The sequence below is a fragment of the Nicotiana sylvestris genome, chromosome 8 (genome assembly GCF_000393655.2).
Source record: "Nicotiana sylvestris chromosome 8, ASM39365v2, whole genome shotgun sequence".
Classification (NCBI taxonomy): domain Eukaryota; kingdom Viridiplantae; phylum Streptophyta; class Magnoliopsida; order Solanales; family Solanaceae; genus Nicotiana; species Nicotiana sylvestris.
In genome coordinates this window covers 180,520,855-180,592,943 of record NC_091064.1, presented here as the reverse complement: position 1 = coordinate 180,592,943, position 72,089 = coordinate 180,520,855, and the positions used below count along the sequence as shown (strand labels likewise).

General features: G+C 38.2%; 3 protein-coding genes, 1 long non-coding RNA gene and 6 other non-coding genes across 11 annotated transcripts; 4 read left to right on the top strand and 6 right to left on the bottom strand.

The window, feature by feature from the left end:
• Positions 1-10,898: 10,898 nt before the first annotated feature.
• LOC104248622 (uncharacterized) lies at positions 10,899-13,734 on the top strand. Of its 2 annotated transcripts, none has more exons than XM_009804925.2 (2): positions 10,899-11,473; positions 11,661-13,734. In XM_009804925.2, exon 2 carries the CDS (start codon positions 11,866-11,868, stop codon positions 13,120-13,122), a length of 1,257 nt encoding a protein of 418 aa, XP_009803227.1. In that variant the 5' UTR covers positions 10,899-11,473; positions 11,661-11,865; the 3' UTR covers positions 13,123-13,734. The 2 variants fall into 2 exon arrangements, with proteins under 2 accessions (XP_009803227.1, XP_009803228.1); XM_009804926.2 differs by having other exon boundaries at positions 10,899-11,577.
• Positions 13,735-14,736: 1,002 nt separating this feature from the next.
• Positions 14,737-14,896, bottom strand: LOC138876680 (U1 spliceosomal RNA). Its single transcript, XR_011402021.1, has one exon. It is a non-coding gene; the product is annotated as a U1 spliceosomal RNA (small nuclear RNA).
• A 369-nt stretch (positions 14,897-15,265) lies between these two features.
• LOC138876565 (U5 spliceosomal RNA) lies at positions 15,266-15,382 on the bottom strand. Its single transcript, XR_011401911.1, has one exon. It is a non-coding gene; the product is annotated as a U5 spliceosomal RNA (small nuclear RNA).
• Positions 15,383-23,930: 8,548 nt separating this feature from the next.
• On the bottom strand, positions 23,931-24,048 carry LOC138876572 (U5 spliceosomal RNA). The gene has a single exon (XR_011401918.1). It is a non-coding gene; the product is annotated as a U5 spliceosomal RNA (small nuclear RNA).
• A 2,229-nt stretch (positions 24,049-26,277) lies between these two features.
• On the top strand, positions 26,278-27,677 carry LOC104246104 (uncharacterized). The gene is made up of 3 exons (XM_070154977.1): positions 26,278-26,935; positions 26,985-27,097; positions 27,303-27,677. The coding sequence occupies exons 1-3, from the start codon at positions 26,278-26,280 to the stop codon at positions 27,675-27,677; spliced, it is 1,146 nt and encodes a 381-aa protein (XP_070011078.1).
• A 15,187-nt stretch (positions 27,678-42,864) lies between these two features.
• Positions 42,865-43,532, top strand: LOC104246105 (uncharacterized). Its single transcript, XM_070154976.1, has 2 exons — positions 42,865-42,877; positions 43,024-43,532. The coding sequence occupies exons 1-2, from the start codon at positions 42,865-42,867 to the stop codon at positions 43,530-43,532; spliced, it is 522 nt and encodes a 173-aa protein (XP_070011077.1).
• Positions 43,533-44,804: 1,272 nt separating this feature from the next.
• On the top strand, positions 44,805-45,879 carry LOC104246102 (uncharacterized). The gene is made up of 2 exons (XR_715895.2): positions 44,805-45,337; positions 45,436-45,879. It is a non-coding gene; the product is annotated as an uncharacterized lncRNA (long non-coding RNA).
• A 4,571-nt stretch (positions 45,880-50,450) lies between these two features.
• Positions 50,451-50,567, bottom strand: LOC138876564 (U5 spliceosomal RNA). The gene has a single exon (XR_011401910.1). It is a non-coding gene; the product is annotated as a U5 spliceosomal RNA (small nuclear RNA).
• Positions 50,568-54,101: 3,534 nt separating this feature from the next.
• LOC138876569 (U1 spliceosomal RNA) lies at positions 54,102-54,262 on the bottom strand. Its single transcript, XR_011401915.1, has one exon. It is a non-coding gene; the product is annotated as a U1 spliceosomal RNA (small nuclear RNA).
• A 329-nt stretch (positions 54,263-54,591) lies between these two features.
• Positions 54,592-54,706, bottom strand: LOC138876580 (U5 spliceosomal RNA). The gene has a single exon (XR_011401927.1). It is a non-coding gene; the product is annotated as a U5 spliceosomal RNA (small nuclear RNA).
• Between the last annotated feature and the right edge of the window lie 17,383 nt (positions 54,707-72,089).

Below are 72,089 nucleotides of genomic sequence, written 5' to 3'. Positions count from 1 at the left end.
GAACCTTGCTAGGACTCTGTTGATGACGGTGGTTGTAAGGATCTCATTTTCGATCATGGGCGCCCTTTGCGGGTTTTCACGAGCTGGCATTTTCATTTCATTTCTTACCATCTCCTTATAGTGCCCGTGTGGGTGTTCACTAACAAGACTTCTCATTTGATTTTCTCTGCTTACCGTCGCCTTACGGTGCCCGTGTGGGTTTTCACCAATAAGACTCTCTCATTTTATTCTTCTCATTTTGTTGTATCAGGTCCAAATAACTCCATCCTCCCATTTTGAACCGCTTTGCCGATTGATCAGAAGGACTTGAACAAGGTTTGGGGTAAAAAGAATTTGGGTTGAACTACAACTTTGGAACCTTTTGGGCGGGATCATTGCCGAACCATTATAACTTCTGCCCCAGTTTCACTTTTGGGGGACTTCTTGGATTTTATTTTGGTGTGACTGAACCCCAAGGAGAGGTTGCCTACGTATCCTTTCGGAATCAAGTCAGACGTAGTTCAGACCACTTTTGTTTTTGGATTTTTTTTTTGTATATATATTTTCTTATTTTTCCAATTCTTTCTTCTTCTTTTTTCATTTTTCTTTTTCATTTTATTTTCAATAATATTTTCAGGTTCCAAAGAGGGTAATCAAAGAAGAGTAGCCAGCTCAAATGGGTTTTGCAAAGGGTTGATAGTGTTTGGGTAGCGAGAATGAAAGCCTTCGTCATCTCAAACGGACAAGATTTTATTATATAAAGGATCCAACATAGTATCTTTTGACTGCATTTGCATTGACAGTTATTTCAAGGACATTTCCTTCGATGTGTCCCAAGTACAACGCACTCTTTCTGGCAGTACTCTTGTTGTAATGTATGGACCTTTCCAATTTCGGGAATCAATTTTCCTTCAGTTGTTCCAACTCTTTGTCTTGTTTCCTTAAGCTATTCTTCATGGCGACCCAATTCTTGATTCATTATTTCGAGGTCTGACAGAGTTTTAAGATTCCGGGCATGAAGTCCGCAAGCATGTCATATTATTGAAATCTGCATTTAACAGAACTAAAAGAGAATGAGAAAATTGACAAGATTTAAGAAAAGAGACATTCCGGGAAAATGAAATATCAATTTCATTTGATTTTTTTGTTTTGTTTTTTTTTTGTTTTTTTTAAGATAGAAGGGTTTACATCGGAAAGTAAGACAATAAAGTAAAACATCTGGATCACACCCTGAGATAATCCAGATGCAAAAAGGATAGCAAGACAGGCTACCGAGACTCCCGTCTTATGGGGAACTTTCAGGTTTGACAATCATTTTTTGGCTTTTCTTCTGTCTCGGCAATGGCTGCAATAGCCTTCAGTGCCGGATCAAATTCCTCAGCTTCACAGATCATTCCGTCTATTGGCCCATTTGTGAGAGTAGGCAGGGGAATGTTCATCATATTAGGAACCTTTTCGTCCCGGGGAACGATTCTTTCAGCTTCAATCAAGTCTTCAACTACCATTTTGAGGGTCCAATGACCAACAGTCCTTTGTACCGTGCCCCACTGCTCCAGAGTGGTATTCACATCTAGTATCAGCTCGATGCGGGGAGGGGTGACTCGGTGTTTGGCCGATTTGGGGCCACTGGCTGCAGCAGACTTCGCCTGACTAGCTTTTGGAACAAGCCTGAGTATGATTCACCAATAGAGGTGAACTGATTCCTTTTGAAAGACTCTCTTGGGTGAGGATTGTACTGATGAACATTTGATTGGGGGATTATATGGAGCTTGGTAAGGATGGGCGTTTCTGGGAGGTGGAGCTCAGTTTTGTGTATAATGTTGTGGCCGCGTGCAAGGCTGCTCATCACTGCATACCAACAAAACCAATCACCTGAACAGAACCTGGCTAATTTACTCACACACACAACCTTGTTAGTTTTGAAGCATTTAACATATAGGAAATTGCAAGATGGGATGCAATGCACCTAAACAGTTAAACGCTTTCACCATGTGTTTGAATGGGTTGCATGTTTCATCCCGACCCTAAACTAGCCCTCTTCACTATGTACCTGTTTTCTTTTATTCTTGCCTCTCTTTAGTCACTCTTGATCTTGTTTTTGCCGCTCTTTTATTTTTTGCACTCTTTTTTTTTCTTTTTTCCTTTTTGTTTTTTTTTCTATTTTCTTTTTCACTCGATTTTCTTTTTCCTTTTCTTTCAGTTTGTTTTTTTTTCAATTTATTTTATAGCTATGATCGAATCCGATGGAGATTGCCTGCGTATCATGACCCCGCATGAATCAGATCTTGCGTAGTTCGGGCCAAATGAAAGGTAAAAGTAATGAAACATTTTTTTTTCCTTCATAATAAAATATTGGGTTTCAACACTCACAAAATGCAACCGAACGGTTATTTTTTTGCAAACGTGGCCCCTTCCAAATTTCACATGAATTTTGAGGCCGGGGAGGATCATTTTACAAACTTGTCCGTTCTTTTATGAAAATAACCTTTCGACAACTGAAAGATACTCTAAGGCTACTCGGCAAGAACGGTTTAAGACGCGACCGAAACTGGCTCGGCTTATTATGACAAAATTCAAACGGTATTCACCCGACCGCTGACTCTTTGTTTTTTTTTTGTTTGTTGTTTTTTTTTCAAATTACAATAAAAACCTGGTGTTGCAAACACGGCCCTTCAGCGCCTCGGGGCGAAGGTTTTTAAGGCTGTGTGGGTCTACTGGACAAAAAATACTAAACAAGACCCAAAGGTGGCTGTTTATGCAAAGTCAACCTTCCGGCGTCCCTTTCGGGAACATTCGGCTATTTATGACAAAACAGCATCACCTGACTTATTTATGACTCTTTTTATCGTTTTTCAAATTAGAAAACTCAATATTGCCAACACGGCCTTTCAACGCCTCGGTGACGAAGATTTTAAGGTTGTGTGGGTCAACTGGACCAAACCTTAAAAAATGACCCAAAGGTGGCTGTTTATGCAAAGTCAGCCTTCCGGCGTCCCTTTCGGGAACATTCGGCTATTTATGACAAAACAGCATCACCTGACTTATTTATGACTCTTTTTATCGTTTTTCAAATTAGAAAACTCAATATTGCCAACACGGCCTTTCAACGCCTCGGTGACGAAGATTTTAAGGCTGTGTGGGTCAACTGGACCAAACCTTAAAAAATGACCCAAAGGTGGCTGTTTATGCAAAGTCAGCCTTCCGGCGTCCCTTTCGGGAACATTCGGCTATTTATGACAAAACAACATCACCTGACTTATTTATGACAGATTTAAAATTTGACATATATTTTTGGCTATTTTTAGCAAAAGGGAAGGTTGGACACCACCCAACTTATTTATGGCAAAATTTAAAATTTGACACGTTTTTATTTATTTATTGATTTTGGCTATTTTAGCAAAAGGGCGGGTTGGACCCGATGAGGGTTGCCTACGTATCTCACATCCGGTGAGAATCAAACCCGCGTAGTTCAGACGATCGTGAATGGAGTAAGTAAACTAACTCTTTTTTTTTTTTTGGAATTTTCGAAAGAAATGCTTTAAAAGAAGAAAGAAGATATTTTTTTTATTTTGATTTTTGTTTTATTTTTTAAAGAAAGACTTCTAAAAAAGTTATTTGCTTTTGACTTGAACTTTGGGAATATATATATATATATATATATATATATATATATATATATATATATATATATATATATTTAAAAAAAAGAAAAGAAAAAATGTGTTTGGTTGATTTTTCATTTGTTTCACCTTTTTCTACGGAAGAAAGAATATATTTTTTTGATTTATGATGTTGCCTCTTAAATTTTGAAAGAGGGACTTTTAAGAAAATGATTTGGAATTTCTGAGTTTTTATTTATTTACAAAAGTACTTCTGAAGAAGAGCGAAAATATTTTTTTGGAATTAATTTTTCAAATATTTATTTTTTATGGACATTTACAAAAGAAAGACTAAAAAAGAAAAGAGTATTTTTGGATTTTTGTTGCTGATTTTTAATTCTTATTTCATTTTTCGTATGAAAGACTTCAGAAAGAAGGAAACTATTTTTTTTATTTGAGTTTAAAGAAAACTTCTATATTATTTTTTATTTCTTTTTTTGCATTTTCTAAGGAAAGATTTATAAAGAAGGAACTAAAGGAAAATATTTTTGGATATTTTTTGAAAATTGGGGTCGAAACCGATGAGGTTTGCCTACGTATCTCACATCCGGTAAGAATCAGACCCGCGTAGTTCGGTCGGATCAAAATAGGGGAAACAAAAATAAAATCCTTTAAAGAAAAGAAGAATAACTATTTTTTCTGGAATTTTGTTATATGTTTTTTTTATTATTATTATTTATTTTTTAAAAAGAGACCAAGGAAATACTTATACATTTTAAACTTCCCTTTTTTTTCATTTTTTTTTTTTGAAATTTCGAAAATCTTTTAAAGAGGTACTACAAATGAAACAATAAATTTTTTGATTTTTTTTTATTTATATATATTTTGGATTTTGAAAGTGATTAAAAGGAATAGTCAAACTGAAAGACAAGCTTTGTTTTCATTTTTTTTATATATTTTTTTTAAAGAAAATTCCGGTGAGGTTTTGACATTACTTGGACATTGGTTTTTTTTTTCAAAAGAATAAGTAATTATCTCCCTACCCTGCTATTTTTTTTTTTTGAAAATTTTTCGGAAATCGGTCAACATGCAGATCTGAAGCAAATAGATACGCAGAACAAACGGGATGCAGCAGGATGGTCTTTTCATTCCAGGTTGCCTGTCCTAGACGGACCCAACCCCTGTGTTGAGTCCCCTAGGTCAAATGCAACATGATGCAAATAAGCGTTCCTACTAGGGATCCGGCATGAGGTTTCGTTATACTAGGTTTATAACCTGGGTAGATGTTCTAGACTGTGTACTCGAGCGGACAACTCGAGTCGAGGAGGGGCAACTTACCGGGAACCAAAAGGTCGTCCGGCTTCGTAACTTATCCGTCCTCATTCTTATTTCAGGTATTGACACTAACAGAATAGGGAGCCTCGACCAGCGAGCTTCTCCCCGGAGGTGAAGAGAGAAGGGTTCGGCACAGTTTATATACATTTCAGATAATATCAAAGCGGTAAAAGACAACGTTTAGCACGTTATGTCAAAACACGTAATAAATATCAGATAATAAAGCTAAACATAACAATTATTCTAAGCTCGAATTCTTGAACCCTGAACCAGTGGTTCTGGGTGAACTTTTCCCCAGCGGAGTCGCCAGAGCTGTCACACCTCCTTTTTGCGCGCCCGCCCCGAAGGGTAAAATGCGCGAGGGAGTTTTTCCAATTTAAGTGACAATATTCGAAATGGGATTATTTATTTAATTCAGAGTCGCCACTTGGGAAAGGTTTGGCTTTTGGTGTCCCAAGTCACCGGTTTATCTTGAATCCCAAATCGAGGAAATTTTCGACTTTTCCAAATGAAGTCTGCGAACCAGAAATTCTAAGTAAGGAATTTTGTTGACCCGAGGGAAGGTGTTAGGCACCCTCGAATCCCGTGGTTCTAGCACGGTCGCTTAAATTGTTATAATGGCTAAATATCTGATTTAAATACATGTTATGACTTACGTGCTTTTATTAAGTTTAAACCGCTTTTATTATTATCATTTATTTTTATAGAATTGCAACGTCGTGAAAATGCATCTCGAACCACGTCACAATCAATGCACCCGTGGTCGTCGACACATTTTGACTCCGTTGAGATTTGGATTTGGGTCACATCAATGTGCACCCGTGTTTAAGAAGGTTAAATTATTAAAGGTGCGCCTAAAGCAACTAGCGTATTGTTATTTTGGGAAGGCCGTAAAATTCGCTAAACGGCCTGTCCCGAATTCTAAGTATTTTAATATATACATTTAGAGGGCCCCGCAGCTTGTGCATTTTTGTTTGTCGAGGCTCGTCTCATTTTTATTTAAAAGGATAAACCTACAGTGACTATATTTTCCTATTAAGTTCGTCTCTAAAATAAAAGAAAATCTCTAAATTTACTTGTTTAAACAACTACATGCTAAATCTTTACTATGTTTGCCGAATCCGAATTTTTGTTTGATTACCTGATTGGTTGTTTACGAGGTGAGAGTTACCTCATGCCTTGTCTTCAACGAGTGAATACGCTTGTTAATTTGCTAAGGGAGATGGCAAGCAAGCTAATAACATATACTAAACTTACATTAAACAACCTTCAAATTTGAATTTTAAAACTAGCTTATTTGGGCTTGATTAATGAAATCGGTTGTTTATTAGGAAAACTACTACTAATTGAACTCAAAAATGCCTATTAGTTTTCCTCAAAAGTCATCGCATTATTTCGAAACAGTGAATCTATATCGAAGCCCATATCGAACCTATATCGGAACAAGTAGTCTAACAAGAGAGTTGGCGTATATGGCCAAACTGTTAACGTAACCACATGAGAATTTGTTTGGGATACATTTATCCTGAAGCCAAATGGAACCAAATACAACAGATTTGACAGTTCAGAGGTCTAGACAAAATACATACAGATGCTTACCATGATTCTATGTTATAATGTCATAACTAAATCAAGACTCAATGGTTATATGCATTAAAATACGTCTGATCTAACAAACAATGCTATCTAATAGTTTATCTCAATCAGAATGTATGTTAATTCATACAGAGCAATTGTAGTTTGAATTTAAACAAATACAGGCCAACTTATCATTCAAACTATGGCTATATTTTGAACACAAGCATTGTGAAGTAAAAAAAAACATTCATTTCTTTATTTCTGCTTCAAAACTTCAAGCTTTCAACAACACATGGTTTCGGAAGTGTGTACCTGGAAGTGTTTACAGTTGAAGAAGAAGAGAAGTCAGCAGGGTAACAATGGCAACAAATGCAGCAGCAGTAACAGCAGATAACAACAGGACAAATCCCAGAGCAAGGTGCAACTATAGCCGATAGAACAAGTAGTAACAAAACAACAGCAGCACACAGTGCAGTAGACACAATGCTCCAAGACAAGACCAAGTCCAGGAGAACAAACAATGCAAACCAAACAATAGACTTAGTCGAAACTTGGAAGAACTCAGGATTGATTGAACAGGTTGAACAAATTAAATCCAAACAAACAGTAGGAAGAAACAGTTTCTGATTTTTTTGTATGTTTTTCTCTATTGTGTATGTGTCTGTATATGCCTATTCTGTGATATCTCTCTGTATCTATGCCTTCTAAAAAAATCAATCTCCTGGCACAGTCTAAATTTTTTAGTCTAAAATTTGTTTGTGTTTTTCTTTTCAAAATCCAGTCCCCTTTCATGGAAGTTCTGCCTATTTTTTATAGCCTAGCAATCAACCCTTTACAGTCTGTTAAACACATTCAGGTCCCCTCCCATGTGGTCTGTGGTTTTTCCACTCATATTTTAAAATTGGCAAACCCCTCCCATGATATTCCCCGACAATCCCCTTTAACATTTTATTAAACTAAAAGCAGACAGGGGCAGCAAGAATATAATCTGACAGCATATGCTGTCAAACTATTTTAATCTAAAAAGGGCCTTTATGCACATGTTGTGCACAAATGCATATGCCACCAATTTACAAACCAAATCCTTAAGTTTTTGATTAAAATCAACAAATATAAGTAGCTATAGTTGATTCTCAATTTTGATTCAAACAATGTTCAGCAAGAATAGATCAATTTGTTATCATTCAAACAGCTGAAACTATTCGACGACACGTATCGAATCGACTATACTAATTATACAATCAAAGACCATGATCAGAAATCTAACAGTATTGAACAAGGGGTTCAGGTTGTAATGTCAATACAGAAATGACCTTGGGAACTAATTAAATGGCCAATTACAAATTCAATCAAATATGCAGTTTACAAAACACACGCATTATCAGTGAATGAAGAAAGACTTTGACCATATACAGAGGGGTCCAGGCAAGGTGGGCAACAACAGTTGATAAAAATTCAAAAACACAAACTAAACAAGACGTTTTGGCCATACGAACAGACCTTTAGCAAACACATGAAATGAATAAAGAAAAGAAAAACAAACTTACCTTAAAGTCCTTGAAAAAGAAAAAAATCAGAAAACCAACTCGTATTTGAAATGAACCTTCTTGGGGTTGAACGGACTTTAATCGAAGTGTTCTCAACTGAGAACACTTCGATTAAGGTCCATTAGACCCTAATCACTTGGCTTAAACGGACACAAACCAGGCATCAGAACTTCTAGGGTTCCTAAGGGTAGATTTGGGATCTAGGTTTCCCTGGTTAGATTCGGACCAAACCAAACATGGTTTGGTCACGAGGGAGGTCCGGGGACTATCTGGTGTGAAGCCGGGGTGGATCGGTGTAAGTCGAGGTCCGACTCGAATCTTCAAATGAAGATTCGAGAAGGTGGGAGGGGATTCGAGCTAAGTGGTTGGTGGATTTAGGTTCAGGATGGTGAGGTGCATCTATGGTGTTAAGGCGGGGGTCACTGGCGTCCACGCCGCCGGGTTTTTGATGAGGGGAAAGGGGGGCAGCTCTAAGGTTCCGGGGTTGGGGTCTGTGAAGGGGACGACCTAAGGCAGGGGGGGTTTGGATAGGGGGCAGGGTGTGATATGAGATTTTTTATACGGGGTGGATGATTGTGTCTTGGCCGTTGGATTGCCACTGATCAACGGCTGTGATCTTTCCATTAAAAGAAACGGTGTCGTTTGCTTTCATACTGGGGTGGATCAGGCCGGGTTTCATTATGGGACGAGGGCTGTTAGATCATCCCGGCTTGAACGGCTGAGATTAGACGGCCTTATATGGCGTCGTTTGGATAAAGGATTGGCCTGATCTGGGCCGGTCCTTTGAACCAATCAACGGCTCGAAGAAATGATGCCTATACGGCGTCGTTTGGGGCGTCTTACAGAAGGCCTGGTTGGACTGGGTCATTTGCATTGGTTTGGGCCTGATTTTATTTAAAATCTTGGCCCAAATCTAATGTTTTCCTTCTTATAATTAAATAAAAATTCTTAAAAACAAAATCATACCAATATTAATAAATACTCAAAACAACAATTATCACTCATATTGACATTTAATTAAAAAATAAAAATCATTAAATGCAAACAAAAAATAGAATAAAAGACACATATATTTTATGATTTTGCTTTTAAAATCAATTACAGTTCAAATACACACGACACACACACATTTTGTATTTTGTTTTATAAAAAATAAAATGGACAAAATCACAAATAATTAACGAAACGCCACGTAAAAATCCAAAATTGTACAGCAAGACCAATTGCTATTATTTTGTTTTCTTTTGGAGTGATTGTTGCATAAAACAAAAATCGCGTGCTCACAATAGTTGGTTTGGAATAGTTACTACTATGGTTCTAGTTAGATATTTCTTTTCGCGTTCGGTTTGTTTTAAACTAGTCTTCACTTATTTTTTTAAAGGAAATCAGACACATTTGCTATACAAAAATTATGTCAATGATATTTCTTTCCTTTTACGATTTTTTTGGGTAATAAATGTGAATATATTACCATAACAAACCAACAGTTTAATACAACTTAAGAGCATCCCAAGTTACACTAATATAACCAAAAGGATCTCCCCTATCATCTATATACTCCTTCTAATACATTCCAACAGGAAAAAAACTAACAAAATAACAAACACTATTTTGCTCTTTATGCTATCTACAGATATGTTGAATCAAAGATAGACATTTTCGAGCCTTCTTTATTGTTTGTAAGTCTTCCAGCCTTGCTTTTGTCTCTCTTTGTATCTGTGCTACCAAATATTCTGTATTTACACCTGTACCTTCAAAATAATTCGAATTACTTGCTTTCCATGTGTGATATATCAGTGCTCCCCATATAGCTGAGGCCATTTCCTTCTTCATCTGCGTCCACTTGCTAGTTTTGAACCAGTGTAATGTTTGAATCACCCCTCCGCTCCCTAATTGTATACCCGACCATGCACTAAGTTGATCCCTTATTGCTGTAATCCATGAACAAATGTTAATGAGTTTCTGTTGTTGCAATATCACGTAGTTGACAGGTGCCATCATCAACTGGTATATGCAGTCTTTGTAATTTCTCCTTCGTAAGAAGTCTATCTTGGTATGCAAGCCATACTATAAATCTATGCCTTTGGCAACATTGCCTTGGTCCATATCAAGTCAGCGTCCTGTAATTTGGTTAAGTCTATTAACATTGCATTATAGCTCCTTGTTACAGAATATTCTCTGTTGGTAATTAGTTTATATCTACCATTCTGATACCAATGTGCCATATTACCTTTTAGTACATTTTAGTATTCCTCCGATACCAGCTGATGTCTTGCGGTGGAGTATGCCCCCATATGGCTCCATCTTGTTTTATATAAATTCATGCACCCATAACAAATTTTTTTGCCATTCAATTGCCACAGTAGCTTACCTAGTGATGCTTCATTCCATTTCCCGCATCCCTTGATGTTAATACCACCAAACTTCTTTGGTTTGCGCACCTTTTCCGATGCTACCAATGTTACTTTCCTCTGCTCCTCTGAATTGCTCCACAGGTAATCTCTGTACCTCTTATCTACCTCCTTGAGCATACTCTGCTCCTTTGAATTGCCTAGAGTATGCCTTTGTGATTCTGTCTGTGATCATGCTCAATATGCTTCCATTACTCTTTGTATTGATCTTTTGTCTCCTTTACAGAAGATCATCTGCAAACACCAGGTGTGTGAGTTTGAATGTTCTGCACATATGATGATACTTAAAGTCAGGCAGTGTACTCATCTTCTTCAACATTCTTAATAGATACTCTATTACAAGAATAAATAATAATGAAGATATTGGATCTCATTGCCTCAAACCTCTCCTCTCCTCCCCTCCCCTCAAAATACCCATAGCCCTCCCCATTTAACTTTGTTGAGGTAATGCATTTCATAATCAAATGAGTAAAAGAATCAGGGAAGCCATATCCCTTTCTTTAAGTCTATCTTCATTAGGCACCTCGGAGAAGTTTGCCTATTATTGTGAACCAGTGATCTCCCCTCTACAAAAGCAATCTGGTTATCAGAGATTAAGTGAGTTAGAGCCTTCCTCAATCTCTGGCATATCATTTTAGAGATGCACTACATTACAACAGGAGGAGATGGGAATTTTACTTTTATTTATTTACCTATACAAGATTAGTGACCCCCCTTTTTTCCCAAGAGGCATTATCTAACATTTATAGTCCTTGAGAAACTTTTCTCATCATAAACTAGTACTCCCTTCGTTCTTCCACCACCCTTATCAAAGATCTTTCTTATGGGAAAACATACAAAAAAAAAAAGCTAAACGTGCACAAAATAAGTTGAAACTAGAATTGTAGGGGACACTCAGTAAAGAGCTCCCTTCCAAAAATAGGCGTAAAAGGCGAAAGAATAGTTCGCTTTGTGGCAATACAAGGCCAGTGCTTCCCTTTTAATGTTGTAACAAAGTCTGGATTTACTCATTCTTTCCGATGTGGTACGCGCGCTCACTCTTTTTTCCCATAAGGCTTCAAAGTATATTACTCTTTCCGTCTTATTCTTCTTCTTCTCCTCCTTCACCAGTCCTGCAATTACTATATGGTGGGAATTTACAGGTTTTTCAAAATAAAAACAACTTTTGCGGTTCTGCATGATTTGTAATCTAATATTCGATTTCGCTTCAGCTTTTAGGTGATCGTGAAAAGATATATGCTCACAAACTGATCGACGAAATGCTGCACAGAACGATTAGGACTAATTATCTTGAATTTCGGATCCAGGTTGGTTTTTAATTGTATAATGGAGGACCCAATTGGCATAAGCAGGACACAGAGCAGTTCTCCGTCGATTAAATTTCATGGTTTATGCTTACTTTAAGTTGGCGTTACAATGGCATTCAGTAGTACGAGGAACCTTATACCTCGAGCTAAGATTTTGATTGCCAACAAAAGTGGATTGATGCGGTTTTATCACTGCTCAGAAGAAGTCCATGAGGAGGCTTTGCCTTCTGAATGGTATGAGAAAGCTTTCACAAAATTAACAAAATTGAGCCACTTGCTTAAGCATGTGGACTTTGTTGATGGTAAGCTAGTCAATGTTAATGACCGCGCGAGAGTTTATGATGAGAGCTTGGAACAAAAGATGTTTACTTTTAAATTATTGGCTAGGACTTTTATTGGGTGTCCGTCAATGCAAGAAATGATGAAGCAGAATATGATGAGAGCATTAGCTGATGCACAAAGCGACCACCCCATGTATTTCAGCAAAGCTAGCGAGAGGGAATCGATTACAATTGATTCCCTAACAAAAGTGTCAAACTTCTTGAATGTGTCTGCTCAACAAAAGAAGCTTGTCAGGCAATCGATATGTGCACAGGTGACAAAGTACCCGATATGGACAGGGGCACTCGAAGAGATATTGAATGGATTGAACTCTGAGATAGATTTTCTAAATAGTAGGTGTCCGAGTAAAGAAATTAATATGGCGCAACAAATAGTTACAACTTGTCAAAAGTTTTTAGAAAATGCCACTTCTTATGACCCTGAATCCACTTCATGGATGCGCCTCGCACCTGCAAAAGGCGTGGAGTCGCCCACTTCTCACAAGTGGGAAGATGTTCTTGAAATGTTCATCGACCTTACTAATTGCTTGAGTGAAGAGATAAAATTAACTTCAGAGGTTAAGAAGCTTGAGGTCATGAAAGAAGGGCTTTATCAGATTAGGGATGTTTCGATAGACAAAAACATTGGGTATAAGGAAACTCGCCACCAGGAGAGTTTAGTGCACAAGAAGTTGAGTAAGACATTGGGCCACTCATCGCGATGCGTGTTCTCTCTTCTTCTTTATTATCTTTATGGCAGCATATGGGATATTGAAGTTGAAGTTTGTGGAGGACTTTATGCAATTGGTCGCGGGGATAAATTCCGTCTGTGCATGGGAAAGATCTTAACATCCAATGAGGAGAATACAGTGCAGAGTGGGGTAAAGCAGCTAAGCAGAGTTTTGGGGCTTTTCAAGTTTGTATGGGAAACGGCAGGAATGAAAGGCGACCTAGAAGTTCAAGGCCATTTGTGGTGCATTGGCGCTGAGAATAAGCTATTTACCTATAGAAACAATCTGTTCTTGTTGCATTCTATTAGTTGCTGATGCAAGACTTTTCTCTGACAATGAGAACTAGAAAGGTTCCACCAGAGGATGATGTATACATCATTGAATGGGTATCGTAGGTTAGCATCTGATCAACTATTTGCTGTCATATCATTTTCAGTATCTTAGTTATGATATGGGGGAACTTTATGTCTGAGTTACAAGACAATCATCACTTTATTAATTTGTTACAAATTGGTGACACTGTATTTGATAAATTGGTTTTGCTGTTTAACTTGTAACGGACTTGCCTTAGTTTATGATGCTATAGGACAATTAAATGTTAGATATTCCTCCTTTTTCTCTTCAACTTGCACAGGCTGGACCAATCCTATTTTGAAAAAGGTCATTATAAGAAAAGACTAGCTGCCATACTCCACCAAGTTTTAGTAACTCTGTGATGCTGCTCCCTGCTGAGCTCCTTCAACTTAGCTGGTGATCTTTTACTTGCTGCTTGTGACGAGGACACACTCATCTACCCATTTATATATTTGAGGTTTGGAAAAATATGATGAATCTCAGGCTGCTTATGCAATGGGGGTATGTTAATGATGTTTACAGTAATAAAGGTTCAAAACTATAGAGGGGAACGACACAAATTGATTTTTTAACCCCAGTAACAGAAGTTTTGGAAAAAAATCCAGTGCCAGAATTTTAAAGCCGCTCCTGACTATCGCCAGAATTTTAGCAAGTTATGGACTTATGGTGATCGTCATAATTTCTAGCCAAATCCTGGCCAACACCAACGGTAGGGTGTGATCGCGATGGATGTCATAGTGTCTTATCTATTCAAATAGTGGGTGCTAAAATTGTGTTGGTTCAAATCAATACTGGTTTTCATAGTCCAACAGTCAACTAAACCATTTATTTGACGCGATGTCCCCTATTGATACAAAATTCTTGAAGAACTGCACTCTGCTATATGGAATCTCAACCTAAGTATAAAACAGAACTAGAGCAGATTTTATATTGTCATATTTGGTCAAAAAACATGAGATTCTCACAAGGACAGCCCAATGGTTAATTTCCTATACTAGGCGAAGCATCTACTAATATTATCCCGAAATATACAAACTTTGAAATTAGACGTCACATCAAATAACTCCATACTCTCTTATTCAGGGAAAGAGTAGTCTTACTTTTGAAGTGTTACAATAATCAACACTATGTCCTTTTAACAGTAGTAAATAGTATATTTTCAATTTTTTTAATCTTACTGAAGCTGGAATCAAAGAGTAAATCAACTTTTACTTTCCAGAACGAGTAAAATAATGAATTAATTAAGGTAATGCATTTGCTTATTTTTGTTCAGAAAATTAGAACACAGTTCCCTCGGTGACGCCTATTTAATATACAAAAACGGTTGGGGTGCGGCCCTACCCTCTCTTTCTAGTGGAATTCACCTCTTCCTTTCGCTCAGCAAAACTTTCTAAGCCTTAGAAATTTTTTGGCCATCCCCATTCCTTCTTCGTTCCGCATAAGAATGTTTTGGAACTAAATACCTCGCTTACAATCGGAAGCGGTGCCCAATGCATAAAAATTGATCGCTGACTCTGGGCCATGCAAATTAGTAGAAACAGTTGCTTGAGAAAAAAAAATTGGTTTAAGAATTGGGTAGGGCCGCGCGTACGCAGACCCCTGCTACCACAAATTATGACGTAGGCTCGACCACTTGGGCAGACCTTAGGCGGGCACACCTCCAAAGTGCGATGGAGGTCACCAACCTAGGCCATGGGCCTTATTGATCACCCATTGACCCCGTCCAGGTAAGTATGTTTCATTGATGCTCCTTGCAATGATTTTATACCCCTCCTGATCCTCAGTTTTCTTTGTTTCAGCCGATGAGGGACATTTATGAATTTACTTTCCCCTGTTTGGTAAGTAAAGTAAGAGTGAGCCATCCACTTTCTACTTGTTTTTCGTTTCTTTTTCATTTATATAGCACGCCTGGCAGATAATAAACAAATTGTACGACATCCAGGTTCCAGAAGAAACAAGTTCAGTTTAACTAATGATGTTCATTTCGGTTCTGAATTGAAACAAAGGGAGTATTATATACCTAGTATACCTATCATTCCACTTGTTTCTTCAACTAGTGTACATATCAAACATCTCACCAAAGGTTAAAACTAGAATTGTAGGGGGAACTCAAAGAAGAGAACACCTCCAAAAATAGGCGTATGCCACTAAATGCAGCGCGCACACGGTATTCTTTAGTAAAAGGCGAAAGAATAGTTCGCTCTGTGCTCACTGCGTGGCTGCGTGAACTTTACTGCTCTTCACAGCTGCCATTTTATATGTAACAGCAAGTTCTGGCATACCCTTCCACTTTCGATGTGGGACTCAACTCAATTCTTTTCCTCCATCAGGTTTTATTGAAATTTGAGGCATCAAAATATTCTTCTCCTTCTCCTTCTTCAGTTGCTTCACCATTCCTTCACTTATGTTATGTGACTATCTTCGTGTTTCAAATAGAAGCGACTTTTGCATTTCCTTCATCATTGGATTCATCTAAGCTCTGATTCGCTTTAGTTTTTAGTGATTCTGAAGAAATACATGCTAACAATCTTATCGATGAAATGTCGACAGGATGGTGTTGTACTTTATATATTGAATTTCCAGTGCAGGTTTAGTTTTTAAGCTTATAACAATGACCAATTGGCAGAATAAGTAAACAAAGCAGCTGGCATTAGTATGGCATTGAGAAGTGTAAGGAACAATATATACCTGGAGCTAAGATTCCGCAAGCCAATAAAAATGGGTTGATGCTGCAGAGTTTGGTGATGAACTCAAGTTCACCATTTCTTGTTTTTTGATAAGATGGACAAAGTTGTTATAAGCTATGGACTTATTGGAAATGTTCTGTTCTGACTACTTTTTGTATGAAAATCAGTTATTAATTGCTTGAGTGAAGAGACAAAATTAACTTGGGAGGTCAAGAAGCTTGAGGTTATGAAAGAAGGGCTTTATCAGATTAGGGATGTTCTCATAGACAAAAGCATTGGATATAAGGAAACTCGCCACCAGGAGAGTTTAGTGCACAAGAAGTTGACTAAGACATTGGGCCACTCATCACGATGTGTCTTCACACTTCTTCTTTATTATCTTTATGGTAGCATCTGGGATATTGAAGTTGAAGTTTGTGGAGGACTCTATGCCATTGGTCACGGGGATAAATTCCGTCTATGCATGGGAAAGATTTTAACATCCACTGAGCAGAATATACTGCAGAGTGGGGTTAAACAGCTAAGCAGAGTGCTGGGGCTTTTCAAGTTTGTAGGGGAAACTGCAGGAATGAAAGGCGACCTAGAAGTACAAGGCCATTTGTGTTGCGTTGGTGCGGAGAATAAGTCATTTACCTATAGAAACAATCTGTTCTCCTTGCATTCTATTAGTTACTGATGTGAGACGTTTCTCTGACAATGAGAACTAGAAAGATTCCACCAGAGGATGATGTATTCATCAATGAATGTGTATCGTAGATTATTCTATGTTCAAAACCTGGGTCGGTGTTTTAGACTGTGTACCCGAGCGGACAACTCGAGTCGAGGAGGGGGCAACTTACCGGGAACCAAAAGGTCATCCGGCTTCGTAACTTGTCCGGCCTCTTTCTTATTTCAAGGTATGACACTAACAGAATAGGGAGTCTCGACCAGCGAGCTTCTCCCCGGAGGTAAAGGGAGAAGGGTTTCGGCACAATTTATATGCATTTCAGATAATATCAAAGCGGTAAAAGCATCATTTAGCACACTAGGCATATATCATGTAACAGAATCAGATAAAACCAAATATAACAATTCATCTAAGCTCGAATTTCTAACCCTGAACCAGTGGTTCTGGGCCACATCCCCAGCAGAGTCGCCAGAGCTGTCACACCTCCTTTTTCCGCCCCGCGAGGGGTGAAGGAGTTTTTCCAATTAAAGGACAATCGAAACGGGATTTGTTTATTTATTTCAGAGTCGCCACTTGGGAGATTGAGGGTGTCCCAAGTCACCAATTTTAATCCCGAATCGAGGAAAAGAATGACTCCATATTACAGTCTGCGTACCAGAAATCTGGATAAGGAATTCTGTTAACTCGGGAGAAGGTGTTAGGCATTCCCGAGTTCCGTGGTTCTAGCACGGTCGCTCAACTGTCATATTCGGCTTGATTATCTGATTTAATACATATTGAACCTATGTGCGAATTTTAACTTTTAACCGCTTTTGTCATTATTATTATTTTTATCAAGAATTGCAACATCGTGGAAACACATCTCGAACTACGTCACATCAATGGACCCGTGGTTGTTGGCATATTTCAACTCTGCTGAGATTTGGATTTGGGTCACATAAATGTGCACCCGAGTTTAAGAAGCCAACATTATTAAATACGCGCTTAAAGCAACTAGCGTGTCATTTTTCTTTGGGTAGGGCCGTGGAATTTTGCTAAACGATCAATCCCTGAGTCTAAGCAATTTTTAAGCCAATGTTTACTGAGGGCCCCACAATTTTGTATTTTTATTCGGCGAGGCTCATCTCATTCTTATTTTTAAAGGAATTTGCAACGTCATGGACACGCATCTCGAACCACGTCACAATCAATGTACCCATGATTAGAGATACATTTCGACTCCGTTGAGATTTGGATTTGGGTCACATAAATCTGCACCCGAGTTTAAGAAGGTAAGATTTATTAAGGTGCGTCCTAAAGAGACTAACGTATTGTTATTTTAGGAAGAGACCGTGAAGGTTCATTAAACGGTCAAATCCAAAGTCTAGTCAATGGTTATGTATTTATTGAGGGCCCCCAGCGAGGTGTGATTTATTTGGCGAGGCTCGTCTCATTTTTATTTTTAAGGATAAACCTACAGTGACTACATTTCTTCTATTAAGTTTGTCTCTAAAATTAAAAGAAAATTTCTCAATTAATTACATGCTGAAAAACGTAACTTATTAGTTATTAGTTTACGGCTAATGCGAATGGAAAATTGCGATCGAGTTTGTACAAAGAAAAACTGCTTTCATTCTATATTCTATTATTCAATAATACTAGAACATGAGATTGACACACCATAATATCAAAACAAATTAACTAGTATTTGATTAATTTAAACTAACATTATTAGATGAAGAAGTTATACATATGCAACCCCATTACTCATTAATTAATCGACTACATTTTTATACAAAGAAAGGAAAATTATATTCAAACACAAATCTAAACAGGAGGGATTCAACAGGAACAAAGCCTGATTAATATTTCATTTCGCTTCAAGCCGAGAGTGTACAAATGTGTACCTGGAAATGGCAGTACAAGAAGAAAAAGAAGTAGGAGTCAGCAACAGTAATAACACAGCAACAGCAGGTTCAGCAACACCGCAAAACCAGTAACGACCAGTAGAATAACCCAGTAACGGATTGAAAAATCAGCAATACCAAAGTGCAATCGCAGTCAAAGCAGAAGAGAGACGGATACAAGATGCAGTAGTTTACTGATTTTGAATAACACTCAAGGAAAGGCAAACGGAAATTATTCAAGTGAAAGTTCAAATTGTCTTTCTCTTTTCAAAACTCTACCACACTTCTTTCTTATTTTCAGAATGTATTACTCTAAAAAATATTCTCACCAAAAATCTCTCTAGAAAAAAAATCCCCCCTCCTCCTTTTGATCTTCCTTTTTGAAAAGAAGACATCATTATCCACCTTTTCCTTTTTGCTTTTATCATTACGTCTTGTCCCCCACCATAATTAAATAATCTGCAATTGGTTAATTCCCGTATTACCCCTAAAACTACTGTTACTGCCCTGATTCAAAATCTGTTATAACTTCAAAAATCTATCCAAATAACAATTATCGCACATTTAAATAGCAATTAACTATAAAAATCACACAAGTTAGACGTTAAATGCTAAAAATGCAACGTACATTATTTTTATGATTTTGTAAAACAAACTTAAATAAATACTAAATACAAATGCGACATATTTTTGTAATTTTTTATTAATTTAACCAATAAACACGCACAGACAGAAATACAAATAATTATCAAAAATGGCACAAAAATTCTAAAATTACACACAAAGGAAAATTGTTTTATTTTGGATTTTTTGGGAGAAATTCTCTCATAGGGCAAAAATCACGTGCTTACAATATTGAGTGCTAAAATAATGTTGGTTTAGATCAATGCTGGTTTTCGTCGTCCAACAGTCAACTAAACCATTTAATTGACGCGATGTCCCCTGATATTAAAATTCTTGACGAACGGCATTCTGCTATGTGGAATCTCAACCTTAAGTATAAAACAACACTTGAACGGCTTTTATATTTGTCAAATTTGGTCAGAAAACATGAGATTCTCACAAGGACAACTCAATGGTTAATTTCCTATACTAGGCGAAGCATGTACCAATGTTATCCCGAAATATGCAAATTTTGAAAGCAATGGAAGTATGGAACTGCACTCCACCATCTGAATACTTGGCCACTTATTACTACCTCTTTCTTGTTATACTATTATTATCAAGTCTCCAAAATTTGCTTTTATTTTAAGCACCCGTTTGGACATAGACTTTGGCTATGTCCAAAAAAAATTGAAATCATTATTTGTTCATGAAACTTGATCAGTTTTTGCAAATTAAAATTGGTTTGGGCAGTGTTTCGGTGGAATTTTTCTTTCACTCACAAAATTTTAAGTTCTTTTTCAAATAAAATGTATGTCAAAACATAACTTCAACTTCCAAAAATTATTTTTCAACACAACTTCAGAAATTCTTTTTTTAAAGTTTCAACCAAAACCAAATCTATGTCCAAATTCATACTTTAACTGTTTATATACATAGTTTATGGTATACTTTAACCGTTGTAACATGGTTATTATATACGTTTACAAAAATTAATGGGAAACTACCAGCTATGTCCATTTATAAGTAGCTTATTACAAAAATTGGAAAATTCATAAAATATTACTACTATTAATCAAATGTTACCAATGTTAGCCAATTAGCTATTTGTAGCAAAAAAAGTCAAATTTTTGTTTTCTTTTGAGTGAGTGTTATTAAAATAGATTGGGTACATCTTAAGTAGTTTGAATCTCCCTTTTGGGATGATTTGGTGGAGTTTTGAGGTAGTTTTTACTGAAAATTCGAAGTAAAAGATGAACATGAAAAAAATGATGTGTATCACACTGTGTATCATTTGTGTAGCACATACGTACCATATTTGTATTCAATGTGTATCACATATATATCCATGTACACATACGTGATACATGTGTCGCTAAGTATTTTTTTAACTCGATTTTAACCACGAATTTTGATATCAAATTTGTCACGACCCAAAATCCACTGAGGGTCGTGATGGCGCCCAACACCATTGTCGGGCAAGCCAACGCGGAAAATACTAAATAAACGTTCATTTACTTTTACCCAAAAATAGTTGCCATGATTCTTTAAGTTGAGATAAAATCAGAAAGGATCAGTAAAGTCAAAATAATCATACAATCCCAAAAATAATACAGTATACTAATGTGTGTGCCAAGACCTGGTGTCACAAGCTGTGGACAACTAGCAGAATATACAAAAGAATCACACTATCCTACTGTTGACTTGTGAGACCTACGTGAACCTAGTACTCTGATACCATATTGTCACGACCCAAAATCTACTAAGGGTCGTGATGGCATCCAACACCATTGTCGGGCCAGCCAACGCGGAAAATACAAAATAAACTTTCATTTACTTTTACCCAAAAATAGTTACCATGATTCTTTAAGTTGAGATAAAATCAGAAATGATCAGTAAAGTCAAAATAATCATACAATCCCAAAAATAATACAGTCTACTAATGTGTGTGCCAACACCTGGTGTCACAAGTTGTGGGCAACTAGTAGAATATACAAAAGAATCACACTATCCTACTGTCCGAAATAGAATAGACAACAAAATACATAAGAGAGACTCCTTCAGGCTGCTAAACGGCACGAAAAGGGAAGCAGCTCACCGTAGAAGTCTCGAACTCCACTCAAGGATACGCACCAGACTGATAGCCAGATACACCTACCTCAGATCCTGTACAATTAAGTACAGAAGTGTAGTATACGTACATAAACAATATATACCCAGTAAGTATCCCGTCTAATCTCAAAGAAGTAGAGACGAGAGGTCGACTTGATACTTACTAGGGTCAAATAATATGAGAAAGAATTTATAATAAGCATGGATAGCACAATTTATTAGCATTATATGACAAGGAATAACAGTTCTTTTTCCAAATAATATCATGGGTATCCATTTACGTTTCAAGGCATATATGAAGTTCAGTCCACAGAGAAATACTAGGTAAAGCATGTGCAAGTAACACCGAGGGATGTACAACCCGATCTAACATAAAAGTAAATTGTGCACTGCCGAGGGTCGAATGGCTCGAACCATAGATGCATCTATTACTCTGCTCGCGAATCACACGTGTGACGCGGTCAAATATAAATAAACTCATCAATCAAGCAGAAAATAATGTATATCTGAGGAGTAGTTGTTCACTGGAATATCCAAATTCTCTTTTACAAGACCAAGCAGGATAAGGTTCCTCTACTAGTCTCATTTACCTTATTCAACATAATTTATACGAATCCGAATTTATCATCAAGTTACAAGAACATCACGTAGAGCATGCTTTTGGATCCTAGACTACCCAGACTTAACATAATAGTGGCTACGCACGGACTCTTGTCACCTAGTGCGTACGTAGCCCCCGCATATAATAGCAATTAATTCAATTATTACACCTATGGGGACAATTCCCTCTTACAAGGTTAGAAAGGAGACTCACCTCGCTCTAAAGTGCACTTCCAATACCAAGAATGTGTCCAAGCCCTCAATTCGTAGCCGACGATCCCAAACTAGTTAAATGAGGTAGGAACTAGTCAATATAGACTCACAAGATCGAATTCTAGCTACTTAAGCAATTTTCCAACCTTTAACACAAGTTTCCTAAAATCCAACCCCAGGCCCACGTGCCGGGATTCCGAAATTTTCGAAGGAAGTTGTTCTCTATAACCTAAGGATCACTAATATATGATTTCTAATTTATTCCATAAAATATTTTGTGGTTAAATCTAACTTTTATTAAAACCCTAGGTTTTGCTCTAACCCCTTGATTTTACCTAAATTCTAGTGTTTAATCTACCTAAGACACAAGTATTAACCCAAGAATTAGTGGGATAGACTTACCTCAAGATGCTAGGTGGAAGTCTTCTCTCAAAAGCTCCCAAAATCGCCCATGGAGGAGTGAAAAGTGATAAAAATGACTTAGAACCCGTATTAAATGAACCTTACTGCTTTAGCGATTTCCGCATTTGCGGTCAGGGGACCGCATCTACGAAAGGGACTAAAAGGGCTGGGACCGCTTCTGCGGTCTTGAGGCCGCTTCTGCGGTTTGGCATGGCCTTCCCTGGGCCGCATCTGCGGTCTCGCACATGCGTTCCACCAACCGCAGGTGTGGTTATGACAGAAGCAGTAGCTTTAGCACTTCTCAAAAATTTCAACCTCACTCGAGCCTCGTCCGATTGACGCTCGAGGCTCCCGGGCCATGCCCGAACATACCGTCAAGTCTGAAATCACGAGACGGACCTACTTGAACCTTCGGAACGCCCGAAACATTGCTAAATCTAAGAATCACCCCCTAAAATCAAATAAATCAAACTTATGAACTTCAAGTTCTTAATTTTCCTCCAACGAGCCAAAACGCCCTAAAACTACTCGGATTGACACCAAATTTTGCGGGTAAGTCTTAAATGATATTTCGGACCTGTACCGGACTTCGGAACCAACACACGAGCCCGATACCCATTAATTAGTTTCTTTACATCCTTAAAACTTCAAATTAATAATTTCTAATAAAAATTCATTACTCGGGCTAGGGATCTCGGAATTCGATTTCGGACATATGCCTAGGTCCCATATTTTCCTGCGGACCCTCCGGGACCGTCAAATTACGATTCCGGGTCCGTTTGCTCAAAATGTTGACCAAAGTCAAGCTTAGCCTTTTTTAAGAAAATCCTAAGGAATCAAATGGGGCATATTTCACTCCAAACTCTTCCAAATCCCGAACCAACCGTCCCCGTAAGTCGTAAATTAGCTAAAGCAGGTACGAAAAATTTTATTTAAGGAAACGGGGTTCTAAAAGGCAAAACGACCAGTCGGGTCGTTACAAAATTAGTCCAAATCACCTCTAATTTTCCTCAAATTTTGTATATTGACTCATCTATATATTTTCAATGAATTTCAATCGTACCCATTGAAAAAGATCCTTTTGTGCTTAGATTTTTGGAATCTTGTATACATTTTTGTATTACATCACCTTGTTTGCTACCTCATTCATGAATTTCCTTTCTGTCTTGCATTCTTTGCATGTGATTGAGAAATAACATTATTTATTAGGGTTTTCAATTTGTATGTAGTTGGCTAGTTTTGGTAAGTATATGATTAATGGCTAGAGGTTGGTAAGTTAGTACTTATTTGGTACATTTATGTAAGATTCCCAAAATTAAACTCTTACAAAAATATTTTAATTTTAATTTTTCAAAAAAGGGGAAATTACATATTTGGCCGCTAGGTCAAAACCATTAACAGCTCCTAGCAAATACTAGTATACATTAAACAATAAAACAGTACTCCTATGTTGCAGCAACTACATTGTAAAGACAGTTCAGGATCACCTGTAGTTCATTTCTGAGCTGATGAAAATAACCAGAAGAAAAGATGCTTAAGAGATCCCTCACAGACTTTCCCTTTCTAAACAAAGAAATGATTGGAGCTAGAGTTGTAGGGGGTACTCTAAAGAAGAGAACCCCTCCAAAAATTGGCGTATGCCACCGAGTGCAGCGCTCACACGGTATTCTTTAGTAAAAGGCGAAAGAATAGTTCGCTCTGTGCTCACTGCGTGGCTGCGTGAGCTTTACAATAGCCAGTGCATCCCTTTTTATATTGTAACAAAGTCTGGATTTACTCTTTCTTTTCGATGTGGTACGCCCGTCACTCTTTTTTCACCTTAAGGCTTCAAATTTTATTTCTCTGTCTTCTTCTAGTTCTTCACCAGTCCTGCAGTTAATTACTATATGGTTGAAAATTTACATGTTTCAAAATATAAACAACTTATGCGGTTCTGCATGATTTGTAATCTAATATTCTATTTCGCTTAAGTGTGTAGGTGATTGTGAAGAGGTATATGCTCACCAGCTGATCGACGAAATGCTGCACAGAATGATTTGGACTAAATATCTTGAGTTTCTGATCCAGGTTGGTGTTTAATTGCATAATGGAGGACCCAATTAGGATAAGCAGATCATATAGCAGTTGTCGGTCGATTAAATTGCATGGTTTATATTTACTTTAAGTTTGCCTTACAATGGCATTTAGTACTAGGAACCTTATGTTTACGTTAATTGGTTATAGCCTGAAAAGATAGTGACGTGGACCAAGTGGTGGATAAATAAAAAGCCTAATATTAAATATTATGTGTGTGGATAAATAAAAGGTCTAATATTAACTATTGGCCTGTGATGGGTAGACACTCTTTATAAATAGAGGTCAATCCCCCTTTCCCTAGCTATTAGAAAACCCTAGCGTATTCTGCCTCTAGAATACGTGGTAACGGTAGACGTCCCATCAGTCAAGTTCTCCGGGCTGCGAGAGCGCGTAGCTAGTGGATCGTGGAAGTTGGTCTCACACTTAATCGTCGTTTGCTGTTGTTGATGTATTCATGGAGTTAAACGGTATGTTTCCTTAAACTCTAACTCTAGATTGATTGCATAATTGTGTCTTAATCTCTACTATGGCTGCGATTTAATAATCTTACAGTTGATATCAGAGCCACCATAGTTAGAGATTAAGATCAATGAATTAATCTTAGGTTTCGAAATATTTATATTGTTGTTGAATTTCGGACAATGTAACAACATTAGAAAAGTTGTTACACGGTCAGTTTTTGGATGAATTCATCTTTGGCGGCTATAGTCCGTAATTCTTGTTTCTACAAAATGGGTTTTAACCCATTGTAATGGAACCGAATTTATTATACATGGAAGGTTATAGCTTGATGTCGACGATGATAATTTTGATCATCAATTTTACTTTAAAGATGACGGAGGCACATCAACTGTATGTTTCTGTGGAAATATTGTTTTAACCTGGTGGATATTGTCTTTAACTAAATTAATCTTTTATTCTTTTAATTCTTTGGCCCACAATTCTAGAAGTAATTATATTATCCAAAAATTTATGTTGTTGTCAATTAAGGCAAACATGGAATGTTGAGTGCTTAGTCAGAACTAATCTAAGCACCTTTTGTGACTTATGAAGAACGTCTTTATCCGATTCCTTAATTTTATTACTTGATCAACTTGATTTGTGTTTGATTATTATAATTAGGTGTGTCTGACTGTTAGCATATCATAAACTTTAATAATAAAATTGTTTGTTAGAAACTTTTCTTGATACTTAGTCAGAGGATGGAGTTAATAAATAAAATATATTATAAGGTATGGGGATTATTTTTATCACATTTTAAATAATAATTTATGATTAATAAATAGTTTCCATCAAAGTGGTCTATTTATTTGGGGTCATTGGAAATTCTAAAAATTTTATACATGTAAAATAATATTATACGTGGATTGAGAATTATGATTAATAGATAGTTTCCACCAAAGTGATCTGTTTATTTAGTCATTGAAATATTCTCAATTCACCATGTCTAAATTGTCCTTTACTAGTGTGCGTTAGTGGTGGAGGTTTACCTTTTGATACTAGTGACGCTAAATTAATATGAGAATAGGTATTGTGTTTTCCACCTAAAGGAGGAACATAATATCTTGAATTCTCATGTGTATAAATAAGGATAATTTGTTATAAGAGAAAGGCTTTGCGTTTCTTACCTAAAAGAAGGACGCAATGTATGCCTTGTACTCTTGGATAAAGGGGAGTAGGTTTTGTATCTCTTGCCTAAAGGTAAGGATGCAGTGAATGCCTTGGACTCCTTGATCTTTAAAAGGGGAGACAGTTGCATCTTCTACCTAAAGGAGGGGTGTAATGGATGTCTTTGACTCTTTTGATTTATATATTCTTGCCCATAATTTTATTTAATTTTTGTGTGTTTGCTTATACAGCTGTTAACAACATGACTACTCAGTTGAATTTCATTGAAACTCTGACTAGTAGCAATTACAAGAAGTGGAAACAGGATGTTGAGATAGTGTTAGGCCTGATGGACCTGGATTTTGCATTTATTGAACAGAAACCCGCTGAACCCACAACTACTAGCACTACTGATGAAAAGGCTAAGTATGAAAAATGGATGAAGGCTAACAAATTGAGTCTTATGATCATGAAGAGATCCATTTCTGATCACATAAAAGGTGCAATTAAGGATAATGGAAATGCAAAATATTTCTTGAGTGCCATTGGACAGAAATTCCTAGAATCTGATAAAGCTGAGATAGGTAATCTGATGGATTCCCTGTCTACCATAAAGTATGACCTTGTAGGTAGTGTCCGTGATCATATTATGAAATTGGTTAACATTGCTACCAAACCGAATAATTTAAGTGTAACCATTACCGATAATTTTCTTGTTCATCAATCTCTAAGGTCATTTCCTCAGCAGTTTAACCAGCTTAAGACAACCTATAATGCACAAAAGGATAAATGTAGTGTTGATGAACTTATTACTGTTTGTGTGGTAGAGGAAGGGAGTATTCAAAAGGAGAAAGTTAAGGGTATAGTGAATTTTGTTAGTTCGTCTAAATCAGCTGATTATCCCTCTTATAAAAGAAAAGGTGGACCCAAATTTTACAAAAAAAAAACATGGTCAGTCTCATTGTCCAGGTGGTAATAGAGGTCATACTAATAAGCCTGGTGTTAACCAAGGTCAGTCTCATAATCCTCTTGGTCCCCAAGCTGTAATTAAGAAAGAAATCAAGTGTTGCGATTGCAAACAAGTAGGTCATAAGAAATTTGGTTGTCCTCTAAAAAAGAAATCAAGATCTAGTAAGCAGACGGAAGCCAAAAGAGGATGAAGCCAGTGTTGTTGTGGGCAATGGACTCAAAGCAAAAGTAGAGTTTATAGGGACATCTATTTTACCTTTTAAAAATAATTCTAGTATTCGTTTAGAAAATACTGTTTTTGTACCGTCTATGAGACAGAAATTAGTTTCGGTTTCCCTTTTGGACAAAGTTGGTTATTCATTTCAACAAAGTAATGGTATTATTAAAATTTCCTATGATTCACGTGCTGTTGCTGATGCCTTTTTAAGTGATGGTCTATATCGCTTGAATATATTGAATGAAACATTTTCTGCAATGCATGTTGAAAATATTGCCCACAAAAGGCCTGCTTTGAGTAAAACGTCTTACCTATTATGGCATAGGCGTCTTGGTCATATTTCTAAAGAAAGAATTGAACGATTGATAAAGGAAAATATTTTATCTGTTCTTGATCCAAAAGATTTTGAAACTTGTGTGGATTGTGTTTGTAAGCACGTGATTTTTGACTCTCCCCGAGAATTTTCACATTTTTAGTGTGAATATGTGAAATTGGGTCTAGTATAGCTATTTTAACTATTTTTACTTTATTTCATTGCAAAAAGAAAAAAAATTACAAAAAGTATATGTATAAATTTTAGTCTATGTATCCCTCATAAATTTGAAAAAAAAATCAAAAATTGCACTTTATTTTGGTACTTTATATAAATTCGAAAATTAACAAAAAATATATATATAATTCTATTAATGTTTTGAAGTCATTTTAATACAAAAATATTATTTCATATTTTTGTCTTTATTAAAAAAAAAAAAAAAAAAAACGAAAATTACAAAAATAGTTTTTTTAACTTTGAAAAATACAAAAAATATTACTTCATATTTTATCTTAATATTTAAGAAAAACGAAAATTACAAAAAATAGTTTCATTAATATTTTGTAGCTATTTTAAATCTTTAAAAAATATTTTTAAAAAAATATATAGTTTTGTTTAAATACTAGTCTTATTTTTGGTAGTTATTTTGCTTACATAGGACTAGTTAAGCAACGTGTTCCTATTTCTCGGGTCCGGGCAAAAGAATAATATTCGGGTTTAAACTACCCGGTTTTAGGCCTAATTTTCGGACCTAGCCCATAATAAACCGTGTCCAGGACACGTGGGGAACCCCACCACGCGTGGGGGACATATGCCTCGAACCCCACCACGCGTGGGGCTCATTTTTATGGGCATTGAAACACGGACGAGGGGAATTTGAAAAGGGGGGGATTTTGAGAATTTTGAAAAAGAAAAAAAAAAAAAAAGAAAACGTGTACTGTTTATCTTCTTCTTCTTAAGAAGAAGAAGCAGATAAAAAAACGGAGGCCCCCATCGTCAAAGACCCACGAGACCCTCCTCCTCGCGGCGTCAAAAACACACAAACCTCCCCGTCAAAAATACTACTGTCCCCTCCAACGCCATCACCACCATCTCCTCCGCCATAACCACCAAGCCTCTCAAACGACCACCCTCGTTCCACCCAAAACCACTCCGTCAACGACCCACCGCGTCTAGCCCCCGTCAAGCAGCGACTGCTGCTACGTTTCCATCGCGTCGTCGCTGCCCCCTCGCCGGAACTCGAGCAGCTGTTGCTGCGTTGTCGAGCTCTCCACCATGTCCGGCGACCATAACCCAAAACCAACCACTCTCTCACGTCCGAACTCCAGCCATTAACCACTGCCCAAACAACCCACCCTACTGTCGCAACCAACGCCCTCGTCATTTTCCAGTCGACAACCATCACCCCGTCACCATTAAACACTGCCAGTCGACCCCCACAATCGTCGACTAAACAGTCCGTCAGCTTCACGCCACTAGTTGAGCCGGAGTTCGTGGAGGTGAGCTGCTTGACCTTGTGTTGAGGTCGGGTTCCAGTCCAAGTTCCAAAGGTTGAGTCGAGGTCCGGTACGGCGAGGCGCTGTCCGAGGTTCCGCTGTTGTTCTTCGTTCAGAAAGGTCCGGCTTAAGTTCCGTCGGAATCGTGTTTGTCGCTCTGAGTTTGTCGAGGTGCAAAGGTTAGTAAATCTCGATGTATTAGATAAAGAAATTTTACGTTAAATGTTCGAAGATGCAATATATAAAGTGATACGATAGCTTTCTGCTTATGTTTTCGTCGTATGCATTTCATTCATTTTTGCGTTATATTATTCTTGTTTATTTGCTGTCATTTAATTAAGTTGGGTTAATTGTTCTATGACACAAGTTTGATGTTAATTTGTTCGTGGCCCTTTGCCTAGTTCATTCGGATAAAATTAGCATTAGTACTTGTTGTTAATACTCCCGAAACACTCATTCGCTAAACTCATTTTATTAATTTTTTGACAAGTTATGAGATTTTAGTTGTAAAGAAGTCGTAAGGTTTAGTATTGTCAAAGGCGTAGAAATGAAATGACATCCTTTTTTTTTAAAAAAAAATAATAATAATAATAAAAAAAAATAATAATAAAAAAAAAAGTAAATAAAAACAAATAAATAAAAAAAAAATAAAAAAGAGACGAGCTTCGCTAAATAAAAAAATGTACAAATTGCGGAGCCCTCACAAAATATATGTATTAAATACTTAGATTCCGGGACGGGCCGTTTAACAAATTTCACGGCCCTAGCCCAAAATAATAATGCGCTAGTTGCTTTAGGCGCGCCTTTAATAATGCTATCTCCCTAAACTCGGGTGCACATTTATGTGACCCAAATCCAAATCTCAACGGAGTCGAAATATGTCTCTAGTCACGGGCGCATTGATTGTGGCGTGGCCCGAGATGCATTTTCATGACGTTGCAAATTCTTTTTAAAAAAAATAAGAATGAGATGAGCCTCGCCAAATAAAAACACAAATTGTGGGGCCCTCAGTAAAAACTTGTTTAAATTACTTAGAATTCAGGAGGGTTGTTTAGCGAATTTCACGGCCTCCGCAAAAATAATAATGCGCTAGTTGCTTTAGGCGCGTCTTTAATAATTTAATTTTCTTAAACTCGGGTGTGCATTTCATGCGACCCAAATCCAAATTCTAAAACATCAAATAAAATATGTTTCGGATTGTGGGTGCATTTCATGTGACACAGTCCAAAGATATGTTTTAAGCGATGTTCACATTTCTTAATAATAATAATTAATAAAGCGGTTAAAAGATAAAATTTGCACATAAGTTCATATTGTATTAAAAATCAGATAAATAAGCCAAATATAACAGTTGAGCGACCGTGCTAGAACCACGGAACTCGGGAATGCCTAACACCTTCTCCCGGGTTAATAGAATTCCTTATCTAGATTTCTGGTACGCAGACTGTAATATAGAGTCATTATTTTCCTCGATTCGGGATTAAAATTGGTGACTTGGGACACCCTAAATCTCCCAAGTGGCGACTCTGAAATAATTAAACGAATCCCGTTTCGATTGTCCTTTAATTGGAAAAAACTCCCTGCGCCCCTCGGGCGCGTAAAAAGGAGGTGTGACAGCTCTGGCGACTCTGCTGGGGATTTGGTGCCCAGAACCACTGGTTCAGGGTTAAGAATTCGAGCTTAAAATAATTGTTATTATTTGGCTTTATTTATTATCTGATTTTTACATGTTTGAGCCTAATGTGCTAAATGCTGCTTTTACCGCTTTGATATTATTTGGACTGTATATAAACTGTGCCGAAACCCTTCTCTTCTTACCTCCGGGGAGAAGCTCGCTGGTCGAGACTCCCTATTCTGTTAGTGTCAATACCCGAAATAAGAAAGAGGACGGATAAGTTACGAAGCCGGACGGCCTTTTGGTTCCCGGTAAGTTGCCCCTCCTCAACTCGAGTTGTCCGCTCGGGTACACTGTCTAGAACACTGACCCAGGTTTTTGAACCTAGTATAACAAAGCCACATGCCGGATCCCTAGTAGGAACGTTTATTTGCATCATGTGCATTTGACTTAGGGGACTCAACACAGGGGTTGGGTCCGTCTAGGACAAGCAACCTGAAAATAATAGACCATCTTTGGCATCCTATGTGCTACATGTTATATTTATTCAAGGGTGAATGAGTCATTTGGCGGACAAATGATATTTGCGGACAAATGACACTTCTTATCATGCTGATCACGTTAAATAAGAAAGTTGCACGATTTTTTATTAAGCATGCTATTATATTAATCAAAGCATGGGGAACATTTGTGGAATCCAAGAAGCCTTGGAATTCCCTATGTCCCCCACGCTTGCTTTTTGGGAAAGCACATGGGGAACATTTGTGGAATCCAAGAAGTCTTGGAATTCCCATATGTCCCCCACGCTTCATAGGTTGGGAAAAGCGCATGGGGAGCATTTGCGGAATCCAAGAAGTCTTGGAAATCGTTATGTCTCCCATGCCACATTTTTGAAAGAAATAATAAATATAAAAAATAAAATTACAAATAAAAACAAAGCATGAAAATTCAAAAAAGGATTTTGTATGTTGTCATCATTTTCCACATATAAGAAAATCGTGAAAAAAAAGGAGAAAATAACAGCATAGAAGTCCTAGTAGAGTCGAAACTCTGACGAAATTTTGAAAATAAAAAATGTCTTGTTAGTTTGTTATATTGAAAGCAAAGGAAAAATAAAAAAAAAAAAAAAGAGGTCATCATTGTTCTGTCTGGTTTTTTTAAAAAATATTAAAGAAAATAGTTTGTTTTGCCATTAAATGAAAATGAAAAAGAGTTTGGTTTTTTTTTAAAAAAAAATGTTTTATTTTTATTTTATTTCGCTTGTCTATGAAAATGCCAGAAATAAAAATAAAAAGAGTCCGGCGTTGAATGTGATTTTATTATTTGTTCCAAAAATAAGTATATATATAATCCAAAAAAAAATTCAAAAGAAAGTTCAAAATTCAAAAAGATAAAATAGATAAATAAAAATCCGAAAATATTTTGATTCTTCTTTAGAAAATTCAAAATTCAAAAATATTTTCTTCTTTTCTTTAGAATAAAAAAAAAAAACGAAAATCCAAAAATATTAGTCTTTCTTTTAAAAAGAAAATCAATCAAAAAATAATATTTCCTTGCTTCTTTTAAAGTAGTTCTTTTAAACGGAAATTCAAAAAAAGAGTTAGTTCATCTGCTTATTATTATTTGCCTACTTATTCTTATTTGCCCGAACTACGCGGGTTTGATTCTCACCGGATGTGAGATACGTAGGCAACCCTCATCGGGTCCAACCCCACCGTTTTGCTAAAAAGCCAAAAAAAACAAATAATAATAATAATAACAAAAAATACATGTCAAATTTTAGTTTTTATCATAAAGAAGTCAGGTGACGCTGTTTTATCAAGACATAGCCGAATGTTCCCGAAAGGGACGCCGGAAGGCGGACTTTGCGTAAACAGCCACCTTTTAGGTCATGTTTTGGATTTGGTCCAATTGGCCCACACAGCCTTAAAAATCTTCGTCCCCGAGATGTTGAAAGGTCGTGCTTGCAATATTGAGTTTTCTAATTTGAAAAACGACAAAAGAGTCATAAATAAGTCAGGTGATGCTGTTTTGTCATAAAGAGCCGAATGTTCCCGAAAGGGACGCCGGAAGGCTGACTTGGCATAAACAGCCACCTTTGGGTCATTTTGAGATATGGACCCACACAGCCTTATAAATCTTCGTCCCCGAGGCGCTGAAGGGCCGTGTTTACAACGCCAAGTCTTTTATTGTAATTTTTAAAAGAAAAAAAATCAAAGAGTCAGCGGTCATGTGAATACCGTCTTTTGTCATAATAAGCCGAGCCAGCTTCGGCCGCGTCTTAAACCGTTCTTGCCGAAATAGCCTTAGAGTATCTTTCAGTTGTCGAAAGGTTATTTTCGTAAAAGAATGGACAAATTTGTAAAGTGTCATAAAATAATCCTCCCCGGCCTCAAAATTTATATGAAATTTGGAAGGGGCCACATTTGCAAAAAATAACCGTCTGGTTGCATTAGCAAATGGAAGAAGGAAGTTGGCCATTCTGTTTTTGAAGTTTGTAAAACTTTTGATTAAAATAGGCGGGTTGTTTGATTTTCAAGTTTGTAGGTCATCTTTAAACCTTTGAAACCCAGTTTGTTTTAATATGAAAGTGAAAAGAAAAAATGTTCATTATTGTTTATTTTATTGGTCCGAACTACGCAAGGTCTGATTCATGCGGGGTCATGATACGTAGGCAATCTCCATAAGATTCGACCACAGCAAAAAAAAAGAAATGAAAAAAAAAAAAATGAAAAAAAATGAAAAAAGAAATGACAAAAAAAAGAATGAAAAAAGAAAAAAATGGAAAAAAAAGAATGAAAAAAGCGAAAAAAAAGAATAAAAAAAAAGAAAAACATCGAAAAAGAAAAAGAAAAAAATGTTGTTAATAATGAGGACCGACTGAGTCCATTCTAACCTGTTTGTTTCGCAAATAAAGTTAAGGTGGTTGGTTTGTGGTAAGCCGGACAATGACACCCAGAATCCTTTACTTGCACCTCATGATGCACACTCTGCGAGTATCAGGCCTGATGACAGAAGCACTCGAATCCTGTTGGAAACTTGTTGACGGAGATATGGAAGCTGGCAATGGTCTTGACAGTACTAATGCAAAGCTCAGTGGCTAAGATGCCAAGTTTGATAAAGTGGGAGGCCGCTCCGTTCCTTGGTTAACAAGAAAGAAGCGTGTGGTGGCTTATTTTGTGGTCATTTCTGTTGTTCAGATTATTAAGGTTGTAATTGGGATTTTGTCCTGTGTCAAACCTTCTTATCTTTCCATTTTGTCATGTCAATTTGTTTAAGTTTTGTCGAGGTTGTGTTAGGATTTTATTTTGGTTGTTTTGTTTGTTTTATTATTCAAATCATTTCGCCGGTAGTCTAATGCAAAGCCGGTCTTTTGTTAAGTTACAGTCGTCTTTTGTTTAGTCCTTTTATCATTTCATTCAATGCCGATTCTAGGGACATGTCATGCGCACACAGTTTGGGCCTAGTCTTTAAAGTTAATCATAAAATTCCGAAAAGGTGATCAAAGCATTTAAAGGAAATAAGAACGGTTTGAGATTATTTGGAGCCCGAGTCATGTGGAACTGGGGCAAGCAAAATATGAAGAAAACCGTTAAAAGCAAGATTCGCCAAATCGGCATGAGGGTCGTTCATGATAATGAGAGTGTCGCCCAACGGTGCTTTAGAAAGGACCAATGAAAAAGCAAACGTTGAATATAATTGTCAAGTCCAGCACCATCAGAAGAGACTACAAATTTAAAGTGTGTTGTTTGCACTTGGCATGTTTTGAAGACTGGAATGACGAAGGCATTTTGTTCTGCTACCCAAACACTTTTATCCTTCGTTACCCCCTTTGAGCCTTATTTATTTTTCTTTCATACCCCTCGTTCGGAATCAGTAGCAACGAAGAAAAAAAGAGAAAGAAAGAAAACAACAAAACGAAAAGAGAGAAAAAAAAGAGAAAAAGAAAAGAAAAGAAATTGATAACAAAGAAAATCAAATGAAAAGAGGAATTGGGAACTACGTTTGACCTGATTCCTCAAAGAGGATACGTAGGCGCTTCACGGCTCGGTCATAGTTTTGAAAAATGAAAAAAAAATCAAAAAATCAAAAAATATCCCCAAGCAAGAAACTACGGCAGAGGTTGCGGTCGTCGTAAATAAATCTAATTCCGAAGGTTGTAACTAATAACCCAAAAAATTAATGTATTTTTGAGCCTTTTTATACCCTTTTCTTTCTAGCCTATCCAAAACCCACATTACGGTCCAAAGAAAGACCTTCTGACCAGCCTTCAAAAGATGCCAAGTCAGACAAATGAAGAGTCTTACCGGCGAACATAACATTCTATTCCACAGCATAAGGGACTCTAATCTCCAGCAGAAAGAGTCGTGCCGACGACACTCCAAATCCCCAGCTGGAAAATGATACAAATGAGAGAGTCTTATCGGTGAAAACCTTCACAGGCACCATAAGGCGATGAAAGCTGAGAAAAAACCAAAATGAGAGAGGCTTGACAGTGAAAACCCTTCGGGCACTGCAAGTCGAATAAGATTGGGAATCAGATGGGGAATCGCCAATTGAGGATCTTGAAAGATGATTGGCGGTAAAGGATAGGCCACATACGCATGTCATGGCCATTAGAGTCGGTATCTGCATTTGATAGGGTTTTTATTTATAGTTTCTTTTGTTAAAGAGTCATGTTTCTTCCTTTGTCTTTTTATCCTGTTCCCTTTCATCTTTTTCCTTTCATAGAAAAATCCCCAATAGAGTATGTCTGGTCAGAACAGGTATGAAATGACTTCAAATAGGCCATCAGCTTTCCAAAATGAGATCTGACTAGTACATCCAAGTGGTATAGTCAGTAGGGAGCAAACGCGAGGCCAGTGTCAAGAAACATATCCCCAGCAAAGGGAATTGACAAAAGGATTGACAAGCGTCAAGAGGGATATCCTTGCCAAACCCAAGGTTATAAACCTCAAAGCAAGGAGAGCAGTGAGCATGATTTGGCGAAATCAATGCTAGACTAAAAGGTCGGGGAAAATGCCAGTTTCCAAGCTATGCCACAAAAGAAGAGGGATATCCCCCAGCAGGAAGGGATTATCCCTAGCACATAATATCATCCCCAACAAGTTGTGCAACGCAAAGCAAGGAAGGAAAAAAGGAAAAGCCATCCCATTGGGAGTATCACAACCAACCACCATGTTTTAAACTAACAATTTTGTTTGATTTGAAACAGGTAAGGGAAATGGCATTGAGGCAGAAACGCATGCCACAAGGGATATTATCAAACTGGGGCAGAAAATTTTCCTTCCATTTGGAAAATTTTCTGGAAGTCAGGTACCCCCAGCTGATAACATTTTACCCCCCAACAGGTAAGTAAATCAAGGGAGGTATTCTTTGAAGGGAGAAGCTATGCAAAAAACAAAACAAAAACAAAAAAGGAATAAAAAAAAAAAAAAAAAAAGAATAATAATAAAAATGGGGAAGGTAGAAAAGGAAAATTCATCCCAATCCCCAGCAAGTATTCGAGGTAAGACATTTTCAAGTCTTAAGGATCTGTCGGGTTCATCCGCCCTCAAATAGGATCTGTCGGGTTCATCCGCCCTCAAATAGGATCTGTTGGGTTAATCCGCCCTCAAATAGGATCTGTCGGGTTCATCCGCCCTCAAATAGGATCTGTTGGGTTCATCCGCCCTCAAATAGGATATGTTGGGTTAATCCGCCCTCAAATAGGATCTGTTGGGTTAATCCGCCCTCAAATAGGATCTGTCGGGTTAATCCGCCCTCAAATAGGATCTGTCGGGTTCATCCGCCCTCAAATAGGATTTGTTGGGTTAATCCGCCCTCAAATAGGATCTGTTGGGTTCATCCGCCCTCAAATAGGATTTGTTGGGTTAATCCGCCCTCAAATAGGATCTGTTGGGTTCATCCGCCCTCAAATAGGATCTGTTGGGTTAATCCGCCCTCAAATAGGATCTGTTGGGTTAATCCGCCCTCAAATAGGATCTGTTGGGTTCATCCGCCCTCAAATAGGATCTGTTGGGTTAATCCGCCCTCAAATAGGATCTGTTGGGTTCATCCGCCCTCAAATAGGATATGTTGGGTTCATCCGCCCTCAAATAGGATATGTTGGGTTCAGTCTTTACTTTTAAGTGTTGAAATTGGGAGCCCGCCCAGATAACAGAGGAATAAATTCAGTCTTTACTTTTCAAGTGTTGAAATTGGGAGCCCGCCCAGATAACAGAGGCATACATTCAGTTTTTTTTACTTTTAAGTGTTGAAGTTGGGAGCCCGCCCATAATAACAGAGGAATACATTCAGTCTTTACTTTTAAGTATTGAAATTGGGAGCCCGCCCAGATAACAGAGGCATACATTCCACGTAGGAGATGCATTTCCTCCTAAGTTCAGTTTTACCAATAGGAGACGCACTTCCTAAGTCCATTGTACCAATAGGAGACGCACTTCCTAAAAAGTTTCACAAGTAGGAGACGCACTTCCTAAAATGTTTCACCAATAGGAGACGCACTTCCTAAACAAGTTCCACCAATAGGAGACGCACTTCCTAAGATAAGTTTCACCAGTAGGAGACGCACTTCCTAAGATTTGTTTCACCAATAGGAGACGCACTTCCTAAACAAGTTTCACCAATAGGAGACGCACTTCCTAAGTTTATTTCACCAATAGGAGACGCACTTCCTAGTTTCAGTTTCACCAATAGGAGACGCACTTCCTAAAGCAAGTTTCACCATAGGAGACGCACTTCCTAAAGCAAGTTTCACCAATAGGAGACGCACTTCCTAAGCGAGTTTCACCATAGGAGACGCACTTCCTAAGTTCATTTCACCCATAGGAGACGCACTTCCTAAGTTCAGTTCTACCAATAGGAGACGCACTTCCTAAGTTTATTGCACCCAATAGGAGACGCACGTCCTAAAGCAAGTTTCACCAATAGGAGACGCACTTCCTAAGCGAGTTTCACCATAGGAGACGCACTTCCTAAAAGTCTAGTTTCACCCAGTAGGAGACGCACTTCCTAAGAACAGTTATCCCCAATAGGAGACGCACTTCCTAAGTTTATTGTACCCACAGGAGACGCACTTCCTCAAAGTTAAGTTTACCCATAGGAGATGCATTGCCTCCCAAGTTGTTTTTGAGATACCAAAAATAAAAAATGACCTAGTCTGACGAACCTTCTCCTAGGATCAAAATCTTAGTCTGATGAATCTTTCTCCTAAGATACCAAAAACAAAAAATGACCTAGTCCGATGAACCTTCTCCTAGGATCAAAATCTTAGTCCGATGAATTTTTCTCCTAAGATAGAGACCTAGTCTGACGAACCTTCTCCTAGGATCAAAATCTCAGTCTGATGAATCTTTCTCCTGAGATACCAAAAATAAAAAATGACCTAGTCTGACGAACCTTCTCCTAGGATCAAATCTCAGTCTGATGACCTAGTCCGATGAACTTTCTCCTAGGATCAAAATCTTAGTCTGACGAACCTTCTCCTAGGATCAAAATCTTAGTCTGATGAATCTTTCTCCTAAGATACCAAAAACAAAAAATGACCTAGTCCGATGAACCTTCTCCTAGGATCAAAATCTTAGTCCGATGAATTTTTCTCCTAAGATAGAGACCTAGTCTGACGAACCTTCTCCTAGGATCCAAATCTTAGTCTGATGAATCTTTCTCCTAAGATACCAAAAACAAAAAATGACCTAGTCTGATGAATCTTTCTCCTAGGATCAAATCTCAGTCTGATGAATCTTTCTCCTGAGATACCAAAAAAATGACCTAGTCTGATGAATCTTTCTCCTAGGATCAAAATCTTAGTCCGATGAATCTTTCTCCTAAGATAACAAACAAAAAATGACCTAGTCTGATGAATCTTTCTCCTAGGATCAAATCTCAGTCTGATGAATCTTTCTCCTGAGATACCAAAAAAAAAGAGACCTAGTCTGAAAAAGAGACCTAGTCTGATGAACCTTCTCCTAGGATCAAAATCTTAGTCTGACGAATTTTTCTCCTAAGATAGAGACCTAGTCTGACGAATCTTCTCCTAGGATCAAAATCTTAGTCCGATGAATCTTTCTCCTAAGATGCTAAAAAAAAAAAAAACATTTTGAAAAAAAAAAAGAGTCATTTTCCTAAATCCAGGCACCCACCTGTATAACGAGAGGAATACATTTCAGTCCTTACATTTCAAGCATTGAAGTTAGGCGCCCACCTGTATAACAAGGGAATACATCCTAATCTAGTGTTTAGTTCACTCTCAGCACTGCATCAGTAGTATCAATGGGCTACGATTTTGCTAACGACTCACAAACCTTCCCGGTACAAACTGGGTTAGGAAATTTTGTTTGTTTTGTTTGTTTTGATTGTCAGGGGCCTGTCTGTAGAGCAGAAGATTGTTATATGTCAAAGATTGAAGAAGTTAGGGGTCCGCCTGTAGAACATCGGGATCGTTCAAAGTCAAGCCGTAACCCATTGGAAGGCAGAAAGCCACAACAAAAATCCCCAGCACTCAATCCAAGATAGAAGCAACAAGAAGCTCGCCCCAAGAATGCGAGTCAACAGTCTGAGAGGGTCAACAAAAGCTAGTCACAAAAAGAAAAAAAAAGAAAAAGAAAAAGAAAAAGAAAAAATGAATGAATCCGAAGCACGGAAGTGGAGAACGGATGTGATCTGCTCAAGAACTAGCGCCTACAACTAGCAAGTATCAAGGTTCAAATCCCAAGTCTGTATGAAGCACCATTCAAGACTCAAGACCAAGTTTCAGAAGACTTGAAGATAGGAATCCTTGTAACTAGTAGCTGATAGGCTTAGTTAGTCTTTTTCAGTTTTCATTTTTGTTGTAATGACAGGACCGCGGACCGGAACCTCAACGGAACGGCACCTCGATCGGCTCTTCACCTCGGTACACTTCACTATCTCTCTCATCCCGAACTACACGTGGCCTGATTCCTGTATAACCAAGGATATGTAGGCAGCTCAGATACCAGGGCTCGGTCACATTCCCTCCCTTTCCTTAAGTGTAGTCCGTCCAAGTAATGGTCGGGTCAAAAACACGGCTAGTCGTTCTTTGTCGGAAAACTCTTCGTGTTTCCAGTCAAAGAGGGGCAGCTGTAAGCACGTGATTTTTGACTCTCCCCGAGAATTTTCACATTTTTAGTGTGAATATGTGAAATTGGGTCTAGTATAGCTATTTTAACTATTTTTACTTTATTTCATTGCAAAAAGAAAAAAAATTACAAAAAGTATATGTATAAATTTTAGTCTATGTATCCCTCATAAATTTGAAAAAAAAATCAAAAATTGCACTTTATTTTGGTACTTTATATAAATTCGAAAATTAACAAAAAATATATATATAATTCTATTAATGTTTTGAAGTCATTTTAATACAAAAATATTATTTCATATTTTTGTCTTTATTAAAAAAAAAAAAAAAAAAAACGAAAATTACAAAAATAGTTTTTTTAACTTTGAAAAATACAAAAAATATTACTTCATATTTTATCTTAATATTTAAGAAAAACGAAAATTACAAAAAAATAGTTTCATTAATATTTTGTAGCTATTTTAAATCTTTAAAAAATATTTTTAAAAAAATATATAGTTTTGTTTAAATACTAGTCTTATTTTTGGTAGCTATTTTGCTTACATAGGACTAGTTAAGCAACGTGTTCCTATTTCTCGGGTCCGGGCAAAAGAATAATATTCGGGTTTAAACTACCCGGTTTTAGGCCTAATTTTCGGACCTAGCCCATAATAAACCGTGTCCAGGACACGTGGGGAACCCCACCACGCGTGGGGGACATATGCCTCGAACCCCACCACGCGTGGGGCTCATTTTTATGGGCATTGAAACACGGACGAGGGGAATTTGAAAAGGGGGGGATTTTGAGAATTTTGAAAAAGAAAAAAAAAAAAAAGAAAACGTGTACTGTTTATCTTCTTCTTCTTAAGAAGAAGAAGCAGATAAAAAAACGGAGGCCCCCATCGTCAAAGACCCACGAGACCCTCCTCCTCGCGGCGTCAAAAACACACAAACCTCCCCGTCAAAAATACTACTGTCCCCTCCAACGCCATCACCACCATCTCCTCCGCCATAACCACCAAGCCTCTCAAACGACCACCCTCGTTCCACCCAAAACCACTCCGTCAACGACCCACCGCGTCTAGCCCCCGTCAAGCAGCGACTGCTGCTACGTTTCCATCGCGTCGTCGCTGCCCCCTCGCCGGAACTCGAGCAGCTGTTGCTGCGTTGTCGAGCTCTCCACCATGTCCGGCGACCATAACCCAAAACCAACCACTCTCTCACGTCCGAACTCCAGCCATTAACCACTGCCCAAACAACCCACCCTACTGTCGCAACCAACGCCCTCGTCATTTTCCAGTCGACAACCATCACCCCGTCACCATTAAACACTGCCAGTCGACCCCCACAATCGTCGACTAAACAGTCCGTCAGCTTCACGCCACTAGTTGAGCCGGAGTTCGTGGAGGTGAGCTGCTTGACCTTGTGTTGAGGTCGGGTTCCAGTCCAAGTTCCAAAGGTTGAGTCGAGGTCCGGTACGGCGAGGCGCTGTCCGAGGTTCCGCTGTTGTTCTTCGTTCAGAAAGGTCCGGCTTAAGTTCCGTCGGAATCGTGTTTGTCGCTCTGAGTTTGTCGAGGTGCAAAGGTTAGTAAATCTCGATGTATTAGATAAAGAAATTTTACGTTAAATGTTCGAAGATGCAATATATAAAGTGATACGATAGCTTTCTGCTTATGTTTTCGTCGTATGCATTTCATTCATTTTTGCGTTATATTATTCTTGTTTATTTGCTGTCATTTAATTAAGTTGGGTTAATTGTTCTATGACACAAGTTTGATGTTAATTTGTTCGTGGCCCTTTGCCTAGTTCATTCGGATAAAATTAGCATTAGTACTTGTTGTTAATACTCCCGAAACACTCATTCGCTAAACTCATTTTATTAATTTTTTGACAAGTTATGAGATTTTAGTTGTAAAGAAGTCGTAAGGTTTAGTATTGTCAAAGGCGTAGAAATGAAATGACATCCTTTTTTTTTAAAAAAAAATAATAATAATAATAAAAAAAAATAATAATAAAAAAAAAAGTAAATAAAAACAAATAAATAAAAAAAAAATAAAAAAGAGACGAGCTTCGCTAAATAAAAAAATGTACAAATTGCGGAGCCCTCACAAAATATATGTATTAAATACTTAGATTCCGGGACGGGCCGTTTAACAAATTTCACGGCCCTAGCCCAAAATAATAATGCGCTAGTTGCTTTAGGCGCGCCTTTAATAATGCTATCTCCCTAAACTCGGGTGCACATTTATGTGACCCAAATCCAAATCTCAACGGAGTCGAAATATGTCTCTAGTCACGGGCGCATTGATTGTGGCGTGGCCCGAGATGCATTTTCATGACGTTGCAAATTCTTTTTAAAAAAAATAAGAATGAGATGAGCCTCGCCAAATAAAAACACAAATTGTGGGGCCCTCAGTAAAAACTTGTTTAAATTACTTAGAATTCAGGAGGGTTGTTTAGCGAATTTCACGGCCTCCGCAAAAATAATAATGCGCTAGTTGCTTTAGGCGCGTCTTTAATAATTTAATTTTCTTAAACTCGGGTGTGCATTTCATGCGACCCAAATCCAAATTCTAAAACATCAAATAAAATATGTTTCGGATTGTGGGTGCATTTCATGTGACACAGTCCAAAGATATGTTTTAAGCGATGTTCACATTTCTTAATAATAATAATTAATAAAGCGGTTAAAAGATAAAATTTGCACATAAGTTCATATTGTATTAAAAATCAGATAAATAAGCCAAATATAACAGTTGAGCGACCGTGCTAGAACCACGGAACTCGGGAATGCCTAACACCTTCTCCCGGGTTAATAGAATTCCTTATCTAGATTTCTGGTACGCAGACTGTAATATAGAGTCATTATTTTCCTCGATTCGGGATTAAAATTGGTGACTTGGGACACCCTAAATCTCCCAAGTGGCGACTCTGAAATAATTAAACGAATCCCGTTTCGATTGTCCTTTAATTGGAAAAAACTCCCCTGCGCCCCTCGGGCGCGTAAAAAGGAGGTGTGACAGTGTTAAGGGTAAAATGACCAAGGTTAAGAGAAAGGGTTTCACTAGGAGCTCTGAACTCTTAGAAATAATTCATACTGATATTAGTGGACCTTATGTACCTATTTTAACCAATCATAAGTATTTTATTACTTTTATTGATGACTTTTCAAGGTACTGTTATATAATATATATGGACAAAGTTTGGTGATGAACTCAAGTTCACCATTTCTTGTTTTTTGATAAGATGGACAAAGTTGTTATAAGCTATGGACTTATTGGAAATGTTCTGTTCTGACTACTTTTTGTATGAAAATCAGTTATTAATTGCTTGAGTGAAGAGACAAAATTAACTTGGGAGGTCAAGAAGCTTGAGGTTATGAAAGAAGGGCTTTATCAGATTAGGGATGTTCTCATAGACAAAAGCATTGGATATAAGGAAACTCGCCACCAGGAGAGTTTAGTGCACAAGAAGTTGACTAAGACATTGGGCCACTCATCACGATGTGTCTTCACACTTCTTCTTTATTATCTTTATGGTAGCATCTGGGATATTGAAGTTGAAGTTTGTGGAGGACTCTATGCCATTGGTCACGGGGATAAATTCCGTCTATGCATGGGAAAGATTTTAACATCCACTGAGCAGAATATACTGCAGAGTGGGGTTAAACAGCTAAGCAGAGTGCTGGGGCTTTTCAAGTTTGTAGGGGAAACTGCAGGAATGAAAGGCGACCTAGAAGTACAAGGCCATTTGTGTTGCGTTGGTGCGGAGAATAAGTCATTTACCTATAGAAACAATCTGTTCTTCTTGCATTCTATTAGTTACTGATGTGAGACGTTTCTCTGACAATGAGAACTAGAAAGATTCCACCAGAGGATGATGTATTCATCAATGAATGTGTATCGTAGATTAGCATGTGATCAACTATTTGCTGTCATATCATTTTCAGTATTTTAGTTATGATGGGGGAACTTTATGTCTGAGTTACAAGACAATAATCACTTCATTAGTTTGTCACAAATGGTGACACCATATTTCATAAATTGGTTTTGCTATTTAAAGTGTAACCAATTGTAGTGGACTTGCCTTAGTTTATGATGTTATAGGACAATTAAATGTCAGATATTCCTCCTTTTATTTCAACTTTCACAGGCTGGACCAATTCTATCTTGAAAAAGGTCATTATAAGAAAAATGATTTTAAGAAAAGAATTGCTGCCATATTCCGCCAAGTTTTAGTAACTTTGTGATGCTGCTCAATGCTAAGCTCCTTCAACTTAACTGGTGATCTTTTACTTGCTGCCTCTTACGGGACTCACTTATCTCCCCATTTATATATTTGAGGTTTGGAAATTATGATGAATCTCAGGTTGCTCCACAAGCTTTAAAAGATGATGCGATGGGGCTTGTTAATATGATGTTTACAGTAAATAAAGGTTCAACACTATAGTATAACTTGGGCCAAGTTAATTGCCTCTAAAAACGGATCCAGAATTTAAATTTTATTGGTTCAATCTTTAAGGTTTTAGTATTGAACTATTATATTTTTAAAATTATGGATCCATATCTACTATTTGTTGCAATTTTAGTAAATTCTTTACACATTGTTTCGCATTAAAAGTGCAGGGTTCAAAATAACCCCGTACTCAAACACTACATCAGCCCCTGATCGCCTCTACCAGGTTGGGAAGATCCTGGCCACAATCAATGTTAGGATGTGATTGAGATGGATATCATAGTGACTTATCTATGTAAATAGTGAGTGCTAAAATTATGTTTGTTCAAATCAACGCTGGTTTTCACCGTTCAACAGTCAGCTAAACCATTTATTTGACGCGATGTCTCCTATTGATATCAAAATTCTTGAAGAACGGCATTCTGCTATGTGGAAACTCAGCCGAAAGTATAAACAGAACTAGCACACCTTTTATATTTGCCAAATTTGGTCAGAAAACATGAGATTCTCACAAGGACAACCCAATGGTTAATTTCCTATACTAGGAAAATAGTGGACTGTGGAGCTGCACTCCACCATCTGAATACTTGGCCACTTATTATTACCTCTTTCTGAGTAATACTATTAATGAAAAGTCTCCAAAAATGGTTTTATTTTAAGATGCCCAAATACATCGACAACCCCCTAAAGTGAGATCACTTTTCACTTTACTACTTATTCTTTAATACATTCCATTTAAACACTTTAACCAACTCTTTAATGTGCCACTTAAACACTAAAATCCCTCGAGGCACTCCGCGTGTAAATCACATATAATGAGTGCATGAATGTAAAAGTATAGTCTGACTAGACTATTCCAACGGTAAAAATCCTAAACCCCACGTTATATTAACCCCCCCTTTCCCCTTTCTTCTTCTTCTCCAAGCCCTAATTCCTCTTCTACAATCCAAATTTCTCTGCAAAATTGAAATTTTTTTCTCCAATTTGAAAGACCCCCGTCCTCCTTCGATTTCAGTTGAAGCTTTATTCACATCTTCTCTCTCTCAGTTTGTTGCTTGAGAATGTCTAAAAATTCAGAGAGGACTGATTCATGCCGATGTGGTCAGGCATGTGTGTTGAAAATCTCATGGAGTTCGGCAATCCCAGGCAGGAGGTATTTTGTATGCAAAAATGGCGTAGTAAGTATATATTTCGATAATCTTTTCTGTTTCTTTGATCTTAATATCGGTACGAATTTGCAGTTTTTAAAATTGATTTAGTTGGATATGTTTTAAAGGACAAAGGAGGATGTAACTACTTCAGATGGTTTGAGGAGGCATTTCCCGACCAAGCAAATAAAGTTATTTGGGGTTTGTTGAAGAGAGTCAAGGCCTTTGATCAAGAAAGGGAACGAGCTAGACAATGGAGGAATAAGTTGTCGTTGTTCTACTAATTGCCGTAATTATATGGTTGTGCTATTGTTCTTGCGATTGTTGATGCCAACAGAATTCTAAAGTGGCTGAAGGTGGTTGATAGTGTAAAAATGGGGATGGTTGTTAGTGTTTTTAGTGTTTGAGAGTTTTTTGGTAGGTGTTGCCTTCTGTTATTTGGATGTTGTTTGTGTACTTTGTGTAACAAGTTATTGTAGGATGTTTACAACATATTTAGCTATTGATGTAATTTACAATGTTTGAATCATATTTTGGTCGAATAGGTTCTAAGAAACAGTTGTTGGAATTCTCATTTGGTGCCTGTTATAGAAGCTGGTAACACTATGAATGTTTTGTGCCTATTCTCAATATGTGCCTATTGATTCTAGTGTTTAAGTAATGCAACCAAATGGTAAGAAATTGGTAACAAATTGGAATGTGTAATCCAAACATCAAAAAATTTCAAGATATAACCTGCTGATAGCCTTTTTTAGAAGTTGTAAACAACTTGCAAGACACATTTTGTAACCATAAATAACGACTTTAAACATAATAACAAAAGGGAATTAAATCACATAATCCAAACAGGTTCTACAAATGTGAAAAAGTACAGCACATTACAAGCAGTCAAACCATAATGACAAAATAAGGTTCAACAAAATACAATAGGTTCTTGGCAAGTCACTCATAACTATTTGCTGCAATCCAAGTCATTATAGAATCCATATTGCTGTTACAGTACAAATTGTTGTAAACTAAAAACTGTCAACTACAAAATCCAAGTCACTGAAGCTATTTCTTGGCAAATTTATCCATGATCACTGGAGTTGCAACTTTTTGTGGTGGTTGTTGATTTGTGGGTTGTCCAACTTTATTTCTTCGACTTGCACTCATTTGCTGAAGTTGGGAGTATTAATTGCATCTCCTCCGTTCAATCTTAGTCCTGGTAGCCTAATTCCATCACTTGGCTGCACATTTGTGGTACTACTCAACCTACTCCCATAGTTGATAACCCTTTCACCAGTAGTACCAGGCTGAAAATTTATAAAGTCCGTAACATTAGACAGGGAAAAGTCAAAGAGTACTAAATTAATGAATTGTACTTTCATTGAGGACTATTCTTCCAATCTCCGGGCTAGTGTAGCATCCAAATCCAACATGTCTTGACCTTTTTGGTCTAGCAGCACGTGAAGATCCTGTTGAAGATCCCCTTTTCATACAAGTTGAAGTTCCTCTTCCTCTTGGTATTGTACCCCTTCCTCTAGGAGCAATTTGAGGAATAGCATCTGAGAATATATCCCTGGTAGGTCTAATTGTTGTACTACTTGCCTTTCCTCTACCCCTTCCCTTACCCCTTCCTCCAGTAGTTGCACTTATTTGGGTACCATTGCCACTTCCTCCAGCAGTTGCACCAGTTGGTGTAGCATTTCCCCTTCCTCTGCCCCCCCCCCCTTTGCCCCTTCCACCAATAGCTGAAGACTCTCCAAGGCCACTCTAATAAAAAAGCGCAGTGAACATGTAGTGAAGTTATAGAAACACAGTAAGATAAAGAAACTATAGTGAAGTTCAAGAAAATGCAGTGAAGTTAACATGCAGTGAAATTTCAAGAAAATGCAGCATTCGTACCCTTGTTGGACATCTTTTTTTTTGTGGCCAAGTGGATGAGATTATGAACAAGTCATTTTAGCTCCTTTTTTGGACAGTTTGCCCCATTTCTTCTATTATTTTGGGGTCTGCCTGGCATTGGCTTTGGTGCTGGTGGTTCAATTGGAGGATTGTTACTCAATGGCTACATTTCTAAGTTAGGAATTGGCTAAATGAAATGCTCATAAGCCTGTAGAAATTTATCCTTTCTGTACCAGTGCTCACATGTTCATCTGGATCCTGCTGTAAGCAATAATATATATACACTGCATGTTCACATGGGATGCCTCTCAACTTCCACAACCTACAAGTGCAAGTATTGAATGTATTATTTACTACAAACCTTAACTCTTTCTGTTTGATTTCAAATCCATCCTGGCCATTCCATATAATTATGCACTGTCTAGCTAACTCGTTGTTCTCTTCTAATATTAACCTAAGCATAGGCGATATATCTGAAATCCATGTCTCAACAAACCTAATCATATCAACATGTCTAGCCATGATCTTGTGCCTAATTTCTTCTAATATGGTAATAATACTCGTGTGCCTAACAGCCAATATCCATAAATTAAAAGTCTCACACATGTTATTCTCTACCATGTCAAAAACCTGGAATGTTCTTGGAAGAAAGCTCTGCACCATGCCTCCATTGGATACTTCATCATGTCTTCACATATATTCTGTGAGCCAAGTTTCCTCATGTTCTCAACTTCTTTGTTGTATTTAAAGACATAGCTTGCCTTTGAAACCTTTCAGAATTGCTTTCTTTTTTCTTCACCCCTCCATTTCTTTGACCAATTGGATCATATGTGCCTTGCAAATATCCTGACTTCTGCATCAGGAAACAAGTCCTTTCCGGTTGCCAAAAATCCCTACATAAAAATGTAGGCAAAATAAAACATTAGGAATTAAAACAAAAAAGGTACCACTGTTAACAAGCAAGAATAGCAAAACATTTACCTTCTGCATGTCTGACATAACTGTTAAACCTTGACCATATCCTAGCTGCAGATCTTCCATTAAGTGTCCAATGAACCAGTTCCATGAATGTTTGGTCTCATGGTGTACAACAGCCCGTGCAATAGGAAACATCTTATGGTTCCTATTTCTTCCTACAACAACCAATAATTCACCCCTGCAATGTCCTTTAGAAAGCACCCATCAAAGCCAATGATTTTCCTACAACCTTCTAGCCAAACTTTCTTCAAGGCATCAAAATAAACATAAAAGTACTTAAACAAGTTCTTAAGACGTTCTAATTCCCTGTCAATTTCTACCCAACAAGAGCTACCACGATTTGTTTCTTTAATACTATCAACATAGTCCCAAAGTCTAGCAAACTCCAACTTCCAATTCCCATAAACTTTCTAAGAACTATTTGTTTGGCCTTATAAGCAATTGTTCTTCCTACATACAATCCCAAATTCTCTCTAGCAAGTTCCTGAATTTTCCAGATCCCCATATAAGGTGCAACAGTTCTTTTTTGAATTTGTTAGCAATGTACTTGGAATTGCACAACTTGTTTGTGTTCAATGGTTGACACTTGTAAATAGGGTAGTATTTTTTCACCATAAAGTCATTAGAATCCCTATCAATACTAGCAAACAACTCTCATCCGCATCTTTTATGTTTACACCTTACCCTTACTCTATGCTTCTCATTGGGTTAAGTTTCAATTGAACCTTATACTCAACTACATAATCAGTCACTGCCTTCCTAAATACGTTAGCATTCTCAAATATCATGCCCAATTCAAATATTGAAACTACATAATCGGGGTCATATCTAAACTTTATGCTCTTCCTTCTACTTGGAATGTCAGCAGCTAGCCAAAGTCCACATCCAACTCTTCACTAGTGTCATCACTTCCAGCATCTGAACTATCTATGAATTCCTCATCACCTCCTAATATTCCAGCATATTTCTGGCGTTTGTCACCGCTATATCTTCAAAACCTCTATCAATTCTAGTTTCTCCTATTGGTACTCTAGAAGTTTCAGGTTGTTTCTTTCTTCTGTTAGCCTTCTTTTTATTTCCCCTATCATTTCTTATGATTTTCAACTCTCCATCAATCTCACTATCATCCTCATCAGAAATTTCATCTACATCAGACTCACTACTAGCCACATCTGATTCAACCCCTTCTTCACCACCTATAACTTCATCTTCTGCAACAACAGAACCATCTTTCTCAACAATAACATCATCTACAGTTGGTTCTTTAGCAGCAGTTGGTTCTTCGGCAGAAAAATCATTAACAGAAACACCAGCATGTGACTCTTCATGTGGAGGCTCTTCTGTATTTATATTATCTGGACCACCTTCAGTTGTTGCCCTAGATGACTTATTTATTGAGTCACTACTATCTTGAGTAATTTCTGGCCCACATAAATAGCTAGTTGGGACAACTGTCTCAAAAACCTCATCAATAACATGTAAAATATACACATTTAATTTTCCATCAGTACAGTGGTAACCAATATTATATAATTTTTCGTCATTTTCCACCAACACAAATTCTTTAGTATTAAGGTTAAAGAAATAAAAAAAATCCAATAGTGTGGTACCCCAGCCTAATTCCATCACTTGGCTGCACATTTGTGGTACTACTCAACCTACTCCCATAGTTGATAACCCTTTCACCAGTAGTACCAGGCTGAAAATTTATAAAGTCTGTAACATTAGACAGGGAAAAGTCAAAGAGTACTAAATTTATGAATTGTACTTTCATTGAGGACTATTCTTCCAATCTCCGGGCTAGTGTAGCATCCAAATCCAACATGTCTTGACCTTTTTGGTCTAGCAGCACGTGAAGATCCTGTTGAAGATCTCCTTTTCATACAAGTTGAAGTTCCTCTTCCTCTTGGTATTGTACCCCTTCCTCTAGGAGCAATTTGAGGAATAGCATCTGAGAATATATCCCTGGTAGGTCTAATTGTTGTACTACTTGCCTTTCCTCTACCCCTTCCCTTACCCCTTCCTCCAGTAGTTGCACTTATTTGGGTACCATTGCCACTTCCTCCAGCAGTTGCACCAGTTGGTGTAGATAATAAACAAATTGTACGACATCCAGGTTCCAGAAGAAACAAGTTCAGTTTAATTAATGATGTTCATTTCGGTTCTGAATTGAAACAAAGGGAGTATTATATACCTAGTATACCTATCATTCCACTTGCTTCTTCAACTAGTGTACATATCAAACATCTCACCAAAGGTTAAAACTAGAATTGTAGGGGGAACTCAAAAAAGAGAACACCTCCAAAAATAGGCGTATGCCACTAAATGCAGCGCGCACACGGTATTCTTTAGTAAAAGGCGAAAGAATAGTTCGCTCTGTGCTCACTGCGTGGCTGCGTGAACTTTACTGCTCTTCACAGCTGCCATTTTATATGTAACAGCAAGTTCTGGCATACCCTTCCACTTTCGATGTGGGACTCAACTCACTCCTTTTCCTCCATCAGGTTTTATTGAAATTTGAGGCATCAAAATATTCTTCTCCTTCTCCTTCTTCAGTTGCTTCACCATTCCTTCACTTATGTTATGTGACTATCTTCGTGTTTCAAATAGAAGCGACTTTTGCATTTCCTTCATCATTGGATTCATCTAAGCTCTGATTCGCTTTAGTTTTTAGTGATTCTGAAGAAATACATGCTAACAATCTTATCGATGAAATGTCGACAGGATGGTGTTGTACTTTATATATTGAATTTCCAGTGCAGGTTTAGTTTTTAAGCTTATAACAATGACCAATTGGCAGAATAAGTAAACAAAGCAGCTGGCATTAGTATGGCATTGAGAAGTGTAAGGAACAATATATACCTGGAGCTAAGATTCCGCAAGCCAATAAAAATGGGTTGATGCTGCAGAGTTTGGTGATGAACTCAAGTTCACAATTTTTTGTTTTGTTATAAGCTATGGACTTGTTGGAAGTGTTCTGTTCTGACTACTTTTGGTATGAAAATCAGTTAGCCACCATCCATATGTTGCATTTCGCCTCTGCATTATCATATAAGATACCCATAACTTGCTTTCTTCTTCTTAGGGTACTGGGCATTTTTCACTTGCAATGCTGGATAACTATGGTGATTTCTGGACGTCGTTAATTTGCTCTCTGCATTCTTGGCGCAGCACAGATAACAATATATTGCTGCAAACCTTGTGCTCCAATGCAAAGATTTTAGTAAAAAGAATCTATGTTGTGCGGCTTAGAAATGTGTGTTAGCAAAATTAGCTTTTCCAAGTTCTGATATTAAAACAATGGAGTAGAAAAACTTTCCCACATTCCTATTGGAGTCTTTCCTTTAATTTACTATCTTTAAGGAGGCGTTGCTAATCAATCCATCCACAGGTCAAACTGGATTTTTTGGTGCTTCTTCTTTGCAGGTATTTGCACTAGCTAATCATTCTCACCAGTGATGGTAGGCTAGAAACTCGTGTTTTAGCCATAGTTTACACACTAATTACTGCATTTTACGTATGTTTGAGCTTAAATGATGGTGATCTACACTTATTACGTGTTTTATGCCTTGCAGGAAATGATTCCGAGTTAAAAGGATAAATTGGAGCTAAATCGAATAATTGGAGCTTTGAAGTCTGAGTAAAAGCCATAGAATTAAACAGGGATCGCATCTGGGGCTCTTGGACAGGCATTGCATACGAAAGTGGGAAGAAAGTGCAAGGGCCAGAACAAATGGACTAAGGCGACACACAAAACCTAGTAGATAGCGACGCATTAGTGCAAATATGCATCAGAAGTTTGACAAGTTCATAGACTCGGTATTTTTGGTCTGACAAGAAAATGCACTATTGCGACGCGACCTTCGACGCATGGTGCGACGCACTAAGGCAAAATTCTGTCAGACACGTGGTGTTCAGAGAGTTTGCAACTAAGTAAACTACACTGATGCGACGCAGCCTATGATGCATTGTGCGACGCAACCTGCGACGCATTGTGCGACGCGTGAAGTGCAAAAAGTTTGTTGGGTTTCCTGCTTTGACTCAAAGAGGTTAGTTTCGTCCGGGTTCGTTCCTACTTGGTATAAATACGCTGGAAACACGTTTTTTGAAGGACTTTTGACCTACGATAGATTGGAGAACCAACCAAGGCAAGAAGACTCAAGAATTCATCAACATTTCAACCAACGATCGGTGCAATACGGGAGTTTGTATCGAATCATTGTCGTTGATGTCTTCTTTGTGTTTAAAACTTATTGAGATGTTTTTTTCCATACCTATGGAGTAAATTCCATTAGGCTATTGACAGATACGGTGTTTTGAAACCTTGATTAGGGATTCGATTCTTGATAATTGTTGAAATTAATTGACAGAGTTTCAATTTGTATTGTCGTGTTATTTATTATTTTGCTTAATCGAAAGAGGAGTTTGATATTGAATTTCTTTACATCTTATGATCTAGTTTAAATTTGTGATTCAAACATGTAATCGAAAGAGCCTCTTGAATTATTAATCGAACTAGAAAATAGAGAAATATTCATGAGAAGTTACCCTTTAGATCATAACCATCATTTTATTGTTGCAATTGTTTGACGTGCTTCAATTGGATTTATTACTGAAATTAAAGATTACTCGAAAGAGGAACCTTAACTTCAAATGTAATCTGATTATTTGTTGAACTCGTGAGAATCAACAGTATTATAGAGTGAATTACATCAAGAATTGGATCCTGAGTCAATTATCTTGCACATGTCTAGTCAATTACTGTTATTTCTCTCATTGATATTTCTTCGTTGCTCATCCGCTGTCTTTTGTGATCAATTATTAATTGTTTAAATTTTAGTAGTTAATCATAGTAATAGCAATCAAATCAAGTGTTAATTTTCTTGGATAGTAATCAACTTGAGATTATTCGGACACTGTTTAAATCCAATCTCTGTGGAGACGATAATTAAACTATGCTATGTTTGTCGAACGAGCAATAATTTTGTGTTGTATTTTGCGCTTGTCAACCAGATGTAATATTATGAGATTGTAGCACTTGGTGGAATTCCCTTGGCTCAATGCGAAATCTTGCATTTTGTTGGAACTTTGGGATAAAGTATTTGGTGGAATTCGTGTAGCTCAACACAAAGATCCTACATCTTTTTAGGGGCCATTCCTCCTCATCATTCGGGCAGAGGCGGAGCTGGAGTTCTAGTTACGGTTTGTCAGAACTAGTAGCTTCCGCCAAAACTATGTATGTGTGTTAAGAAATCTACTTAATATGTATAAACAATTATCCAAAACCCATTAAGCTGCCTTTTCTAGAATTCAGAATACATAAATTTAAATTTTGGATCCGCCTACTTGAATATGCAACCTCGTTGAAATATACCAATGGCCTATGGATAGAGATTGTTAATGTGATCAACAATAGTTTTTTATCATTGTTATCACTGAGTTTATAACTGTCGATCTTCAGATGCATAAAAGTTACTCTCCAACTGTTTTCTGTTTTCTTGATAATTTCTCAAACTTGTCATTTTTATCCATGTAATAGTGATTACAAAAATCGGGTACTAGTCTTCATAGACAACCATATATTTGATGTGTGATGTGTCTTATTGACATCATAGTTCTTAATTAAAGGCATTTTGTCCAAATGGAATTTCACCATACCTATGAACAAGACATATATAATGTTTGGTCCAAGAGAAAAAAAAAAGATTCTCTCAAAGACGAGAATAATGTGAAGGAAAAGGCTAAAAGTAATTAGAATAAATTTTCAGCAGTAGACCAAGTAATTCCATCCTCAAAGGCAAACAACTAGTACAGCAAATAGAACTTTCTCATTTATTTAATAGTTACAAATATTGGCATAGAATTGTAAGGGGAACTCAACGAGCACACATATTCATGCCACGAGTGAAAACTTTTGTTGAAGAATTGGGTAGGGACCGCGCGAACGCAGGCCCCCACTACCACAAATTATGACGTAGGCTCAACCACTTGGGCCGACCTTAGGCAGGCACCCCTCCAAAGTGCAATGGAGGTCACCAACCTAGGCCATGGGCCTTGTTGATCGCCCATTGACCCCGTCCAGGTAAGTATGTTTCTTCGAAGCTCTGCCCTATGGATTTATATCCATCCCACTCTTGGTTTTCCTTTGTGTCAATCCGATATGGGACATTTTGTGCCTACTATCTTCTCTTTGAAATAAATTTGTTGTTATTAGATGTTTGATGATTTCAAATTTCTGATTCTTGTCCATGAAATTCTATATAAACGTGTAACTGATGAAATGATTTTCCTTTGTTTCCTTCAATTTTAGAAAACACCCAGATAAATAACAAATAGAACAAATACTCGAAATGTTCAATACTAGGTGGCATTTATGGAGCTGATATTAACAAAGTAAGCAAAATCCGGAGGGAAAGTCTTTCAAAATACATGGTTTATCAGTATATTTTAAGAGTTGCCACTGAATGCAACGCGCACACGGTATTCTTTAGTAAAAGGCGAAAGAATAGTTCGGCTTAGTAAAATGCAGAGATCTTACATTTTGTTGGAACCTTAGGAGTAAAGTTATTGGTTGAATTAGCATAGTTTAACACAAAGGGTGTGTTTGGTACGAAGGAAGATATTTTCCGGAAAATATTTTCCAATTTTCCCATGTTTGGTTGGCTTAAACATTTTCCTCCAATTGGAGGAAAATACTTTCCTTATCAATAGAAGGGAAACATCTTCCAAAACTCTTTTTCCACCTTCCCAACCCTATTCCCATCCCCACCAACCCACCCCCACACCCAACCTACCCACCCCACCCTATCCACCCCAACCCCAACCCTATTCTTTTCATGTTATAGATAGATTTTTTTTTCATTTCAACAAAATGAATATTTTCTTTTCATGATATAAAAAAAGTATTTTCATTTATTTCAATAAAATGATTACTTTATTTTCATGTTGTAGAAAGAGTACTTTTTGTGTCAACAAAAAAGAGTATTTTCTTTATAGTTATAGATCATAAATTTCAACGTTGTTTTGCGTAAAAAAGTAAAGCAGCACAGTAGTTCCTTTGGATTTGTCTGAATTTTTAGAAGAATAATTAAATTGTTGAAAAAAATAGAGTCCTGAAAACGTTGGGTATTTGGGGAAGGGGGAGCAAGGAAACATGGGGACTTGGGGGAAGGGAGTGAGGAGAGTAACATAAAAAAATATTTTCCTAAAAAAATATTTCTACTCTCTAACCAAACACTAGAAAATATTTTTCGGAAAAAAGTTTTCCACTCACCAACCAAACAAGGAAAAATAAATGATAAAACCACTCATTTTCCATGAAAATATTTTCTAGCTAAACATTTTCCATGGAAAACATTCTCCTTCGTACCAAACGCATCTAAAGAACCTACATATTTTCGGGGGTCATTTCCTCCTAATCATTCCGGCGGAGCTAGAGTTCTAGTTACGGTTTGCCAGAACTAGTAGCTTCAGTTAAAACTCTGCATTTGTGTTAAGAAATCCACTTAATATGTATAGATAATTATCCAGAATCTATTAAGATGCCTTTTCTAGAATCCAAAACTCATAAATTTGAATTCTAGATCCGCCTACTTGAATATGCAACCTCATTGAAATATAGCTGTGGCCATAGGCGAAGCCACCTTTAGCAACTCGCTGAAAATTACGAAAAATTATATTGTATATATAAGTAAATTATTAATTTTAGATATATAAAATCTTTACTGAACACCCTTTGTCGGAATTTTTTTTTACTTCTTTCAAGTTTGAATACCCTCGAAAACATCTCTGACTTCGCACATAGCCAGTGGAAAGAGTGCTTGGGAGAGATTGTAAATGTGATCGACAATAGTTTTTTATCATTGAGTTTATAGTTGTTGATCTCCGATGCATAAAAGTTACTCTCTAACTGTTTCTTGTTTTCTTGATAATTTCTCAAACTTGTCCATCTAATACTCCGTACAAAAATCGTGTACTAGCCTTCATAGTCAACCTAATAGTTGGTGTGTAATGTATCTTATTGACATCATAATTCTTAATGAAAGGCATTTTGTCTTAGTGGAATTTCGCCATACCTATGAGCAAGACATACAGTTGGGTTGTGTCATAACTGTTGTGAAATAAATTTGTTGTTATTAGATGTTTGATGATTTCAAGTTTCTCATTCTTGTCCATATAATTCAGTATAAACGTGTAGTATAAACGTGTTGTAGACAATAAATTTGCGTCGAGAAAATAAAATCAAGACCGAAAATATCGCAACAATCGTAGTATTTTATTTCGAATATTTGAGTGTACAATCTCTATGATTCCTCTGATTCTACTTTTCTAATATAAATTCAAGGGGCTTTGAACTTGATCTTGAATTTGAATTTGATTTATCCGTCGCGAACACTTTGATTGTTGCCACGAATTGTATCACGAACAAGTAGACTTGATCTTGAACGCCTTGTATTTAATTTGACTCGTTCTTGATCTTGAATACTTGAATTGTTCTTCGTTCTTGAGCTTAAACTTGATTTCTTGAACTTGAACTTGATTGCTTGAAGCTTGAAACTTGTAGAGAAATTTGCGGCGTTTGATCCACGAGCTCTCTCTTGCTTCTTGTTATAACTTCTGGTGTCTTTTCTGAGTTATGAAGACCCTTATTTATAGTTGTGGAAGGAAGGAGTTGTAATAAGTGTCACACCTCCTTTTTACCTGCGCCCGCAGGGGCGTAATGGAATTTTTCCAATTAAATGACAATCGAAACAGGATTTTATTTAAAGATTCAGAGTCGCCACTTGGGAGATTTATGGTGTCCCAAGTCACCGGTTGAATCCCGAATCAAGGAAAAGATTGACTCTGACTGTAACCAGAAATCCGAGTAAGGAATTCTTTTAACCCGGGAGAAGGTGTTAGGCATTTCCGAGTTCCGTGGTTCTACCACGGTCGCTCAACTGTCATATTCGGCTTATTTATCTGATTTTTATACATGTTGAACCTATGTGCAAATTTTAACTTTTTACCGCTTTTATTATTATTATTATTATTATTAACGATAGTTGCAACGTCGAGAAAATACATCTTGAACCACGTCACATCATTGCACCCGTGGTTATTGACACATTTCAACTCTGCTGAGATTTGGATTTGGGTCACATAAATGTGCACCCGAGTTTAAGAAAGTAAATTATCAAAAGCGCGTCTAGAATGACTAGCGCATTATTATCTTTGGGGAGGGCCGTGAAACTCACTAAACGGCCCATCCCGAATTCTAAATGTTTCATTTTTAACCATTTATTGAGGGCCCCGCAATTTGTAGCTTTATTTAGCGAGGCTCGTCTCATCTATTATTTTAAAGGACAAACCTACAAGCGACTATGATTTTCTATATATTTTGTTTGTCTCTAAAGTAAAAGAAAAAGGTCCTAATTATTTTAACAAGTCCATGTATCATTACTACGATATCAAAAAATTCTTGAATTAAAACAAATTAGCTTTATTAGATTCCAGCATTTGGGCCTGAAGCCAACCCGTGCTGGAAAAGCAGAACAAGCCCAATGGCGGAGAGGGATCGAATCCTATTGGCTGCTCAATGCAGCACTCAAATAAGGCGAGTCAAAACTGAAATGAATGGGGATGCAGGGATGAGACTGGGTCATCTCTCAACTGGGCCTAAGAGTGAGCCCAAATTCCTGAAGAAACTTTTGATTTACCGGAAACATGACGTTTATAAAGAGACACCCCAGCATTAATTAACTACCATATTCTCAGCAAATGGAAACTAACTAATTAATCAGAACTTTAAATTGAAATGGGCATGCTTCAATATTATCAGTACTGTAACGAATAACCTTGATTCAACCTATTATTTAACATAATGTCCTAATCATAGCACCTCAAGTTAAAAATTCTTAAAAGTAAACTCGCATTTCTTTTGTCAATATATCCGGACTTAGAACAAATAGACATGAACTTCAAACTGTTGCCTACCATAAACTACCAAGAAAAACATGGAACCACATCCTGCATTTAACTAGTGCAAATTGCTGCATCACACCCCACTACAGCCCAACAAAACCCGCCGAACCTGTTTTTAACATATAAAGCTATTTGGATCGATTTTATAACTACTGGAGATGAATTAATGGAATTGAATTAAGCTATACCATACTACCCTGGTAATACTGAATGAACTAGTAAGCTAAGACAGTCCAGAATAGTCCATACAACATATAATCCAAACAGTTGTTCTAATAATGCAAAAACAAATACTAAGCATTTAACTAGCAACTATCAAATGATAAAACAATTGACAGCATCCAGATGAACTCGAATCTGGCCAGTGTTTCTATTTCAACTCAACTCAAAGTTACATCAGGGTGATCCAAAGGTGTACCTGGAAGTTATAACAATGAAGAAGGAGAAAATCAGTGGCAGCAAACAACAAGTGTAACAACAGATTTGGAGTTCAAACAGCCACGAACACAACCAGTTCAGCCCAGAAATATATTTATCAATCCAGGAAGAGTTCAGAAATGTTTTGAACCAACAAGATGAATAAATTAACCCAAAACCGATTCGAATAAACCCAAATGACCTTCAAATTGACCCTAGAAACATACCACAGCAACAAAACGCTCAAACTGATCCGAGAATGTCTCGAGTGAAACCAAAAGTCTACTGGAACCAAGTAGAAAACACTACTGACTCCAGTGGCTAGCAATTTGAAAGTTCTCAAAAAAACTCTTAAAATTGACATCTCAAATTCTCTGTATGTTTCAAATTAGAACTGAATGCCCTCAAAGTTTTCAAAATGCTCCCTAAGAACTGAAACCTTAGAAAAACTCTCCCAAAAAAATCTTTCTCAAACTGATTCCTAGCCCTCTCAGGTCCCCCAAGTTCTGTCCTAAGTCCCTCCACTTATACCCAAACACTGACCTTGCCAGCTCTCAAGAGCACTTAGGCAGAATTTTTTAACTAATTCTGTCCATGATCTTCTTTTAGTACCCCACTAGAGTATGTTTTCCCCATTACCCCTTGTTTTTTCCTTATTTAATGTTCAAACAGACATGGGCAACATATTTTAATCAATCCCTTTTAAGCCTTCCCCTACCATTATATTTTGTTCCCCGTTAGCACTTAAACAAATGCATTAATTTAATGTTACCTTAGCACTTACTGGACAGAATACTTAAATTTAAAGTCCAAATTACCCCCCCCCCGATGCCCTAAACTATTATCCTACATGAACCCCTTTCAATCTGTACCAAACCCTTCAGCTATAACCAATTCAAACTATCAAATTCCTAACAATTGACTCCTAACTCAACTAGACAGATTACAAAACTTCAGATTTGCAAGACCAGTAGACCTCCTGATGACCAACTAGGCAGGTAATCGACAGTATGAATTGCAAACAAAGGGAATCACACACTATAGAACAAGTTTTAATTCACAACAGTTTTGACTAAACCCAACTACTCTCAACATGAGCCTGCAATTAGAGATGAGGCAAAGCAAGTGTCATGAAAAGAAACCTGATTAATAGCACAAGTCTAGATTCAAACAATCATGAACCATTTCCTAAGCATTAGGTCTATTGTACAGGCCAACATCATTGATTAAGGAATCACAATGACAAAGTAATTGGTAGCCTGACCTTAAACCAAACTAACCGGACACAAATTAGACCAGTTCTTGACAAATTCAACTCGCAAACTGGCCCAAATTGGAACTTTGACTACTGACCATAATTCAAACGGGAAATTCATGCAAATTTATAGAAGAGGAAGGGACAGAGTAAACAAACGGAACTGCAAGAGTGAAAAATCAAAACTAGACGTAAAAGACTTACCCGAATCACAACTCGATTAAAAACCTCGAGGATCTTCCCACTTTCAAGCCGAGACGGACTTTAACCATGTGTTTTCGAAGGAAAACAGCATGGCTAAAGTCAGTCTCTGACTCAAAATTCATGGAACCTGGCCTGCCTAACTTCGATCTGGAATCTGAGCTGCCCCACGATGATTTGAAAAGAATTGATCAAGGATTCATGGTGAGGGGTCCAGGAGATCACAAGGTGTGAACTTGGGACTGGTTGGGTAGGTTTAGGGTTTTGCTCGAATCTTCGATTGAAGATTCGAAACAAACCGGGATGATTCGAGGTAAAAGGGGGTAGGGATTTGTGTTGAGGGTGGTTAGAAGGTTCAGGGGTGTGAATTTCATGGTCACCGGCATCGTTGCCGCCGGCTTTCAGGCGAAGGGGTACGAGGGCGGCTAGGGTTTGGTGGAGGGTCGTTTGGTCTCTGAGGGATCTGAGAGAGATGATGGGGCGAGGGGGGTTTGGTTTGGGGAGGCGGGGTATGGTTTGAAGTATATATATATGAAGGGGCGGAATGAATCCAGGCCGCTCGATCTGATGAGATCAACGGCTTGGATCCATTCACTGATGGAAACGACATCGCTTCATTTATCTCGAGACCAGATCGGTCTTTGGATGGGAATGGGACGGGGCATGGGGGCGATTTGCGGCCGTTGGATCAAATGAAATGAACGGACTGGATTGATAGGCCTGAGACGGCGTCGTTTCTTCGATGTTGGGGGTGGACTGGGCCGTTCGATCTTAGGAGATCGACGGTTCAGATTGAACGTGACCATACGACGTCGTTTGGTTGGCTTGGTCGATTGGGCCAGATAGGGGTGATTTGGGCTGGTTCTTTTTTGGTGGGTTGGGTGTTTGGGCTTGGGAATTTAATTAAATTGGCCCAGATTTATTTCCTTCCTCTTTTCTTTTCCCTTTCCTTTTATTTTCTTCCTAAATTATTATCTAAAATTATAAACCAAGTTAAATTGTTAAAAATACTAATTATCTTCTAATAACATTTATCACATATAATTAAATGCCAATTAACAATAAAATCACACAATTCAACATTAAATGCTAAAAAATGCAAAGTACAATATTTTTTATGATTTTTTATTTTCGTAAACAAGTTACTTAATTAATCCTAAATTGTAAATGCAAACGCAACACATATATTTTTTTGTATTTTTCTTAATTAAAGTAAAAATAAACATGCACAGACAAGTACAAATAAATCACAAGCGACACAAAACTATTTTATTTTGAATTTTTGGGAGTAGTTCTTATAGGGCAAAAATCACGTGCTCACAGCTGCCCCTCTTTGTCCGGAAACATGAAGAGTTTTCGTGCAAAGACAAAGTGAGCGGATACGAGCGATTTTTGCCCATTCAGCTACTCCGTGTAAAGCATTGTTTGAAAGATTTGACCGAACCTCTGTTTCAAAGGTTTCCTACATATCCCTGGCTAAAAGGGAATCAGGTCAATGTAGTTCGGGAAGTTTCGGTAGCTGGGACTACCATGAAGATGTGGTTTTGTTGTCACTGTTATTGCTGCTGCTGCTATCTGTTTACTGACCTCCTTATTACACCATGCTAACAGAAAACAAGAAGCTAGACTAAACTTAGGAATTACAAAATCTTATCTAGATCTTCAGTCGTGCTCTTGTGTCTCTTGTTGCTTTGCTGTCTTGTTGACTGGTGTTTCCTCTGACGTTTCTTTCTTTCTGTCTTGACTCGTAGTCTTCTCTTGATTGTCGAATTTGAACTGCTTATTTCCTTCTTGTGAGCTTCGAATTATTTTTCCTTCGAAGCTTGAACTGCCTTCTTCTGACTAGTGTTGCCTTCCTTCCGACTTCTGAACTTTAATTTATGCCGGGGATCTTTGTTGCAACCCTCCGCTCTCCGGGCGGGCTCATGACTTCTGCTATGACTTAACAAGATAATACCTCCATTCTCCAGGCGGGCTCCTGACTTCAATAAAATATAACACCTCCATTCTCCAAGCGGGCTCCTGACTTCAACAACTTCTTAAAAATATAACACCTCCATTCTCCATGCGGGCTCCTGTCTTCAACAACTTCTTAAAATATAACACCTCCATTCTACAGGCGGGCTCCTGACTTCAACTACAACTTAACGATATAACACCTCCATTCTCCAGGCGGGCTCCTGACTTCAACAACTTCTTAAAATATAACACCTCTGTTCTTCAGGCGGACTCCTGACTTCAACTACAACTTAAAATATAACACCTCCATTCTCCAGGCGGGTTCCTGACTTCAACTACTTCTTAAAAATATAACACCTTCGTTCTCCAGGCGGGCTCCTGACTTCAACAACTTCTTAAAAATATAACACCTCCATTTCTCCAGGCGGGCTCCTAACTTCAACAATTTCTTAAAAATATAACACCTCCATTCTCCAGGCGGGCTCCTGACTTCAACTACAACTTAAAAGATATAACACCTCCATTCTCCAGGCGGGCTCCTGACTTCAACTACAACTTAAAAATGCGTTCTATCGCCGTTGTTCCTCCCTGCCTCTTGAACCATTTTCCTTCTAACTTGAATTATCTTCTTTCAGAACTGCTTCCCTCAAAACTGGTGTTTCATTCCTCTGAGACTATTGGGGATAACACCGGTGTTTCATTCAAAAATATGTTATTCTCCTCCTTCCAAGACTAATTCCCTTAAAGCTCGTGTTTTCCTTCCTCTGGAACTACTTCCCTTAAGACTTGTGTTATCTTCCTCCCGAAATTGCTTTCTTTAAAACTTGTATTGCCTTCTTCCGAAAACTGCTGGGGATATCGCTTCCCTCAAAACTTATGTTAGATTTCCAGAAAATTTTCGAAATGAAAGAAAATTTTCTGCCCCAGTTTGACAATCTTTCTTGTGGCATGTTTTTTCATCATCAATAATGTTTCCTGTCCCTGCTTCAAATCAAAGAAAATTTATTAGTTTAAAACGTGGGGGACGTTCCTGCTGGGGATGGTTTTCCCTTTTCTTTTTCCCATGCTCTGCATTGTTCGATCATCTTGAAACCTGGCTGATAACTTTCGACTTTCTTGATGCTTCTGTATTCACCCACTTCTCAACCATTGTTTTCCACTTTTACTCCATACTTTCCACGACATCTTAGAGCAATCCATCATTTGGTCTTATAATGACGTCTTTCTTGTCCCGTCACATTATCTTCGACTTGTCTTATCCCCATTTACCTTGCACCATGTTGGCGACTGGTAGTTGGCTTTGAAAATCCTTCTTAAAAACAAACTACTATAAAAAATCTTTAACCAAAAGAAATGAAAGATGATGACTTCAAAAGATAAAAAGAAAAATCTTCCTAAAGAATTGTTTGAAGAGAAAAAAAAGGAAAAGGACTTATCTGAATGGTATAACTGATCTCAATGATCATGCCGTGCATTTCGGATTAATCAACCCAGTCTATTATAACAATCAATCTTTCTGATGGCCTTACTTTGCATTTCAAAAGGTCCCGCAACCCAACTCTTTTGCCGAATCAACATCTTTGTTCTGTTTGATGCCTCGACGGATCATTTCTATCAAGCTTATCTCGTTTGCCGCCTTTTAATTCCTTGTCGCCTTATAGTGCCCTTCGAGGGGTTTTCACTAATAAGACTCTCTCACTTTATTTCTCTCAACTTCCGTTGCCTTATGGTGCCTGTGAAGGTTTTCATCAATAAGACTCTCTCATTTTATTTCTCTCAATTTCCGTCGCCTTATGGTGCCTGTGAAAGTTTTCACCAATAAGACTCTCTCATTTTATTTCTTTTCAGCTGGGGATTGGGGTGTTACTGATAAGATTCTCTTATTTCATTTCTTTTCTGTTGGGGATTCTCTCATTTCATTTCTTTTCTGCTAGGGACCAGAGTGTTACTTCAGACTTCCATTTGCCCGACTTGGCACTTCTCGGATATTGATCGAGAGGTCTTTTGGACATCAATATGGGTTTCTGGTGTATGGCTAAAGAAAAAATTTAAAATAATTTTGATGGGTAAAATATTACAACTCTTGGAATCAACTTTCTTTCCCAAAATTATAAACACAACTTCTGCCCCGGTTTTTCTTGCTTGGGGATTTTTGATTCTTATTACACTATGACCGAGCTGTGAGGCGCCTACGTATCCTTTTTGAGGAATCAGGTCAAACGTAGTTCCCACTTCCTTTGTTTTTCTTGTGACTTTTCTTTTGTCTTTATTATCATTATTTTTCTTTTCTCCCTTTTTTCATTTTCATTACTGATTCCAAAAGAGGGGTATGAAAGAATAAATAAGGCTCAAAAGGGGAAGCAAAGGTTGAAGTGTTTGGATGGAAGAACAAATTGCCTCCGTCATTTCATTCTCTGATATCATGCCAAATGCAAACAAACAACAATTACAATTAAAAGAATTCATACATAGTATCTCTTAACTGCGCCAGAATTGATAGCCATGTCGATGCATTTTCCTTCGATATCTGTTAAACATAAAGCACCATTGGACAACACTCTGGTTACAATGAATGGCCCTTGCCAATTCGGGGGCAAACTTGCCTTTTGCCTCAGCCTGATGTGGAAGGATGCGTTTCAGCACTTGCTGGCCCACTTCAAACTTCCGAGGACGCACCTTTTTGTTGTATGCTCTCGCCATTCTCTTTTGATATAACTGGCCATGACACACAGCTGCCAATCTTTTTTCATCAATCAAGTTCAACTGCTCCAGACGAGTTTTGACCCACTAATCATCATCAATCTCAGCTTCAGCGACAATCCGAAGGGACGGGATTTCAACTTCCGCAGGTATTACGGCTTCAGTTCCATATACCAACAAATAAGGAGTTGCACCTACTGAAGTACGGACAGTGGTGCGATAATCCAACAATGCAAATGGTAATTTTTCATGCCATTGCCTCGAACTTTCTACGATTTTCCGAAGTATCTTCTTTATGTTTTTGTTGGCTGCCTCAACTGCTCCATTTGCCTTGGGACGATATGGGGTGAAATTGCGGTGTATAATCTTACACTGTTGACATACCTCTTTCATCAAATTGCTGTTAAGATTAGCACCATTATCCGTGAGGATCACGTTTGGGATTCCAAATCGATAGATGATATTTGAGTGAACAAAATCGACCACTGCTTTCTTGGTCACAGACTTGAAAGTTTTGGCCTCAACCCATTTGGTGAAATAATCAATGGCTACCAGAATGAACCTATGCCCATTGGATGCTGCTGTCTCAATTGGTCCAATGATATCCATGCCCCAAGCGACGAAGGGCCATGGAGCTGACATTGTGTGCAATTCCGATGGTGGAGAATGAATCAAATCTCCGTGTATCTGGCACTGATGACATTTGCGCACAAAACTAATACAATCTCGCTCCATGGTGAGCCAATAATAACCTGCTCGGAGAATTTTCTTCCCCAGCACATATTCGCTCATATGTGGTTCGCAGACTCCTGAATGTACTTCGGACATGACAGCCATAGCCTGTCTAGCATCTATGCATCTTAACAATCCTAGGTCTGGTGTTCTTTTATACAGAACTCCTCCACTCAAGAAAAATCCACTTGCCAACCGTCGAATTGTTCTCTTTTGATTCCCCGTGGCTTGCACTGGGTATATCCCCATTCCGATGTATTCCTTGATATCGTGGAACCATGGTTCGCCATCCAGTTCTTCTTCAATCATGTTACAATAAGCATGCTGATCTCGGACTTGAATATGCAAAGGATCGACATAAGCTTTGTCCGGATGGTGCAGCATTGATGCTAGGGTAGCCAAAGCATCGGCGACCTCATTATGGACCCTTGGAATATGCCTGAACTCCATTGATCTAAACCGTTGGCAAAGATCATGTAAGCATTGTCGGTATGGAATGAGCTTCAGATCTCGCGTTTCCCATTCTCCTTGAATTTGATGTACCGGAAGGTCCGAGTCTCCCAAGACCAAGACTTCTTGGACATCCATGTCCGCAGCTAACCTTAAACCCAAAATGTATGCTTCGTACTTAGCCATATTGTTGGTACAATAAAAACGAAGCTGAGCCGTAACAGGGTAGTGATGCCCTGTTTCAGAAATAAGCACAGCTCCTATTCCGACTCCTTTCATGTTAGCAGCCCCATCAAAGAAAAGTTTCCAGCTTGGTTTTTCGGCATGTTCTAGTTCATCAATATGCATCACCTCTTCATCAGAAAAATAAGTCCTCAGTGGCTCATACTCTTCATCAACCGGGTTCTCGGCCAAATGATCGGCCAATGCTTGGGCTTTCATCGCAGTCCGAGTCACATAGATTATGTCAAACTCTGTGAGCAAAATCTGCCATTTTGCAAGTCTTCTTGTCGGCATAGGCTTTTGAAAGATATATTTCAACGGATCCAAGCGTGAAATGAGGTAAGTAGTGTAGGATGACAAATAATGTTTCAATTTCTGTGCCACCCAAGTTAGGGCGCAACATGTCCTTTCCAAGTGAGTGTACTTAACCTCATAAGCTGTGAACTTTTTGCTAAGATAATAGATGGCTTGTTCTTTCCTGCCGGTGACGTCATGCTGCCCCAGTACACAACCAAATGAATTTTCCAAGACTGTCAAGTAAAGAATCAAAGGTCTCCTGGTTCTGGCGGAACCAGCACAGGTGGGTTTGTCAAGTAACCTTTTATCTTATCAAATGCTTCTTTGACACTCATCAGTCTACTTGATCGCAGCGTCCTTCCTCAACAACTTGAAAATAGGCTCACAAGTTATCGTGAGCTGAGCAATAAACCTGTTGATGTAGTTCAACCTTCCTAACAGACTCATCGCTTCAGTCTTATTCCTCGGAGGGGGCAAATCTTGTATGGATTTGATCTTTGATGGGTCCAACTCGATGCCTCGCCGACTGACTATGAATCCTAACAGCTTTCCCGATGGAACACCAAATGCACACTTGGCGGGGTTAAGCTTGAGGTTGTACCTGCGAAGCCTCTGGAAGAATTTCCTCAAATCCTCGACGTGGTCGGCCTGATGCTTTGATTTTATGATCACATCATCTACGTATACCTCAATCTTCTTGTGTATCATATCATGAAATATAGTAGTCATCGCTCTCATATAAGTTGCCCCAGCATTTTTCAACCCAAATGGCATTACTCGGTAGCAATAAGTTCCCCATGGCGTGATAAAGGCTGTCTTTTCTGCATCTTCTTCATCCATTAAAATCTGATGATACCCGACATAGCAATCCACAAAAGACCCAATCTCGTGCTTGGCAAAATTGTCAATCAGAATGTGGATATTGGGTAGAAGGAAGTTATCCTTCGGACTTGCTTTGTTGAGATTGCGGTAATCGACGCATACTCTGATCTTGCCGTCCTTCTTCGGTACAGGCACGACATTAGCCAACCAGACAAGATATCGAGTGGCCCGAATAACCTTTGCATCCAATTGCTTGGTAACTTCTTCTTTAATCTTCACACTCATATCAGTTTTGAATTTCCTCAACTTTTGCTTGACGGGTGGGAACGCTGGATCAGTGGGCAATTTGTGGACCACTAAATCAGTGCTTAAACCTGGTATGTCATCATATGACCACGCAAAAACATCTTTGTACTCAATGAGTGCTTTGATTAACTCCTCCCGAATTTTTGCTCGAGGTGGACACTTATTTTAATTTCTCGGACGTTGTCTGTGTCCCCTAAATTGACGGCTTCTGTGTCATTCAAATTGGGTTTGGGTTTTTCTTCGAAGTGAATTAACTCCTTACTAATTTCTTCGAAGGCTTCATCCTCATCCTCATATTCTGATTCGTAATCACAATCTACTTCTTGAACTATCATTTCGAAATCAGATTGATTTTTAAGACTGGGTTGAGGATTCCTTATGCACGCCATGTCATTAAGACCAGTATAAAGAGAACTGTACAGAAAAAGAAAAGAAGAAAACAAAATTAAAATAAAATAAGGAATGAAGAAGAAACTTTTTTATTTTATTGAATTACGGGATAACAAGGTTTCACACTTTGATGAACACAACAAAAATAAAAGAAATCTGGACTACAACCCTGGAATAATCCAGAAAACAGGAAGGAAAATCAGAGCCAACTACCAAGACTCCCTCCGAATGGGAAAAGGAGTAGCCATCCAATTGTTGATTTTTGCCTTTGGCCCCACAAACTGCACATCCGCCTTGCTGGACCCCTCCCCAACTTCTACTATGTTGATTTCGGTGAATAATCTTTCAAAGCCTTCATTTAAGTCTCCATCTGCACCAATCAATGGCCCTGTAACCTTGGACATCAATTGCTTTTTGATGCTCGGCTTGACAAAAGACCTGGACAGGCGCGGGATTGGCTTGGGAAGGACCCAGACTCTTTTCTTCAACTTGCGGGCCCGTCTCACATCCGCCACTGTAGGCTTGAACCCCAACCCAAAGGTATCCAGATTTTTGGGCAAAGAAACCGGTTGAACAATACATTGAAGATCAGCCCCTAAACCTTTGCCTGGCACAAACCCATTTTTCAACATCTCCGAGGCTACCATGACAGTTGCAGCTACTATTTTGGGAAGTGGGATGCTTTCACCCTCGAGAAATTTGTCCACTAAAACCATATCGAAGACCTGGTAAACCCAGGGCCCCTTGTCATTGTCAGCCTCTATGAAGGGTACGATGGCATCACTTATGGCGCTTGCATTGTCTTCCCGTGTACTACGATCTCTTGCCTATCCCACTCGAATTTGACCATCTGATGTAATGTAGAAGGCACTGCTTTGGCGGCGTGGATCCAGGGTCACCCCAACAGAAGATTATATGACACTGCCACGTCCAACACTTGAAACTCCATGGTGAACTCGACCAGACCAATTGTTAATTCAAGTACGATATCACCCACTGTGTCTGTACCACCTCCATCAAACCCTCGAACATAGATGTTGTTCTTGTGAATTCTGTCACCATCGACCTTCAGTTTGTTCAACGTGGTCAAAGGACAGATATTGGCACTGGACCCATTATCAATCAGTACTCGAGTGACTACCGAGTCTTCACACTTCACGGTCAAATAGAGGGCTCTATTATGTTCTGTACCCTCCACGTGAAACTCATCGTCTGAAAAAGTGACCCTGTTGACCTCGAAAATCTTGTTTGCTATTTTCTCCAGATGGTTCACAGAGATCTTATCCGGAACATGGGCTTCGTTCAGAATTTTCATCAATACCCGGTGGTGCTCATCTGAATGGATCAACAAGGATAACAATGAGATCTGTGCCGGGGTCTTCCTCAACTGCTCCATAATGGAGTAATCTTGCGCCTTCATTTTCTTTAAATATTCTTCCGCCTCTTCCTCGATAACTGGATTCTTTGTCGCTACTGGATTGGCCCTTCTTAACTCTGCGGGAGCAAAACACCTTCCCGAACGAGTTAGACCTTGGGCTTCACACACTTCTCCTTTGACTTCTTTCCCTTTGTAAATCACCGTCACCCGTTCATAATTCCAAGGAACAGCCTTGATGTTGATCACTGGAAGCTGAGTTACCGGTTTTATAATGACAGGCTCTGTATGAGCACCCTTCACGACCACAACAGGTTTACTTGCAGCCCCTGGCACTACCGCTTTAGCTTTCTCGGGTTTCACTGCAACAAGGCTCGACGACCCTCTCTCGGCTACCACAGCTGGCTTATCATCTACCCCTCTCAACTGGACCACTGATTTCCCACTGGTTACCTTTTCCTTTGAGCTGGTTTCGCTGGAACGGATCATTATTACCGTCTGTGAGGGCTTCCTGGGCTCCCCCTCTTTGTGTATTAACTCAATCATGTGTGTCTCATGGTGAGCTGGCAGTGGATTCTAATTAATATTTGGTGCTTCTGAGGTTTGAACCTCGATCCGATGAGTATCGATAAGCTCTTGCACAGCTGTTTTCAGCTTCCAACATTTCTCTGTATCATGCCCTGGGGCCCCTGAACAGTACTCACAACTCACCGAGTGGTCAAGATTTCTAGGGGGAGGATTTGGCATTTTAGGCTCACGGAAAAATAGGGATCTGGCGGTGGGTAGTAATGTTATGGAGGGCTATATGGAGTGTGGGGGTAATTTTGGTAGTAGGGTCGTGATTGGCTATAGTAGGGTGACGGGCCTCTAGATCCGAACCAGGCTGTGGACTCAACAGTCGTGACATCTTCCTTCTTCTTCTTCCCAAGTACACCCCCAGTGCCGCTTTGGATGGCCTGAGTGGTCGCCTTGATCGCTGAATAACTCATGATATTGTTGGACTTAAGCCCCTCCTCGACCATGCCTCCCATTTTCACAACCTCATTAAAAGACTTGCCAATTGCGGACACCAAATGACCAAATTAAGTTGGCTTCAAAGCCTGTAAAAAGTAATTGACCATCTCGCTCTCTTTCATTGGGGGATCTACCCTTGCTGCTTGCTCCCTCCACCGGAAACCATATTCTCTAAAGCTTTCACTGTGCTTCTTCTCTAGTTTAGTCAAAGATAGTCGGTCTGGAATGATCTTAAGATTATACTAAAAGTGACAAGCGAATGCTTGTGCCAGATCATCCCATGTGTACCATCTTCCGTGATCTTGGCGGGTGTACCACTCCAATGCTGCTCCGCTCAAACTCTGACTGAAGTAAGCCATTAGCAATTCATCCTTTCCTCCGGCTCCCCTCATCTTACTGCAAAAACCTCTCAAAAGAGCCACCGGATCACCGTGTCCATTGTACAAGTCGAATTTGGGCATTTTGAACCCTGCCGGTAGTTGTACATTTGGGAACAAACACAGGTCTTTGTAAGCTACACTCACCTGACCTCCTAACCCTCTCATATCCCTGAAGGATTGTTCTATGCTTTTCATTTTTCTGAACATCTCTTCCTGTTCAGGATTTCTGGCCATTTTTTCTGCTTTCCCTGGTAGGTCAGAATGTGGATCATGTGGATAGGCTTCAGGCGCTTTGAAGGTAAGCTCCAAGGGATAATACTGGTTGTCCTGCGCTTGGAACACAGGTTCACTCAAGGATTTATGGAGTGCAGCTGGTGGAGGTACCACAAAGACAGGGGTGATTGGCGGAGGAGGGTATGGAATTGATTTTGGTGGTGGAGCTTGTGGCGTATGAGAAGTAGTGTCATGGTAGTGTTGATAAATGGGAAAACCTGGATCGGTGGCGGGATGATCCTGAGACTGAGCTAATGGTGGGGTAAAAGCAGGGTTAGCAGAGTAAGCTGGTGGTGATTGCCCTTTGGACCAGGCCTGGTACATTTCGTCCATCTGTTGTTTAAGCTTGAGCATCTCCTCTTTCATTTTATAGACGTCCAACTCTTCTACCTCAACACTAGTGTCGACATCTGGGATAGACATGATTTCCGGTATTGGTCCTTTTGATCTGGTTTGGTAATGATAATGTGCTAGTATCCTCTAAATAATAACTACTTGAATTCTCTAGAAATCAACAACTTTGTTAGTTTTAGAGTTTAACACATATGCAATTACACGTTGGGATGCAATGCACCTAGGCAATTAACAATTTTCTATCATGCATTTGCTTCGGTTGCGTGCGTCATTCCGGCCTCTCATAATTGTGCCCCTTCTTTTAAGCTTCCTTTATTCTATCCTTCTTTATTTATTTTTCATTTTTCCTTTTTTTCTTTTTTTATTGGTGGTCGAATCCTATAGAGATTGCCTACGTATCATGTCCCCGCATGAATCAGACCGTGCATAGTTCTGTCTCATAAGTGCGAAAAGCGAAGAGACAATTTTTTTGGAAATTTCGATTTTTCATTAATAAACATTCTATTACAAACCAGACGCTTTTGGGAAAGGAAAATAGCAGACTCGAAACCAAACCAAGTACGAACTCAATAACTTCAGACAGACTCTGATGCGAAAAGACAAACAGACTCTAACAGACAACAGACTCTAAGGAAAAAGAAAATGCAGACTCGAACTATGAACACATTAAAGTTTTAAATTTGGGTGCCCACGGGGCGTCATTCGGCCTTGCCGCGGGCTTAGGTGTAAGGCCCCTTTCCAGCTGTTCCAATTCATACATGATTTGTTTGACAAATATCATCACCGCCGAGAAGAAAGTAGTGCGGG

Excerpts from the sequence above, each read along its gene's own strand:
- LOC104248622 (XM_009804925.2), top strand. The coding sequence starts at position 11,866 with ATGGCATTCAGTAGTACGAGGAACCTTATACCTCGAGCTAAGATTTTG.
- LOC104246104 (XM_070154977.1), top strand. The coding sequence starts at position 26,278 with ATGACTACTCAGTTGAATTTCATTGAAACTCTGACTAGTAGCAATTAC. Across the intron at positions 26,936-26,984 it reads TCCCTCTTATAAAAGAAAAG|GTGGTAATAGAGGTCATACT; the intron begins GTGGACCCAAAT and ends CTCATTGTCCAG. Across the intron at positions 27,098-27,302 it reads AGTGTTGCGATTGCAAACAA|AAATTAGTTTCGGTTTCCCT; the intron begins GTAGGTCATAAG and ends TCTATGAGACAG.